Source organism: Buteo buteo, chromosome 10, assembly GCF_964188355.1.
Source record: "Buteo buteo chromosome 10, bButBut1.hap1.1, whole genome shotgun sequence".
NCBI lineage: Eukaryota > Metazoa > Chordata > Aves > Accipitriformes > Accipitridae > Buteo > Buteo buteo.
In genome coordinates, this window is record NC_134180.1 from 23,460,235 (window position 1) to 23,532,323 (window position 72,089).

The window sequence follows — 72,089 nt, forward strand, 5'->3', positions numbered from 1 at the left end:
CAGTGTTTCTAAAAATAATTGATCTGGCGGAAAAGGAAAGATACTTCTCTCATTCATCTTCAGCAGTAGCCACCTTCTCTCCGTGCAGATTGGCAGAACAAAGGTAAAGAAGCTGTGGAGACTGCAACTGTTTCCATTTCTAGCTTCTGTTTAATGACATATACTTGTACAGTCATCCGAGTCCCTTCCCTAAAAATTTCTTCAGTCTCTATAAGGAATGAGACTAGCTGAAATTCTTAGTTAGGACACTCCAGCAATCATTACATAATGGGATTATAGTTGGAGGCTGCAGATTTTTTTTGCTTTTTTCTTAAATATTATCTGCTTGTCATTTGAATTAACACAATGACTCTCACTAAAGAACAAGTGTAGCATTTGGTAAGAAATTTTGGGTTCTCATGTATTTAATTAATTAATTATGATTCATTTTAACCTGTTCTCTCAACTGAGAGAGTGGCCAGCCTCCCTGACAAAAAGCAATGCTTGAGAACTTAGGCTGAATTTAGTGGGAATGAATATAACTCTGCTAAACATTAATAGAGTGAAAAAGTAAAAAAACCATACAAACAAACAACCCCCCACAGTCCTGTGTCAATATGATGCTTAGAGTTCAGTGATATTACCTCACTGACAAAGAAAAAAATGTAAATTTACATTTTAAAGCTTTCAGTGTTGTTCAAGGTAGTTTGGATTTAGAGTGCTATTTGCCATTAACAGATCAAGGACTTTCTGATGATGTCTTTCACTCAAGTTGCATAGGAAAGACTATCTGTCAGAATTTATCAGCAGATGAATAATTGTTTATCCTCTTATGTAGGCTCTTACATATAGTATTTGTCAAGCAAGTTCTCTCCTAGGGAGGGATTAAGATATGAGCACTTCATGATGTGATGAAAGCCTTCCCATACCTCAGGCTTTGTAATTTCCTTTTATCTAACATAATTGCCATAATAAGACATAAGGTCTAAAAAGCTCTTAGGGTTTTAATTGAAAGTCCTGTGCTATTCAGAAGATGCCTTGGTTACAAGCAGATGCTTCTATTTTCTGGCAATCCTGAAATCAAGGCTTTTCTATAAATGAACACCTCATTTTCACTGTTGCTAGGGAAATGGTGAGAGAGAAATAATTCTTCCTCTTCCTTGAAGAAATGACCAATTAATGTCATAAAATGTGTCATTCTCAGTATTTTTTAGCTCTGTAGCTTCATCTGTCCAAACAATCTTAAGTAAGTCTGAGATAAGATAGTCTGACAAGACTTAGATGCTAATTGGTCCAATAAGATCTCATCACCATCTCTTGAGAGGTTAAGTAAAATGATGAGAAAGTAGCTAGTTATGGCCATTGGCCCATCCCAGCTGCCATACCCAAGAGTAGTGCTAATGGGAGCTGACGGGATGCTTTCTGCCAAATTTACTTGTTCTCTTCACACAGACACATTTTTTTGCCTCTTACAGAGAGCAGGAATGAAAGGCTTTCTCAAAGAAGGAATTACTGGAGCTTATATAGTACAAAGGCTCATACAAATTGCCTGTCAGTCAATTGGATTTGATGGGCAGGAAAGACAGAATGGTGAGAGAGAAGGTTAGGACATTTGCTAGGTTCCAGCTAGAATATTTCTCATTTTGAGGTTTTGAATTTCATCACTAAGGGGAAAGCTGAAATGCTGCTGCTTTCATTTGCTAGCATGGGTTAATAATTAGCCCCTGCTTACATTGGTAGTTTTGTTAGTCCTGGTTATTTGATCTGCTTTGGAAGGCACTCTCCTGTTTTGAAAGGTATGTGTGATGGTACTGCACATTATTTGCACTTCCGTTCTGTAGAATCTTTTCGTCCTTTCTTAGTAGGGAGAGAAGGAATGGAGAGCATTAAAAATAGGTGCCTTGAAGCAGTATCAGCCTGCCAGAAGTGTGTGACAGTCAGCTTTTATTTCTGTAGGCAAAGGGGCATAACGCTGCCAGTGATTCATACTGCCAGTACAGTAGGACCCCATAGTGTCTCAATGGGCTGTGGTATAGCAGTGTATGCTGGGTTATGCAGTACCTTCCCTGGTGTCCTGACTGCTAGCACATAAATGCTTGGCAGAGATTAGCTTCTAGGGTCATTTTTTGACATATATATTATGGCCATCTATATAGGTTACAATCACTACTTTCTCACTGTGTGACAAACACAGGGAGAGGTTCTGCTTCCCAGAACATGTGCAATCTAAGGAAAAAGAAAAGTAATGATATGATAAAAGGAAGAAATGAGTAAACACAACCTATTCTATGGAGTTGAAGTTTTTGTGAGAAAAGAAGGGAGGGTACTAGGACATGGCATCAGTGCTATGGTGAGGAGTGCTAGATATTAAAAAATTTAAAAAATACCTGGATTTCCATTTTTCTAAGAGCGTTAAAGGAGAATGGAAGAAACTGGAGACAGCAAAGGTTTCCAGACCTCGTTGTCTTCTCTTGTCCTTGTTCTGTTTCTTGTCAGCAATTTCCATGCTGGTTAATCACTGACCCCTGCTACTACTACCCCATGTTTGTAATTTCCCAGGCTCTTATTGCTGACAATTTTCAAAGCCCAAAACCTCACACAGACTACTTATGCTGGAACAAGGATAGCCAGGGTTGCACTGAGCTTGTGTGAATCTACGTGTTCTACATAGTCATACTAAGGATAGTGCATCTGGTTTCTTATTGGCAGTTATCAAATAATTCTGGTAATTTCAAGGATATGTTTCTTTTTATTTTTTAATATGTTAGAAATTAATTTAATCCACTCATCAATCATATATATGTCCATGTGTGTGCCATATTTTGACATTATGTCATGTCAGGATTGTTTATGTGGGCAGAGCTGTAAGTGTTAACAGCAGCTATAAGATTCCTTGTTTGATTTCAGCATATGAGGTTATTTAATCTTGGGTTGAATTGACAGTATACGTTTCCCCCAGATTTATCTGATTCCAGTCAATTCAGTGGAATTCAGATCCTGAAAACACTGAGTGATTATGTTAGGTAACACACAGAGTTGCAGAAATTTTTAACATCCACTATGATAGTTAAAAGATCTTGTTCATTATAACTGGGTCTTCACTGTCCCAAGAGCCACTTAATCTTTTTTTTTTTTTTAAGGTGACGTAGATGACAGTTTGAAAAGAAACAGCCTACAATATACAAACCTTCTGTCCTTTTCTCTCACCTTCTTAATTGGCACTCATTACTCTGATATATACCAAGCAGTCTCAAGGAGTAGAAACAAGGCCAACCCAAATGGAAGAGTTTTCTTTCTTAAGACTCCTTTCAGGCAGTTAGGAGCAGAAGACTCATAGATTTGAACTTTGTGTTCAGTGGAGAGACAATGTAGTCAACAGAGATGTGGCATAGTATGTTCCCAGAAACCGACACTGCTGAGCCAAAAGGCAGTCCTTTTCTCAGCAAGGTGAAGAGTCACCAGAATCAAATGGATGCTCAACAAAATGTCTAAAAATGTGTATTGCTTCCATATTTTGAAAGTATATGTCTTCTCAAAAAGACATAGATTGAAAGTACTTTCAACACTTTTATGCTTAACATGACATATGTGTGATATTCATATCCAGGGGCTTCTGCTTGCATAGGTTGTTCTATGGTATTGGTACCAGAGTTGTGTAAACATTGCGAATATCTGAACTTCTTGATTAATAGCTTCTTAATTCAGTTGAATTTCCTGTTCTGCAAAGATGAAAGATCTTTTCATTAATGCAGGAAACAATTACTGCAGTTTACATAAGGTCAATTCATGCTTTTTAATACAAAGCAGCATTACTGTGTAAGCTGCTGCCACTGGGTACCATTATGCAGTGAAATCCATGTAGGAGTGCATTTAAATGGAACACCTTATTTTGGTCTCACAGAAGAAAGCAAAACTGAATAGTTTTCAAACATATAATTTTTTTCCCATTTAAGTGATATCATCAGAATTCTACCAGGAACTGGCAGCACTCAGTAAAGGTTAATACAGTTGCAGGAGATGATAACATCTACCAAATGTCATCTTTGTGCTCTAAATATAATACACATAACAGATATTACATCTCTCCCTGTAAGTTATTATACTACTAATTTGTTTCATGTACTCAAATCCTTTTAAGGAAGTGAGAATCAGGTGGCCTCAGAATGCAACATATTAGCTATATATCAACATTAACTCTCTCTGGATAATCTAATGCTGCATGGTGTCATCATTTTAAAAGAGAAATACATTTGCACTTCATTATAGAATTAAGAACAATGAAATACTGACTATACAGAAATAACATTTCAGCCTTGAAGCGTTGTCATTATCATTTTTTCTAAAAGTAAACTTTAAAGTCCAGTTTCTGCAGTGATTTAGAGAGTGGCTTATTTTTATTTGTTCAAAGAGTTTATTTATTCCACATAAAGCAGTTGCACTTTAGGCTGGTAAGTCTTTACAAGACTGGTGCAAGACTGGCTATAACAGAAGATGAGATGTGCAGTGTTGTAGTGTATGATTCTGGCAGCTGGATTCCTTATGTACAAGAAAGTACCATCAAGTGGAATAGGAGAGATGGTCTTGCATTAGAAATATGGAATTTGAACTTCATTCTGTGGGAAATAGGGACAAAAACTGCACATGTAAAGCACCCTGTAACTGCTATAGGGGTACTGCCTGGATAAGAAATGAAGGATCAGGCACTAGAGTTTTTTTCTTAATTTTTCTGAGGATGCAAAGATTAAAGCTTCTGAATAATATTCAATTTTTTAGAGTTTTTAATCTCCAGTTTTCCACTAGTTATTAAGTCCTGTGAGAAAGTATGCCAAGTCTGTGCAGCTGTGTTGTGTTATATATAATAATTGATCATCATATATCTGTTTCAGATTTTAAATCTTATTGAACAAAGCAAGTTAGATGCAGTTTATGGTATACTGCTGATCCATGGTTTGTCCTTAGTGTAGCAATGATGCGGTGTATCTAGCAGCTACGTTTGTTTCTATGGCAGCAGATCTCTTGCCATGTCTCTCTACAGGTTTTTTCTTTATAACAACAGACCATTTATACAGTCTAATACTGCTTAGTGGCACACAACTGCTACTGCCCAACTCACCATCCTTGCTAAAAATCCACTCTGTGAGCTTGACCTGGCAATATCCTCTTCTCACAAGTTCTGAAGTATTTTAGTTGTGTTAGTTCCATGTCCAGTGTTGAATTAACTATTCGTCTTCCTTGTAATTTTCCAAATCTTTAATCCTGAATCTCATAAAGTATTCATGTAGCTTTTGTATCACTTCACAGATTAAAACATACTCTCATCAGTCCCTTTGCTTTCTTCCCTGCCCCCTCCCAATGACAAGAGCACATTTTGTATCTTAACTATGGAGGAAATTAATTGTTTTAATTCATTTAATTAATTGTTGTGACCCTGTATTCAATTATTTGATGAATAATTGAAGAGGGATTAAGAAAGCACTGATTGTACTAATCATCTGCCTACTCTGCTTGATAAACATCATGTACAAATTTACAAATGATGATTTTGTGCTTTGCTAAGTGGTACTTAATCTTCCAGTTTGGAAAGCACCTTAAACTTTCTCCTGACTCATTGTTAGAACTTCCTCCTGGCTCATTTTCTTTTCTTGTGTAAGGGTGGGGTTTTTTTGCTAGCTTGTATCTGAATTCTTCTACTTGCATCATAAAAAAGGTTAGTGAAAGAAGGACTCTTTCATAAATCTCCTTAAAATGATAGCCTTTTAAGAAACCTTTTCCTATGGTCTGCCTTGGTTTAGCAGATTAGATCAGTCTGCAGTCTGTTAGGCATACAGAGCTCACAGCATTTTTGTTTTGTATAACCAAGCAGAACATGATATATAAAGTCTTAGCTGTCCTGATCATTTAAACCACATGCTTCTCTTCCATTTTTCTGCTCATTATTAAAGGGTGGAAACCTCATTGTCTCTGGTAGTAAACCAAGGCATTAATTTGGCATCAGACACATGGTAGTTCTTGCAAAACTAAAACCTAGAATTGGCCAAAGCCTACAACTATTCCCCTGCCAGGTTGGCACACTCTGTGTTGTGAAATAGGGGGTGCTGGAAACACTTCTGTGAAAACTCTCTTCCCTGATAAGAGTGAAGATAATTGTCTCAGACTATACAGAAAGATAAGTACCAGAGGAGACTGCAACTGATACTGTGCAGAGGATTTAGCTAATACTTCTTTTGGTCCTGGGAACAGATTTTCAGCCCCTGGTGATGCTCTGCTAAAAGAAATGTACACCTGGCACTCTGCTAAGTATCCACACCTCTTCTGGTCTAAAGCAAACAAGTTCCAGGGTGACTAGCCCTCAGTGCGAATTATGTAGCTCAGACAATGAACATCACATGAATATGTATATGAAAAAACACCAAGAGGATGCATACTGAAGATTTTGATAAACATAGGCTATACTAACTATAAAAACATTATAGCTAGTTTTAGGGAAAATTCAAACATGGCTATTGTTTACAAAGTGTTGATTATATTGTCATATACTTTACAGGTAAAGCTGTTGCTCCCAATTGTGTGATGTTAGTCTCTTAGCAGAGCTAGTTTTCTGGCCCTAGTACATTGTAGTAACAGACATTGTAATCAAGCTCAGTTTGAAGCAGGAAAAGAAATAGGGAAAGAATCAAATTGTGTTGATCACATTGCACCCAGATATGCTCCAGTCTCCTTTGAATGATTTGGTGAGAGCAGAGCTTTCCCTTATGCATCATTTAGTAGCTGCAGAGACTTCACAGATCCACAAATCCCTATGACTCTCATTTATCTCTGAGCATCACTGGAAGAGTAATACAGTTGGAAAAATCTGAATGACAGTTGGCCTTTGAAGGTAGGGAGATTTTTCTGGGGGCGGGGAAGGGGAGGAGAAAAAAAGAAAAAAAATTTTTTTCCTCTTTTTTTTTTTTCTTCTCAAACATAAGAGGTGCTTTCTAGGTCTGAAGAGGCTTGCTTGAGTTCTGGATGATTCCTCATCTTATCTCTTGTTTTTTAGCAGGGCTATGCTGGTAAAGCCATGGAATGTCAAGTTTCCTATTATCCTTTATGGCAAACCACTGGAGGAACAGATTTCTTCCATGGGAGGTATAACCAAATGATGTCTTTATGCATATTTGAAATGCCTGAAGAGATTACTGCAGGCAAAGCAGGAAAATTTTAGAGGGAGTATTTGTAGCCTTGCCACAATTTGTTCCTTGATTTAAATTATGTTTAGCTTTCTCTTTCTAAAGCCTGGCTTGAGTACATTAACTTTGTGTTATGTGTGCGTGTGTATGCACATGTGCAGATGGAGTTCCCTTACTTTCATTTTGAATGTGCAGTATGGAGACACTTGTTAGTTTTGTCCAATGTTTGATACAGTCTGTGCTATAAGGTTTGTGAAGAGATTTTATTCACAATTTTATGAACCAGGTTTGTAATGCCTTTAAAAAGTTCCTGCCAAATTAGCTGTGCACTGTTCTGTCATACAAAAGGTCTTCATAAATCTATAGCAACCTGATTATGGTACAATCTTGTCTTATGTGGCTTCTTATATCAAGACATCTGAAGGTATTTTAAAATTGAGCACAGAATAGATTTAAATTTCAGTTTAATCACTCATACCTTTGAAAACTCCTTTGCGTGATTAGATACAGTCATCAATCTGGATCACAGTGAGCTCTCTTAATTTAGTGACAGTGTTGCTGTAGCCAGAATGGTCTAAGAGAATAAGATGAGGTTTGTCAGTAGAGGTAGTTTCTCATCTTAGATTGAGTTTTATAATATAACCTCTACATCAAAGGTATCCTTCGCAGGGGGACTTCATTTTTAGCCTAACTTTAGATGTTTAAAATGTGCCTTTTAAAATGTTTGAACTAATTGTCTAGGCCCCTTTGTAGTCCATGGAAGGGGCCATTCCCAGAGGAGAAGTCATCAGATTTGTAGTAGATGTCAACTTTCAGCACAGTCATATCCTAGCAGCAACTGTTTTACTCTCTTGCACTCCTTCCCAGGGTCTCTCTGAGCCATACCTGGCCATGGCTGCCTGTAGCTTTCCCAAGCTACCAGTACGTGTCCTAGAGGGTGGGACATCATAACCTTGGTCCCCAGCCCTCACCCTTCACACAGCCTCATTCAAGGCAGTTGTCTGCTGGGGCAGGTAACGGGCTGCCACACCAGCATCTGCTCCTGGCCAAAGGAGAGGCCTCTCCTGAAACTGCCTGCTCATGCAGTGGGGTCAGGACATTCTCCAGTCCCAGCCACAACCGGGAGCTCCCTCAGTCACCACAGAGGGAGCAGCATCATAACTGTATGTACACTTCCCTTTCTCTGAGAGACAACATACTGTTTTTCAATTCTCTTTTGCCCAAGGGCCCCTGTCTTAAATTGTCATGAAAGTCCTGGGACAGAGATTGCCAAGTGACCCAGATCTGCACCACAGCATGGGGTAACAACAGTCAACCCCAGCATGCCTTCGCTGGGAGCGTGGCACATGTATGACGTTGTACCACTGAGCAGTGCAGTGCCTGGCTGGAGCCACCAGTGCCATCAGCAGCCCAGTCCCTCCACCACCCCAGCCGAGGCAGGTCACCTGCTAGAAGGACACGCAGCTACAAGGTGGCAGCCTGCACAAAGGCCCAGGCACACGTGGGAAAGCTTCTTGGTGTCCATTTGCTTTGCTGCCATGTATTGCAGGGGCCGTGCTAGTCCCTGTGGTCCTTATTATGCCATTGGCAATGTCCATGCATGCCTCAGCTACAGTAGTGTCTTCCATCCCAGGCACTTAGGGCCCTGCTGTTGTCCTGTTTCAGGGTGTTTCAGGACAGCCTTGGAGACTGCATTTGCTGTTACACACCTTGTGCGGCTTCTAGATAAAACAGTGTTTTTGACAGCATGCTGCTACGTGTCTGTTGCCAGCAAAGGGTGTATGTCAGCTGATGACTCCTGCATCCTCACTTCTTCCCCTGGAGAGAGCCCTTCCTCTCAGGTTTGCTCCCGACATCTGCCCTGATCTTGTTTACAAATCCAAGGTGGGCCTCACCGTGTCTGGCGGCTCTACCCAACACTAGCAAGGTGGTTTAGAGGCATTAGGGGTTTAGCAATGCAGCTGGTCCTGCAGAATGATCTAGCAGACATGTCCTCACATGGCCTAAAGTTCCCAATTCACTTGCTTCCTTTTTTTGTAAAGTGTTTTTTGGATAGACAAGCTTGTCTGGACACTGTTCCTCATAACTTCTTACAACTATGCAAGGTTTTCAGGTTTCCCACTGATGACCACTTTTACGTGTCATGAGATACGTAATATTGAAAAATAATCCCGGGGGAATGAGACTTTGTTTCACCACAGAGATGACTGAACATCAATGAGGAATTTTATCTTTATTTTCATGATGTTAGCACAATAAACTCACACAGTAGCATTGATCTGTACTTATTTAACAAAATACATTTATAGCAATTTACAAATTTTTTTCCATTTGAAAACATTGCATAACATTTTATTAAACACAATACTTTATATAGAGAATTCTCATTTAAAAACATATTTTATTTTTTAGTATTTTCTTTTCTCAGTAAAGCACAGCCTAACAAAGAAATTCGTGCCTGTTAGCAAGTAAGAAAATCAGAACGCTAAGAAGATGTCACCTGTCAATTTATTTGATTAATTTTAAATTAAGGTATCAGTGGAATGTAAACAAAGAGTAATTTTTACAAAAGGCTCCTTATCAAATATACATGCAGAGGTCTGAGTTCCAATGTATATATTATTACATTTCTGCTCTCTAATGTAATATAATTTGATAAGCCATTATTAAAAAGAGTAGCCTTTGGCACTTTGAGTAAAAAAGAATATATCAATATTTATGTAAAGAACACAATTTCAATGATTACACAAGAGCTTTAAAATCTTTTGTTAAGAAATAGGAAACCTTAGGAAAAATATCACACTGCACTTGAAATAGTGCAGCAAGTTTTAGAGTAATAAAAGCAACACATATGCCAATATATATCTGACTAAAACCAAGGAATAAAGAACAAACACTCCCACCAGGAATCCTGCTGTTTCCAATACAGCTAAATTGCCAGAGGGAACATTTTCTAATCTTTGCTTTATTGCCATTATTCTCCATTTCAATTTCCCATTATTTCCAGGTTCATCTACTTATGTTCTTTTCCCCTGCACTTACAAACTAACAAATGATTGCATTTTATTTCCCTGCATTGATAGGCCAACAGTGATTGTATCTTGCCCATTCCTTTAAAGCTAATCTCGCCTGCTTTATCACGTACCTAGACTAAACTAAATCCAAAGTGTTTTGTTTGTGACAATCCACGTGTTTGTAATTCCTAGGAATCTTGTACAAAATTTGATATTAAATACCAAGGACTAAAGATTCATCCTTTTAAAAAGAAAAAAACAAATCCTGACTTGTAAATACTAGAGTCTGAGAACATATTTCTAAAAAATGACTCTTGTTTTTTTTTCCCCTGGCATCTATGATTATTTTTCCCAGCTAATGTGCCTTAAACTGTGTCTTCAACATACTGTGCCTTTAACATACACAATATGCTGCAACCCTACTGGTTAGCTTCTTACATGTAACCTGCAGAATACTTCCTCCCAATCACCAAATGTATGATGGGGTTGTCTTCTATTACTAGCAGGAAAAGTGCCGTCATTTCCTCTAAGGACCAACACCTTTCCACAGCACTGTGTGACGGGCACGTGAGGGAAGCATTGCTTGACAGGGTTGGGTGACAGCACTCAGCTAAGCCTGGAGCACCTGTATAACTGGGAAGGTATATAAAGCTTTCCATTGGCTCTGAATCCCTTCTTCTATACAGATTAGCAAACACCATCTGCATACTTCTGAAATTACTTAGGATTGGGGGTGGGTTTGGGATTTTGTTTTGGTTTTGAGGCTTTTTTGTGGGTTGTGGAGGTTTGGGCTTGGGTTTTTTGTTTTGGTTTGTTTGGGGTTTTTTTGGTCTGTGTGTGTTGTGCTATTTATCTTCTTGGGATGGGATGATTCTTTCTTCTACCTCCTACTTGGCTGGGGTAGGGTGGGCTTTTCCTCATAGTTCTGTGGGGTAGGGTCTGTAGACAGGTTCTATGTAGTATGTATCTGGTTCTCTGATACCCTACATCAGAAGAGGACTTAGAGCAAAACACTCCTCTCAAGAAGCCAGAGAACAGACCTGATCTGCTACTACTTATTCTGTGAGGGACTGCTAAGCCATTCCCTCCCCCTCCTAGCAGGGGAGCTGGGAGGTGTCTGATTGTAGTTCTATTTCAGGTGGAAATAATGTAGAAGAGAATGAGGAGCTGCACTGGGCGAACACTGCCTGTGGCTTCCTTCATCATTTAAGTTATTTAAGTCAGAGCCAATTGTAATGAGCCATTTCTTCTAGCATGCCTGGGACATGCTATGCTTATTCCTTTCAGAGCTTATCCTTTCAACAATTTTTGGCAATGGAGATTTTTAGCAGGCAAGTTCTTTCATTATATCCAAAGCTCAATTTACTAAAATAATCCATGTTCTCTCAGGTGCAGAGACCCTCCATATTCTTAAGTGGCAGTGGTGGGGAAAAAAAAAATGCTTAAGAAGGCTCTGGAGGGTGTCACAAGGGAGGTGAACAGTAGTAGTGGCACAATGCAACACTCATTCAGTGATTCTGCAATACCGAGGCATTCCATTTTTAAAGCGAAGCATAAATCCCCTAAATGATGGTGATTGGGGTGAAACTTGTGATTGTTCTTGTGGCATACTAAGCAAGTGAGGTGAATGACTGCTTCTGAGTGTGAGCTAGGATATTAATTACTGTCTCCTTGGAAGCCGGTCAGGAAAGTGGCCATTTATTTTTATTTACTTAGGGTTCATCTTTCACATTTGCACATCTTGCAGTTATTGGTGTCCTGCATTATACGATTAAAAACTAATAGAAAAATGGAAGGGTTGCTGAAGGACAGGATAAGAGGTTTAAAAATGTAAAATGTGAATTACTTGTAGTACTTTAAAAGACCCCTTAAAAAACATAATTTAAAGCAATTCTACAAGTTAGCCCACTAAGAAGCAGCCTCTTCATTAGTAGCACCTGTTCTTAAACAAAAGTTGAGCAGTAGCAGCAAAACTATTCAAAATAGATAGTTATTCCATTCTAATAGAATGGCACCCACACATTTTTTGTTGCAGTAGACATCTTAAAGAACTACACAAAACCTTTGCAATCTTTGAATGTGACAGATCCACTATAACAAAGCTGTAAATATTTTCTACACTAAATGAATGCAGCCAGCATCATCATAGTATTAGCAATATTACTTTTAAAGTAACTGCACATCAATATGTCATGTGTTTGTAGAATCTAATAAGTATGCAATTTTTCAAAACATGTAAAGTTATCAGCACCATCCTGTAGTAAAGATTTGGTGCAAATTCTGCAAAGGTGAATATATACCACTGATACAGCCTTTGCTGTGAAAAATTCAGTCGATTTTGGACACAAATATAAATAAAAAAGTTGACACATTCAGGAAATAAAGTGTCTGTGTTCAAGACCATTGTTTTGATTGACATCATCACCCCCTCAGATAAATGATTTGAGTCTGAAGAAACGAGTTGCATGAAAATGTTTCACATTAGTTAGGTTCTGGCATTGTGCTTTTCCCCCCACCACATGCTTTCCACAGGCTCATGCACATTGCACATCAGCAGTGTTCAACAACATTTGGGCTGCTGGTCAATAATTTGGCACATCAAAGCTCAAAACAAAGAGAGCAGAACCTGTGTCAAGATGTGTTTACTTTGTGGTGGTACGGACCAGCTGATATGTCTCCTCTCAGTCCTTGTATGCTCGTGTGGGGGATGTGCCTTTATAGAAGATGTTTCTGGTGTTCTCTGGACTGCTCCCTCTCTCAGGGATTAAAATGATGTTGCCTTTTCTTCGAAGTGTTGAGTCCCGGCTAGAAGAAATGGACAGAGTCTCTGAGCCAATCTCACTTCCCTCCACTGGTGTGACTCTTATCGTAGTGATTCCATGATGGTGATGCTCACTGTTGTCTATGTTGCTCCTTTTCCTGTCACCTGAACCATAACTGTCTTTTAAGGAGTCACAGCTCTCAGAGTCCCTGTTAAGATCATTTAGCTCATATGTCTGACGAAGGGTGACTTTTTCAGGACCTTTCCATTTCCATGACCCACTTCCTTCACCTTCTGATGGCATCTGAATTACAGGTCTGTTATTTTCTGGATGGGCCTCAACTCTGACAATGCTACTTGGCTCATGGTCTGTCAAGGTTTTATATCTGATGGCTCCTGTACAGGTGACTGTGCTTCCCTCTGAACTCTTTGGACTGCCCTGAAGCACTCCTTGCTGCTTAGACATGGCTATTACTTGCATGATTCTTGGCTGGCTGTTGCTTCTACATGCAACACTCTTCTCAGCAGCTTTCAGCCATTTAGCTCTAGCTGAGCTAGTTTTGGGCGATGTGTTCACATTCTCCTGAGTCTCTTCAGGAATATGTACTAGCTGGGATGAGCCAGGACGTGACTGAATAGAGACCCTTGGCCCTCCAGAAAGACCTGAGTTGTTACAACCTGGTACACTGCCAGGTTGAATTTTCAGGTATTGGCTAGTTGGGCCATGATGATCACCATTTACACCCACTCTGGAGGGTTCTGAACTTGACCTCATTTCAATAGCCCTTGGTGGTGACTGGCCAGATTCAGTCTCTATTACTTGCAGTGACAACTTTCGACTTTCATTCTTGTTCTTCCACTGGGAAAGCAGCTGTTTGGAACGGGCAGAATCCATTGATGCATGTATTGTTGCATTTCGTCTTGCTGGATCTTCCAAGGATGGTGTGTTGACTCTTGGCAAAGTGTTGCTGAAAGTAACCATATTTTCCTTTCCCATTGGGCTTCGTGGTGTTATTATTTCTACATCAGCATTTGCTCTCTTGATATTGGTTAGAGACCCTGAATCTCTGTGGTTTCTATTCAGGATACCTTCTGTACGGTGAGAGACAATGCCATCACTGCTGCTACCATTTTTGCCTGGCAGGATTCTGTTAGCATCTTGACTGAGGTCTGTCAAAGACCTTAGAGGTTCTCTGTGAAAATTTGGGTGAAACACATTCTCGTCACTTGGTAAGAAATTCCCCACAGCATACAGGCCCTGATATTTGAACAGAAGCATCAGCAATCAGTTATGGAAAAAAGAGACATTTTAAGGTATTTTAATTATATTCTTCTGCCTTTAAATAAATATTGAGTGATAGAATTAGTCCAGCTTAACTGACAAGGTATGCTCACTTTCCTTTCCTCACCAGTATATCCTTACTCCAAATTCTGTCCTCAGTCTGGTACATCTAGATATGTATGCAGTAGGCTCAGTAGGACAACTAGGGCACATAGTTCATGGCAATAGATAGTTGAGGAAAAGATTTAGCCTCCTTCAGTTTTCTTCATTTTATAAAGCAACAGATACAGCTGAAGAAAGAACGTTTTGTTATGTAAATAACAAAGTAAATGTTTGCAGTCTTCTAGGCAAAGCTATTGTACAGCTACACTACTGTCTGCTCTGATTTACTGAATCTTGATACAGCTTGAGTTGTTCTCTGCTCTGTGATTCTGCCCTTTCTACTGCATAATAACCGTGTAATACAATATCTACATGATAGAACAATTTATCAATTTTAAATCCATTGCTTTCCAAGCTGTGCAGAACTGTAACAAGATTTAGTCATACAACATCTTCTTATTCAGCACTCACTATAAAATGCTTTCATTTTAAAAAGACTCTACTGAAAGAGAATATTCCATGAAAGGATCAAATGCCTGACTCAATCACTTAGGTTACTTGTTCTTTACACTCCTTTCAGAGTTATTTGTAGTTTCACATGATTTCCCCTCCCCTTCCTCTTATTGGTGTGTAGTTTTCAGGGCAGATTTACTGACTACGGGATATCCAGGACAATGTACTCTCTGATGTATGTTGGCATGCAACAGTATATGGAGAAGACCTAACAAGAGCATACTTGTTTGTGGATTTCAAACATGGGAAAAACGGCTCCATTTATGAGAGTCTACAACAGCTTAATCATTTGAAATAATATTCTCAACAGAGTGCCTTTCTGCTCACAGTGCTATCATAGAAACTGACTTTAGTAGCTCATGGGGTTTCTATTATCTACCCTGGTTGCTTATTCTTCTGCCACTGTGAAAGCCATTTTCCCCCCAGTCACCTTTGTAGACTCTTTGCATGTACCTTAGATTATCTTATCACAGAAAAAAGGGGGATAGGATATGACCTTATTTTAGTATTATACTAAAATTCATCATTGACTTCTTGGGGTCAAAAACATCCCACTGGCTGTTAAGATTCTTCTGTACACCTGCCCATACTGGAGCAAAAATGTTGTCAGTAGAAGTTGCTGACTGCTCACAGGCACCTGGGTTGACACTGTGCTGAACAGCTAGGGCAGCAGCAGTCATGTTGGAGGCATACTGAGAGCAGCAAGCAAAAGCAAATGGTGGATGAGCTTTCTACTGACAGACACAAACAGGCCTATCCTACTACTCCCTTACAGGACCATTCTGAGGTGCTCCACCTGTTTCAGCCAAGTACAGAGGAAAAGCATAGGAATAACCTGGCTTGGGCATCCTATTTCCCCTGCATAATTTCCCGAAGAGCTCCAAAAAATCATAAGGGTGTAATATTGCCTTTGATTTCTTGTAGGTTCAGCAATTTACTCAGCTGAGTTGCTGCATATTAATTCAACCATTTTTTTGAGATCATAAAACTAACATTGGCAATATAAACTCAGGCTGGCAACAAATATCAATTAATCCAATATTTTTCTTTTGTTATACTTGTAAATGTGAAGTAGAAAAGATGAGTATCTTTAAGTATTTAATGAAGCACATAATGTCAGAGCTGTTTCTGTATACAGTGCTAGATCATTATATACCACTTTATGCACTGTTATGGCATTTTAAATTGAAATACATATTTGCTTTTTCCTGTTTATTTTTAAAGTGATTACCCCTAACATCATCATCTTCAACACATTTTGACTATATTTTTAATTATGGCATATGACCATGATGAAAAGTTTTCATAAAAAATACCAGTACTCTTATTGCAGCCCTTTCAGTTTTATTTGCTAAAACTTAACTACATGAGTATTATATTTACCAAATAAAGAGCAATTCCTCCTCCTATGAGAAAGCCACAGTAAACATCAACTGGATGATTCTTATACTGGGTGATACGAGTCAGACCACATATAATTCCACAGATGATAAAAGCAAAGACCAAGAGTGGTTTCAGAAGTTTTGAGGAGTCTGTTAACGTAGAATTGAAGTACATCTTGAAAAAAAGAAAGAAATGAAGAAGCAGTTGAAGAAACTTAAATTTACCTAAGAGGATATTAATTTCTCACATTCAATGTTTCTTTCACACATAGATCACTATTACACAGTAATATTGCAAATGATAACTTTGATTTTATTTTGCAGCCCTGTTAAAATTTGCTCACTTACTGTAGGAAGATCTGAAATCACAAGGAATGGATTTCCAGAAATAGGCAGTGTTGCTTATTGACATCAATTAGGATAAGGATTTTATGCCTAAATACTGTTCACAGTCAGAACCTAAATGTTCTGTAAATGTGACTAAGGAGCCACCGCTTCTGAAATACAGAAGCCAGATGTCATGCCAGATGAAAGCAATAACCTGTTCTAACAAAAGCTACTACCAGATGCTTTAGAGAGCCATTTCTCAACTGGGGGCCATGATGTCAGGGAGGTCACAAAAATTAAGTGGAGGTGGTTCATCAGTATTATTCCAGATTTTGGCCTTTCCCTGGGCAGAATAAATAGTGGCAAGCTCCCAGTACACACACAATTCCATTATCTAATTTGATTAAGTGGTTGTTATTGTTGTTGTTTTCCTCTGATTTTTACAACATGTGTGATGGAATCACTTTTTTTTTTCTTTTTTTTTTTATTATTTAAACTTCAATTTGAGTGGTCACTCATGCAAACAGTGTAGCCCATACTGAAGAAATGTCATTGGTCAGATGTAGAAAATCAGCTGTGATTGCTGCAGCATGTCCTACAATTCCCTGCTAGTTACTGATGGTTTTTATTCACTTGCATTGCAGTAGCGCCTTGGAGGCCTCTGGGAGTGATTGTCCCAGTTCATCCATGCTGCACTTCTATGGAGGTCAAATGAAACTACATCACATAAATGTTTGTTCCTTAATGCCTGAAGTTTAAAAGCAGTGAGTCAAGTAAAGATGGCAATAAAGAAAAGGCAGAACATATAAAGGTTAATTGGAATGGTAAGTTAAAATATCACCCTGTAAGACAGATAAGCACTGCATTTTATATGTGAATAATATGAGGCATCAAATATACTTTAACATTACACTTTTTGTTGCTTCTTAACAAAGGATGTGAAGCAGTTGAATCTTTTCTGTATTCTTAATAGAGCTGGTTTTATTTCAGCTGTTAGTAGTTTTATTTTGCTTTCAAACTAGGAGGATAAAAACTTTTATCTATCCAGGATATCCAGGCAAGACATCACTTTACAATATACAGCAAATGACTTTCTGACTTTTGTCTTGTATAAATGAAAATGAACAGAGTTGGTTACTCACCGAAATGTACACTGCTGCAAAGGCTGCCAAGGTGGCATGTTGAGAAGGGAATGACTTTCTGCCAAGGAAGGACACTCAAATTATGCTTCTCAGTTCAAATACAGTGTGCTAGTGTTCACTTGAAAAAAACACTGGGTGGTACAATCATTTTCAGCTTACACTTCCTAAGCAATATATGATCTATCAGAAACATTTAATTTCTAAATTTCTTTTCTATAAGCTGGAGAAAGGACCAATGTTAATGAAATTCTCTGTTTTGAAGTAAATATTTAGCATGAAATTCTTTTTGTGTACTAAGAGAACAGTAGGAATGAGCTAAAGACAATGCTTGATTGAGAGAAATACCTATGAATTTATTTCAATAAATAAATTTCCATAATAACTTTTCAGTAAGTACCTAATTATACAACTCATTTAATGCATGAACCTTGATCTTTTGATTATTCTCACTGACTTCACTTGGACTCTTTTCAAAGTAAGGACTCATACACTTCGATAATCAGGCCCTAACTTCAGCAACCAAATTAATCATGTTTGTGCCCCTGCTTTGCTGCTCTAATAATGGGGGGATGACAGGGTGACATTCTTCTCAGAGAGGCAAACTACATCTTTATTTGCTATGTCTTCAGGTTTATTTTTTAAATTTCAGCACTTTATTACACGATAGGAGTGAATGGAGCCCAAGAACATGGAGAGGGCATTTTAAGAGTTACTGGGCCCCTTCCAGAAGCCCAGAATAAGAGGGTAAATGAAAATACGTCCAAACTGTGTGAGGCAGTAGGGAATATCAGGTCTATTCTTGAAATTGCTGAGGGCCTTCTGCTCCTATTCAAAACCTGGGGACTTGAGTGATGTGTACTGGGTCTTGAGTCAGAAACTACATATATGAAAATTAAAAGTGACAGCTTAGCTTCTACTTCTCTGACCAAGAAAAGGAGGTGTTGTGTAAGTTGGAGCCACACAGAACTATCATGAGACCCTCTAACATTTTAATGTTATTCTTCTTATAGACCCATTTCAGTCCTCTAAAACAACAACAAAAAAGTGATGGGAACATGAAGGAGAGATTTTTATACAATAGAGGGGAAAACTTAGCTGGGGCTGGATTCAGTAACACCTCTTTTATGGCGGACATCTAGTTCGTAGCTTGTAGAAGCCCTAAAAAACTTTGATGACCTCTGAGCTCTAAGAGCGAGTAAGATGCAGTGAAGATGTATAACAGTTTATATCTGAACATTTATCTCCTTAAAATGGCATGGACATGTAATGTGCTGGCTGTCTTGGTGAAGAAGGGTATGTCTATCTTCCAGCCACTTTCACCTGAGAAAGCTCAGCTTAGGATAAAAACTTGAACAATCATTCAGCTTCGCAGATGGGTCTTGCTGCCCTAACTGGGCTCCAAGTATAGCCATTTTCCTAGCAGCACCTGAGTTAGCTAGTTTAAAATAGCAAAGACTGAAACATAGTCCTTTACCTTTAGACAAAGACGTTTTTCTGCAAAGCAGCAGAGTCTAAATTATTTCTAAATTTCTTTCCTATGCAGTTTGCCTTGTCTGCTCTAAATAATTCATTGGCAATTAAATGTGTCATGTAGTTCAGTGTGAATGCCACACTGCTGACCTGAATTTGAGCCCATGGCTCCAGCAGGTTCATGACTGGCCATGATGAAATCAGCATGATTCCTTTTTCATTTGTAAAGACAGACCTAAATTATTATTATTATTCTTTTTTTTCCTCCTTCCCCCCTCCCCCCCGAACAAACCTTTCACAAAGAGTATCTGTGAGGAACAAGTTCAGGGTTGAGGACAGGAGGATGAAGACATGAAAAAAAAGTAAATGTTTATATTGGCTAATCAACTCCTTTACCCTGTGCAGCTTTTAGTGGAAGCATTAATCTACTTACCGTCTCTGTGGAGCTAATGTGTAGATTTGATTCTATGAACTTTAGTACAACTCAGAACTTAACCTTAATTTGATGGCATTTTTGTAGTATATAAGGTGTGTCACTATGCTACAGTCAATTTTCTCTTTATTCTTTTTTCTGTTCATATGCTTTCAGGGCAAGCACAGCATGTTACAGACTACATGCACTCTGTGTACTCTCTAGAGGTGACACTGCTTTTGTTCCTCTATTTTTTATCTTTTAATCTAAAATTAAAATAATTCAAGCTAAAAATATGTAGCCTTTTTGTATGGCTCTGTGTTGAAAAGGTGAACAAAGGTCTCAAAGAAAACATGTCCTGAACTCAGATGACTGTGTATCATTCTAAATGCTCATGCATGAGGATGTGTAGAGGGGGAATAACAATGAGAAAGAGTCATGCTGAGAGAGAGAGTCATACTGAGTCAGAACATCAGAAATTACAGAGGATAGAGAACTCACTGGAGATCTGAATAGAAATTACTGAAAAGGCTCTTTGAGGATAAATAGACAAAAAGATGGACAAAGGAAACCACTGGATATTTGGGGATGTTGCACAAAATTACTTCATATAATCAGCTGGATAATTATGTGTGTTCTTCTCTGTACTTTTCATAGAGGAGTCTAGAGGCAAATTTCTGGAACCAAAGTTTCTGGGAAGTACAAATAAAAAATGAAGGCCATTAGCAATCCCAGAAGAACAAGTCTTTTACAAGCTGAAATTATTGAAGTCAAATTAACCTCCTGGGCTGGAGAAGTTATACCATAACTCCTATAGTAGATGACTGAAGGAAGTATTGAACCAGTAGCAAGTGCTGATCATTTTGGTGAAGTTGAGACAGGCGTAAGAAAGCAACAGTTTAATAAAGGAAAAATGCAGTAAAATTGAATTAAGGAGAAACTGAGGGTGGTGCCAGAATATTATAGATCACCAAATGTATCCTCTATGATGGGAATCAATTTGAGATATCAATATATGATCATCTACCTAAAGAAACAGAAACACACAAAACCTGATTGGTTAGTCTTAATATGTTACAACTAATTTCACTGTTTTTTGGAAGTGATGATATTTAAACTTAGGAGTGATCAGAGTTTTTGGAATGGCTACAGGCAGTCAATTCAGAGCAGTAGGCGTCATATTTGAGATGAAAATGAAATGAATGAGATGTAATCATTAATATTTTTCTGCCTGCTCATGTGTAAAGCTACACCGATTTCCCTGGGACACCATGTAGGTGCAACACACTGCTTGCAAACGTCAGGCTTCAGTGGCAGTGTCCTAGTAACAGCAAATGGTTATGGGAAAAGAGACAGGGAGGCGAAGGCTGATGTAGTAATTCTGGTTATGCCTTTCACCAAAATTATTGTCACCAAATTATTTGGGCCAAACAGAGCTACAATCCTTCATTCCAGCTCTGGATCATGCCCACATATATAAATTGAAAAGATATGGCAAATTAATCAATGCTAATTATGAGTCTTAGCCCACTAGACATATTTAAGACCAAATACATCAAATAATTGAGGGTTTTAAACATCAGTAAAATTGGTTTCTCCCAGTGAAAGGGGACAGATTATGACATTTGCTGGAAGATACTTACAAAGTGAGTGATTTCATGATTCCCAAATGTGTCAACCATTGAAGTAAACGGAAAGCAAACAAACTGGGGGAGAAGTGCCTTAATACATAGACAGAACATTTTAATAATATCCATGTGACAAAAATGTAATGCCATGAGGCATAAAGTTAAAACAGAAGCTAGCATCTGGGGCTGTATACAGAACACGAAAGGAGTGCAAAGCTTTAGTGAAGTGGATGTGACAGAAGTAACACAGCTTCATGTCTGCTAATCAGGTACACAGAGAAATTATGCAGCTGAGTCAGAGACAGAAATTGTAGTCATTTCAAGCATTCTATAATTTTGCTGTAACTTTTTTGGAGAGCAGGAGATTTTAAAAAGGCACCAAAATTTTGAAGGACTGCAAAACATTCAAATATTCAATGACTAACAGGCAATAAAGGTTAACCTGGTGTGGAAAAGATATGGAAGACTACTATTGTAGTCAGTGAAGAGCTTCACGATTTCTCAGTAGTGTAGTGCTTATATTTAGGTCACTTCATACTAATGAAGTCCTTGAACTAACGAGTAGCAGATGTATTTGAACAGTACATCTTATTGACTTATACCTTCAGATTCCATGTTTAAATCTATGACCTGTCATCAGTAATTGAATTATCACTATTTTATCACATCAAGCGTGTTTAAAGTAAGATATATAGTCTGGTTTATATCTCAACTGATATGCATGTCCAAAACCTGCTATTATAAACAATATTAATTTCTCTCCTGGCTATCTAAGTAGGGAAGCTAAAGACTAAATTATCAGGGAGGATAAACCACCAGTTAGAAATACCATGAAAGAAAAGGCATGTATTTGGGAACACAGAGATTTGCACTGTTGTGGCCTTTCCCCTAATAAAGGGATTTTTTTCAATGCTGTCAATGTAAAAAATTTGATCAACTAGAGAAATAGAAAACAAATAAAATCCTCCCACAAATCCCCAAACCAAGCCTCACAAACTAAGACCAAAATGCCAGAACAGTAATGTATGTTAGTCAGAGGCCTCAGATAAAGTACTTGGGTGACTTCTTCCCCTGCCTGTTATGGGGTACTTACCCAGGTCCCACTGGGAAAAGAAGTAGAAGCTATACATATTAGTAATTGTATAGGAAATTGAAAATAACTAGCTACTAACGACTGTGCTTTGGAATCTGAGAAAGTCTTCCAAAGCCCACTGTTGGCTTAATATCTGTGAGAGACTGAAAGAGTTAATGTCTCAAACATTGTGGTGGGGCAAGTTCTGCTTAAAGACAAACCCTGCACAGCAAGGAACCAAGCTGAAAAGCCCATCAGCTCAGACATCAGCAACAGGAGGGGGAGGGCATGCTGGAGGGTGCGCAGCTCCCTGTTCTGATACAAAGATGAAACAATGGCCACGTCTGCAGGGAAGGAGAAGTTACTCCCCAAACGACCCCCAAGCCCAAAGGCTCACAAACTGCTCATTAGCCTGACGAGTTCGGGTGCCTGCCTGAAGGAGGGGCAAGGATGATAAAAGGACACAAACTGAAGCCCCAGATGGGCAAGCCCACCAGAACTGGACCCCTCGGCTGACTGAACCAACACTGGACCCAGAACCAGTGAAATCTTTCTCTCTTCCTTTTTCTCTCTCTGTCGTCTTCTCTTTCCTTTTCCATTTTCACAATCCCTACACTTCATCCCTTTAAGACATAAAACTGTTGACCAAGTCTGGGACTAAGAGTGGATCCAACTGCCCCTGGGCCCTTCTCTGACGAGGAGTCTAGAAAGCAAGGGGGTCTGCTCTGAACCTCATGACTCAACGGGAGGGATCTCCTTATTCCCTGAATTGATGTATATGGTTACCCTGGGTTATACAGTTTACAGAAGTAGTCTTATGCCAATTCCTGTTGTGAGAAACCCTGCCACCTACTATTATGCCTCCCCAGTTCAGTTTGCTTTTGTCATGAATAAAATCTTTAACTGATTGTTTGGTGTCGTTTCACCTTAATTTAGCCCAAAGGAATTTTGAATTAAACACAACTCCCTGGTCTATCCAGTCTGGGTCATGACAGTATCTTTCTACAGAAAATTGAACATCACTAAAAAGGCACTTTTGCTCTCACCTTTGTTATAAAAAACTGACAAAATCATTCAGACTTTTATCTAGGAAAAAAATCTTGAAACTGGGACAGAAAATAAAAAATAAAATGAATACTTAAGAATGTACACAATGAAGGATAGAACCAACCTTCCAGCGTTGATAATACTGAGATCAGCTCCTGAGCAAATATCTTCCACAACATATGAATTCTCTGAGCAGGATACATTTAAGGATGTGTAGTTAGGCTTGCAAACAGTCAGGAAATATGGTGCCTGATATCCTGTTGATAGCTGTATAATATCAGTAACGAGAGCAGTAGCACAAAGACCAAACACATGAACACCTAGGAAAGAAATCAGTAGCGCTTGTTAACTTTATTATATGCATAAGTTAGATTAATTCATTGTGACAAAATACATTCAATGGAATTCTGGTCACTTGTGTCATTGGCCTTGAGAGAATTTAACTGAAGAATAAGATGCTTTTTTTTTTAAGAAAACTTATTGCAAAGTTGAATTCTTTAATGTAAAAAATTAAGATTATTTATGCTTGTTTTCTTCCTGTTGATACTTAACATTTCATTTTGATGGCTTGATGTCCTCTAACATCTTTTCATAAAAGTGAACTATGCTGGAGCTGCTTCAATTTGGAAAGGAGTTTTCTGAACTGACTAAAGGACAGCCAACTCTTTGAGGAGAGCATATATGTGCTTATCCAGTCCTTGGACTTGCCCACTGGGATACAGGCTTTTAATAACATGGACAGCTGCCCATTAGATCGCTGCTCTGAGGACCTGTTCTCTTTCTACCACCAGGGACTCATCAGCTGGCAGTGACTTTGGCTACCTTCACACCTCTGATATTTCTTGAGTACCAAGTCCTTGCCATGAGCACAAATATTTAAGTCTTTTTCGTAATTGATCAATGTTTCCGTCTGGTTAACAATGCCAAATTCACAAGGCAGTTGAAGTAAATGCAACTGTTTCACTGGGCATTTTCAACTGCTTTTCCCCTAAAGATTTACTTCTAATTCCCTACTTGTATTCATATAAATAAATTTATTTTTCACCTTAACATTGAAAGAATGCTAAGGTTGTTAAAATATGAAAGAAACTGCAGATTCAGAGTATGAATGAGGAATTAAATCTATGCATCTTTGAGCTTGTCTTTTTTGGTGTTGGAATGGGATGCCGTGCAGGAGAAGAAGTGGAGAGCATGGGCTATCTTTACAGTCCTTCTTGCTGATATTTTAATCTGCCATCCCCTCTGCTGACTTCCTCACTGCTGCTCTTAAGAGGATGCTTTACTGGTCATACAATGTATAACCTCTCTGTCATTACCTCCCTGCTTGCCAGAATACAGAAAGCTAGTGTATAGCCCTCCTACCAGATTTTCAGTCTGCTGTCCTGCAGGTTGTCTTAGCCTAGGCTGCTGTGTCTAATGAAAGATTTCTGGAACAGAAAAACCCTTCCCTTTAGCCACTCATTGGTAGAGAAAATTAACTGCAAGAAGGGGAACAAAGTCCAGCTGCCTTTTCAAGTTCATTTTTCATAAATGACAACTAAGTAAAATAAAACAATTCAACATGACCCTCTCTAGATTCTAGCCCTTTTTCAAGAGGTAGATATACACATCCCAGAAAAAGAATGTCAAATCTACTGAGAGTTTCTGCCAAGTTTTTACTGTTGTGCTGAATACTGTGTCAGGTGGGTTGAATCCTTATGAAGACAAGCAGGGGAAGCTATACACTGAAACCATTAAAAGGAAGCTAGCTCAATGTGGGCAGAGAAGGAAAAACAAATTATTCTTTTAGAAACACTGACAATAGTACAGGAGAGGAAAGGGAAACGGATAGTGTAGATGTTGCATTACTGAGTATGGGGCTGCTCTGGTCTTTTTGTGTTTTCTGGCAGAAGATCTATGCCAGTGACAGCCCTGCACTGTTCTGAAAGGCTGTTTCAGAGAAAGAAACCTGCATGGTGAAAACTGAATGTATATGGAAAGCTCTTCTTTGTGACTAACATTTGAAACCCACCAACAAATCTGACAGCTCTTCTAAGAAAAGAATTGAAGTTGCATCCTCCTGCATTAATATTGGCCTCTGTTCCAATCCCATTTCTTCTTTTGGACAGGCAACAGTAGAGAATTCCTTCTCCTATCATTATCTGCAATGACAAAGGAGCCGTTAAATTAAATGTAGCAGTTACTCAGAAGACACTGATTGAATTTAAAGGGCTGAAATATAACTATACCACAACCAATGTCATTCACTGACAGGTACTCGCCTTTAGAAGATTTGTATCAATATGTAAACATTCAGTAATGCACCTTAGCTTGAGTGAAGGCAGGCAAGAAGGTGGCATTAAAATTAAACACAAGTGGCATACAGTATACAGTGCTCAATGGAATCGGGATCTTGATCCACAGCTGAAATTTGATGCTTCTACAATAAAAAAGTAGTAATTAGAAAATCTCGCCTCTAAAATAATCCAGAGCCACTGCAATATCTTAGTGCTCCTGAGGTGGTTTTAGCACTCAGCCTTGGCCTCAAGCCTAGCAATCCCTAGCAGTTTCTAATTACATGGCAGCCCGCTCTTCTGTATTTATTTAATTTGGCTTGGGTTTTAACCAGATCCACAGCAGCAGAAAAAGTTCTGTCCTTATGGTCCCTCTGAACACACCAAGCAAAACAGATTATGACTGAAGCCCTAGATGAGAGTTTATAACAGAAATAAAGAGAAGAATAGAAATGAAAAATGGTGTTACTTGCTGGAAAATCCAGATCCATTTATATATTTGCAGTCTCAGGTTTGATTGTTTTCCTTGTTGAATAGTGCAACAACTTGGAAATCTGTACAGGGCTTGTACATAGTTCAGAATAAGGGTCGGGCTGAAATATTGAAATTAATGAGGCCATTCTCACCACTAAGAGGAGAGTCACCTTGTCTATCCACAGATGCATTGAAAACTAATATATGCAATGCACAAAGCTTACAATGCAATGAGATGCTAAAACATCTGAATTATGCTGAATCTGCTGTAATTACCAGTGAAGTTTGTGCATGCTAAGACCCCTTACCCTAGCAGAAGGGAGATACAATGGAAAAGCTTAGTCTAACTTTTTTAGCTAAAGGTTTAATAAATTGAAATTTCCTTTCTTTGCCAGAAAAATTGAAGTAGTGAAGCTTGTCTCATTGCATGGAAAAGTCAGTGGTAAGGGTTATTTAAGGAATTTTAATTAGATGAGAACTATAGTCACTATTATCTGTCTCTATTTGATCAATTTACAGCTGAAACTTCCTGGAGAAATCAGTAGTATTTCAAACTTAAAAAGCAGAGAAACTCTAATAGTTTTTTGCCAAGCTCTAGCAAATGTCTGGCACAGGGAAAAAGACCAGAGAGATGGATTAGCTTGTGTGATAGAGGAGAAAATTGAGAAACAGCAAGGCCTATGTCAAGGAAAATTCAGAGGCTGGTATTTCCAAGGAAACAAACTCCACAGTAGAGGAGGCAGTAGGACTGAAACTGCCAGCAGTGGATTTTCTCCTTGCAAATTGATTTCCCAAATCAGTGTGATCTAATTTCCTGGTGATATCTGTTAGAAAGCACATTGTTACCTTTAAGTAGTTTTTAGTCAGTGGCTGATAAGGGTTTGAACCTACACTGATGTGATTAAATAACTGGTCCTAACATTTTTGAATGAATAACTAGAGAGAAAATATGTCAGAGGATCAGATTCAGAGTTCTTTGAAGCAAATGGAAATCATGTTGCAATTCAGGTATATTTATATTCCAGACATAAAATATCCATACAAGTCCAGTTGTTCCACACTGAAGTCTCCTGTGGTTTATGAATACATATAGAATGTTTTTACATATAAAATGTATTGACATACATATGTCAATAATACAGGTAGCAATTTTCTGTAGCACTTCAGGGCTACAGAACAGACCTAGTTAAAGCAGTTGCTGCTCACTAATAATGAGCAACTCCCCCCCCCAAACATTAAAGCACCTAATCCACATAGATCCTTCTGTAATAATGGCTTTGGAAAATAAATTAAAAAATGCTAGATTTGTTGTAAAAAAGTTTACTGTAAAGTGAACAGATTTAATATGTTCTCCAGTCTTGGGAAAAATCGAGTATATCAACAAAAATAACACAGGAACAAAAATTAAGTCCTATTCTAATATTTAAATGAGGCTTTAAGGAGGGATTGAGACTGGAATTTGCTTGTCGACTTCACCTCACCCCCCCTTTTTTATTTTTTCTTATTTACACTCTTTGGTAATATTTAAAATGTAGCTTAATTACACCTGTAGAGTCTTGATGACCTGCCTCATACTGCAGTACGTGAACTGCAGACAGAGGCTAGCATATGCTATGCTACTGGAGATCTTCAGTTCCTCACATAGCTCATGCTTTCCCTTCTATATTTTACATGTTTTATAAAGTGTGTAATTCATTGAAATGTTAATGAAAACTAAATTATAAAATGCTAAACTCTACAAGATGACAATGACACAATTGTCATCTTTTTGCATTGAGCTTCATTGGCCTATTTTTCCAAAGAAAAAGGGAAGAATTGGACAAATAAACCCCCTTAGTTTTTTTACTTCAGAAGTGGTATTGAATAATAAACAGCTGATGCTCTACACCATCTTCAGTGCCTTTTATTAAAGGAGGTTGTGTATTTCACACTATCAGAGCCCATTATCCAACTAATACAAGCATCGCATTCATGCTCACACTAATACAGAAGAACAACACCTTCCTAAGGCTTGCAGCTTTTAAGCAGTTGTGCTTTGAAGCTTCAGGATGTACTTTCTTTACCAATCTTATATTTGATAGGCATGCTCAAGTGTGGGTTTGAGTTCCTCACATGTCATGGTTTTGGTTAGTTGTCTGTACTGCTGGTAGGAGAATGATTCAAGCAAGAATAGCATTTTCTATTGCAAAATTTCATGCAATGCTGAAATAATTTAGCTGTAATCAAAGCCCTTAATAAACACTCTGTAATGAAATGGGCATCTTTCATCTCAGTTGAAGATGTTTGATACTACCTAGGCTTGACATAGACTCTCTGAAGTAAAAATCAGCTTTTACCCCCTACTGTGGCCCAAGTGAGTCTATGTAGATTCCTTCTATGGTTGTTTCAGGGAAGTCCACTTTGTTGTTATCAGAAACACTGTCTATACTTAAGAAACCCAGCCAAACTGCAATACAAACAAATTTCATTTTTATCACAGTATTTGGTGTTTGCTGCAAGCATCTGCACCAGGAACACTGAGAGTCTTAGCTCCCAGTTCCTAAATGAGTACAATTTTTAGCCTGATGATTGCACAAAGTCCTTCAAAAATGGTTTCTAAAGCAACCAAAATCAAACACAGTAAGGAGTTCAGTTTAAAAAAAGACAAACAAAAAACATCCTGGAAAGCAAAGAGAGAACAAGACTTGATGATTTTTTTATGGGCATCACATTTTACTGATTTTGTAATTGCAAATTGGCTAATATTATAAAGGAACAAACTGGTTGAGTTTAAGGGAATTCAGAGGAGCTGGCAGCAGAGATACATTTGCAGCTGGCCTTAGAGAAGTGCCTAACTGAGATGCATAGTCATCACTGTCAGGGGAGAGAAGAGACCCTTTCAGAAGGTTGATTCAGCTTTTTAGGTGCATGGAATCACCCTCTCAAGGTGAATTTCTCTCTCCATTTGCCCAAGAGGAGTAGTATGAGAATAAGGCTCCTGTCTAAGCTGCCTAAAACCAGACAGAATGAATTCCCTTTAGTATATATAAAGGTAAAGTTTTTGGTTTCACTTTACTTGGACACAGCAATTCCAGCAGTGACAATACTCACCTGTATCAGAACATTTATATATATTTTTTTCTGTAAAATAGTGGCCAAACTGCTCATGTTCTGACAGGACATTTCTGTTCTGCTGAAATCATCTCCTCCCTTTGGGTGAATGATTAAACCAGCTTCCTTTTGCCTGCTCTTAATGACTAACTCATCATTTAGAGGAGTCCCAGTGCTATTTGGGAAAGTGTAATTGATTTCACTGACACGGTTGATACACCTTCTCATTGAATGAAGCTAGTTCTAGTAAAAGTTGCATGTTCAGGTCTGTAAATGAAAGGCTTCCATCTCCATCAAAATCTTGAATTTTTGGTGTATCTCAGAGTGTGGAGATGGTCCTGTCTGTAAAAGTCCAAATACTTGTACAGCATAACAGAATGATTCAGGCTATTCTTACCCAACAGTAGATGCTGTTTCTTAACATTAATGCCCACAATCAGCATAGTGTGAGTAGTTGAAGTGCTACAGGGAATGTTTTAAGGAGTGTATCTCCTTCTGTTATAGAAGAATAAAAGATTAATTTAAAATCCTAAAGTAATTAGCCTGGATGACGCTCTGCAGCCTAAGTGAAACCAAAGGAGCTATTTTCTTTATGCCAACTGAAACTTTGTTCAAAATCTTTAATAAGTCACAGTGGCACCTCAAACTTACCGTAATTGACGGTCCAGCAAAAACCAGACTAAGCAACATCAAGAAGGGAACAGACTCTTGTGTAGGTTCAATGTATGGCATACTCAGACTCTTGTCATAGCAATTAAATCCAGAGTGAACTGGCTTGAAGACATCAGTAAGTTCAAGAAAATAGAGGCTAACCACAGAAGATGCCAATATGGGCAACTAGAAGAGAAAAAAGTAACAAATTACTGTTTGGAAATGGAATAGCAATGCTTTTGCAAAGACAACATAGTCTGTTAATAAATCTCTGTGATGTTCGCTATTTACATCTCACTGCTCCTTGTCATATCCAATTTACCATCTTTAAATAATTAATTCTCTGGAGACAGGATACTATTCAGTTGATACCAAATAACCCTGTTGTTTACCAAGCTAGTCAAAACACTCAATCCAGTCTTCAGCCCACATAATTTAGCCTTTTCATCTATGAATCATTAGTAGACAAACTTTGATTTTTTTTTTTTTTTTAAAGATGTAGCAGGACTGCAGCCTCCCATGTGGGACCTTAGCATTATGTTGTTCATTAGGACCCTTTTTGGTCCTTTAGCAACTCTGTGTCATGTATATGACACTGTTTATATTAAAGCCAGTTTGCATTAAGATTCAAAGTAACAGTTAATGAAAAACAGTAACCAGTGCTGCCCTAGAATCTAAATAGGTGATAATACAGTGTTCTGCCTTTGCACATTCATTTTGTAATTCTATCAAAAAAACAATTAACTTTGGCAAGACTTAGTCTGTTTAGAACCATGATGACTATGGCTTACAATTCTGTTATCCTCTAGCTATTTAGTGATTTTACCCTTCGCAATTACTTCCAGTAATTTATTAAGAGCAAAGTTGGCTCCTCTGGGGATAAACTCACCCCAGCTTGCCACCAGCTCCTGAAAGCACAGATTCAACCAGTAAGCCTGTGTGGAAGGAAGTCGTTCAAGAGAATAGCAAAAAGGCATTTTGAAGCCATTGGTTTATAAGTGAACAGAGGGGGCAGCCCTTCCCCCAGGGCGGGCATTGGGGCATTCAGAGGTGACCAGCAGCATGTGATTATTCTCTGTATCCTCTTAGTAAATGCTCAGAAATGTTTTGTGTTTGTTATTTCCCAGAGTCCTCACTAAACAAGGCAACATTAGAACAACTGCCTGCTCCTCCACTGACATGCAATGACTCTTTCCCTGTGTCTCTACTGCAATGAAGGTACCTATGGATAATATGATGTGAACTGCTTATCTGCTTCCTTTTCTTTTTTTCTAAGATGGTTATCACATTAACTTTTCCTCACTGTTAGCTGCAGCTGAAAAGTAAAAGCTTGCAACTACTAAATAGATTCACTTAGACAGATAAAATCATAAAAATTTGATAAGGGTGTATCACATCTCTTGAGGAAAAAACCCTCCTTTACATCAAGCACCTCACATTATGAGAAGTAGGGATTGTCCTAACATAATTTGGGTCATACTTAGATTATATTATTCTTGCAATGTTCAGTACACATTTACAAAAATAATTGATTGATTAAAATCAATGTAATTCATCCCATTCTACAATGGAATAAAAAAGTAGAGGTAAAACTGAATAAATATGTATATTTGGAAAATGATGAATAAAACTTGCTATATAAGGCAGAGGAACAATGGTTTCTTGCATTAACTGGCCATTTTCAGATTTTTAAACACTGGGCTTTTAAATTGCAGACTTTTTGTGCATAAAATGTGATTCTGGGTGGTTAAAGAAGGAGGGTTCTAGCTAAATTTCACTGAAACACTTTTTAATATGACTTAGTTTTAGTTTGAAAAGAACAGCTTCTCTTTGATGTGCTGAAGGACAGAGTTGAAGAAGGTAAGTTGTATCTTCAAAGCGTTCTAAGCAAAATCTGTAGAAGGTGGAGAATGGAAGAATTCTGCCTGTCTTGTTATCTGTGGTAAAGCTGATTGCATTGTAATGTTGCATAGTATAGAGGCTGTGATTGTATAGAAAGGGAGGGAATGTGTATTGGCATCCCTAAGTGCTATGAGCATTACAAAAATAACACCAGGCATCTGTAAGTTTGCTTCAGTAAGTAGTGTGTGTGTATACACATATATAAACCCCAAACATATATGTATATTTGCACTTACATACTATATTACACACATATATTACGTATAGCATATAACATACACAATATGTAATACATATTATGTGAATACATAACTATTATATAATCTGACATATACTATGTATGGAATAATTATATAAAATGTAACTAAATTGAGTCCTGCTTCCTGCCCATCACAGGAAGAAGTCCAGTTCTTTAGCTGGATGCATTAGATAATACTACTTCTCACTTCCTGCTGGATGCAGTCCTTGATTTACTATAGTGCAAGCATGCATGATTCGTCAACATGGGCTAGACTGTTTCTAGTCATTATACAGATGTGCAGGGATGAAAGAGGACTTCCCTCAAGTCTTCGTACTCTGGGAATAATTAAGATTGTTGTGGAACTGGGTGCCCTTCTCTCCACACCTGCCTGCACAGGGACTGTGGAGCTGTTTGGGCTAACTGGCCTCCTGACCAGAAGGCTGGCACAGTGCATGCTGCCCGGGTGTGCAGGGAGCTTGCACTGAGTGAGTCTCTGCTGCTTTTGCTGGGACACTGAATTTCTGCACAGCATTTAACTCTTGAAACATTTGCAATGTCTTTTATTATTAACTGTTTAAAAGTCATACCTAATGACTTAGCCAGGGTCCAGGTCCCATGGAGCAAAGCATCTTACAACAGGACACAAACCTATTCCAATGAGCTAAAAGGACAAAACAGGCAAAGTGCCTATTGCCCTTCTTTTCAGAAATTATGCCCTTTTATCTAGATGTCCCCAAAGGTTCATTTCCTAGAATGGAAACACAGAGCAGGCAGACTTATGGAACACTTTGCATGCAGAGTTTCATCTTCATTGTGTATTTTTCCATTTCTCTAATGTCAATAAAAGGAAAGCTTGTCCTTGAACAACAGGCTCTGCGTTACCCACAAGTCCACCTCTACTTGGATTATGGTATTCTTAGGCAAGCAACTGTTTTAAGTGGCAATATTGAACTATCAAAAATAGGTGATGTATGAAGTGATATTTTATTGTGAGACACTAAAATAAAAGATGTGGATAACTTTTTTAAACTACTGTATGCAAGCTGTAATTTTATTGTTAATTACAAAATCAAGGAATTGTAAGAATTGCATTTTACTGTCTTATGACTTCACTACAGGACTCTCATATTATTTCTGACTGTAATTACCCATTCTGCTAAAAGAAAAGAAATAATTCTAAAGGACTATGAATCTCCAACATTACTGCTTACAATACTAATGAATGGGTTTATAATCAATTTGCTATATACAGTATGTCAGATCCCACAGGACATTTTTCTTCCTATCTTTTTAAAAACACAAATATAAGATGTGTCTTCTAAAAGTCTAATGTTTCTAAAAAAAAGGCAAATGTTTCTAAAATCTTCTGAACAGTATAACTGGCTATTTAATATATGAATATTTATGCAGTGTTCTGCTTAAGGCAGCAGTAGTTCTGTAATTACAGACTTCAGCTCCCAACACCTTGAAAATGTCAAATATAATTAGATGGTGGAATGTGTATTGTTTTAATTACAAAATGGAATAGGAATTTTCCTGTTCCTAATTAGAATAATAAAACTCCCAGCCTCAGTTCACATATCTTGACTAATAAGTCCTTCCACTCTTACTTCCTTGGTTGCCTAATGGCGAAAGAGCCCTGTTTAGCTTGTAATTTAGACCTGTAAGTGTAGAGTTTGACCCAAGTGGTCAAACTCTGTTTGGCTTAGAGTCTTAAAGTCAGGACCACAATCAGCAGAGCTCCTGAAAAGGTTTGATCTGGGGTTTATTTATTCTTCTAAAAAAGATTTTTTTTCTTTTTCCTGTTATTTTCTTAAACTGTAAGTTAAGAGCCTTTATTAAGCTATAGGACTTTGCTATTAATAATAATAAATATTATTAGTATTTAAAAAGATTTTGCTGTATTGAGCTAGGAATTGGCAAGCCTGAGAAAGACGATCTCTATTCCCAAGAGCTCAACAAGAATGTAAATACCTAGAGATCTTGTAAGGAGAAAAATGAAAGGTGACAAGCTCCTGTGTCTTACATAGTGCAGGACAAACCAAAAGAGCATTCAGTATCACAATAACTTCTCTGAACTGATGAGATATGTAACAAATCTTCCTTCTGGCCAAGAGCCACAAGACATATATCACATATTGCAGAGAACTGAAAGAAGACATGGCTGTGAGACTTCAGAGCTGGAAGATAACAGTTCTTCAGGTTGCCTATCACTCTTCTGTAGGACATGCTGTGATTGCTCCTAGGGCTGTTTTGGGGTGCTCCTGGTTTACTTGTGAGGATTAAGATTACCCATACTGCCAGCACAATTTGTTATTGGTCATATAATATAGCCTACACATGGAAGCCATGCTGGTCCTGCCCCAAACCCACAAGTTGGCTACCCCTTAACCACCAGGCCCAAACTTGCTGGAGTACTCCCAGGTAGATGGAAATGCTTCTGTTAAAACTTCCCTATGATTAGTTTTCCATGGCTTCAAATGCACAAAAAGAGGAACCTGTAGAGCTGTAGCCCACTAAATACAGTATTGTCATTGCTACTAACAAGCCACAGATTTTGTACAGAGTTTGCAAGGACTCAGGACTGGGGCTTATCAAACATGCTTTGTCTGTGCTTGTCTTGACCTGCCTGGAGCTTTGTTTTTGTTTGTCTCAATTGCAACAGCAGTTTTTCTAATGATCTTAGAAATTAGGTTCTGCCTAATTTGTTTTACTTTCACCTTTCTTTGTATGGTACAACTCTGCATGATTTTTGTATCTATGTCTAGTAGTAACAAGTAGTTATTCTGTATAAAATGAGCTATTTATGACTCTAGTGTAGTGCATCTCAAATCCTTTGTCAGGAGCAGTATGATATTGATGGTGATTCTTCCTCACTCTAGGAACCACATGGGTTCATTTCTATGTTTGCTAATGTGCTTTCACACCTTGCTCTTTCTCTTTTGGTCTGTCTGCACATTACATCCCAATTTACTATATGCGACATGGTCTACGTATGTTGGATGCTTGTTCTTTGTACTCTTTGTTACCCCAAAACCAGTTTTGCCAGCTGCAGTTCTGCATTTCCTTATCTGATCATTGGGTGAGTTGTTTATAGCCTTGAAGTCTCCAGTACCAGCATATGCCCTATCTCTTATCCTACACCTGTAACTCCTCCACATTGCACCCTCTGCAATGCAGGAATACAGGTCTGGTATGACAGCAGAGGTCTTGCAAATGGGGCAGTGGAAGGCCAAGCCTTAGTGGGAAAATCTTATTGGAGTGTATGAAACCCTAAATAGCACAAGGTTGTCCTTTGGATAGCTCAGCATCTCGAGCACTGACTTTTGTCTCCGGCCTTCCACCAGGCATACAACCTGTTGTTATGAAGGAAACACTGAACTGCTTGCTCTTGAGTTAAAATGTAGGACCTTAAACTTTACTATTCCACAGGCTCTCTGCAGAGCTCTAAAGTTCTTATTCATGGTGGTCCCTGGAGAATTTCCAAATAATGAACTTCACTAAAACCACATTCTCTCTGCAAGCATTACAGGCAAGTCAGTAGCAATCAGATATTGATGGTTTCTTAAATGACACTGGAGACAGTGAGGCTCAAACCAAAAGAAAGGCAACAAATAAGCACACACCCCACCCCCCAGATTCTCTCTTACCTTGAAAGAATATGCAACTGGATGGATACATACATAATTCAAAACTCTCTGGGAATCAGTAGCTTCCATGAATTCCCTTTCTCTAAAACTGTACACTGGTAGTTACATATCTAACTCTCATATTTGCCAGCACTAAACTAAGCAAAGAGTCCATATTTATCTTCAGGAAAATAACATCTTAAAATCCATGGGCTTTGTAAGAGTGCAACCATGAAGCTTCACATACTCAAATGTCTGAACCTGTTCTGTAGCTTGCAGTTATGTGACCTCTCTTTGCTTTGCTAAAATGCACTACAGGTGTTGTCTCTTATTGTGAACTCATATCCAGATCCTGTGGTGGTGTTGTATTGGGCTGTCTTGGTGGCTACCAGCAGACACTCTTTAAATATGGGTTACAAATTGACTAGCCTGGGCTATGTTTCAGTCAGGCTAAGTAGGGGGAAAAATGAAAAGCCTCTCTTGTAATTATAGTTGAATATTGAAGTCACTGCTCAGTGTGCTGGCTGGAATGACTTGAGTGATCTTCCCTGAGACTGGATGCAAATACAAAGGCTGTGGAATTGATTAGTTTTACCTGTCTGTATAAAAGATAGGCAGAAAAGAGAGAATCAGTATATATGTAGCTTTCAGAGGAAGTCAAGACATGATTAGCCAGATGCAAAATAAAGATAGTATGACTAGTCCACCTGTCAAAAAGGGTTAAGAGATGCCTGATACACTATTTGGATCTTTTATATTGTGTAAATAATTTTTAGACTTGGATGGCCTGGGAATTCTTAGATCCTTAGGTCATTCTGCAACCCTTCCACAGCAAGCAAGGAGCTCCTGAGCATGGGAGCTGCCTCCTGGCATTCTCTTGTTTTCTGGGAATCAGGGAATCTTTGTAAGCTATCAAGTAAATAAACAGGATTGCCTCAAAGAGATAGCTAGTGAATGCTATCACTTTCTCCTTTGATAAAAATACCAGCCAGGTACTTGGGAGAAGGATGCCCTATTTAATAGCTATGTTGTGTTCGCACTGCAAGGCTGTGGCATTGTGGAAGATTCTATTAAAATGTATCATAAATGTCAGTCCTTGTGCCAAATAATTCATGGTCTAAATGACAAGGCCCAACAGATGGATGAGACAAAAAAGAGGGCTGTGGTGGGTTGGAGGAGACAAGGTATTCCTATTCGTAGCCAACTACTAAGAGTGATTGCAGCTTTCAACTGCCCTGGCTGTTGTCCTGTTGTACTTTGCTGTGAGATTCACAAAAGACAGGAGGAGAGACTGGAAGGAGGACAGGTGTCTTTTATGCTGGCAGGAATGAATACTGAGGTCATGACTATGACTGAATACCTTCCAGAAATAGGTCAGGAAGAAGAAATGGTATCAGCCCAAATTCTGCCATTTTCTCTTGTTTTTGAGAACACATGGCTCCTGCTTAGCTACACCAGTGCTGTACCTTAACCTTTGGTGAGACTGCTGTGCAGGACTGGGATTAAGACCAAGTTCAAGCTCAAATGCATTGTAAACTGGGCTGTCATGAGGACTTTTGAGAGATAGTACTAAGCACAGGATGGCTGTAGAGCAGGGAACTTGCTTGACCTAAAAGTCAGATTTGTAGATTTTTTAATGTTCTAAACTTAATTCTTAAATGCCTCAGGCTTATAAGAGAAGGCATTCAGGCTTTTCAGAAGTCGTAAGTTTTGCATCTGTATAAAGGTGTTTTGCTTTTCTCTCTGAACACGAGTTTCTGCTGTTTCTTGTCCCTTTTTTGGATGAAGGTTTCATCTGGCCCAAAGCCATAGGAACTGGTCTTTTCTCTAAAGGATTTTTACCTCACCATTGTCTAAGTTTTGTGGAAACTAATTGCAGAGACATGATATGATGGTCTTCCTTCTCCTAGATTTAACGCTATTGGATTTAATTTCAGCTCACAGTTTAATTTCAAATCCCAGGTGTCATCGAAAGCTATTATCATTACAATTTTGGAAAATTAAGTTATCCTTATTTCCAGCATTGATTTTAGAGTTTAATTTAATTGTTTGGTGACTGCCAATTACAGTCTAGCTTTAGAAATACAAAGATACCTTTGTGCAGCTCCTCAAACCTCTTGATCTTTTGCCAAATCTTAATAGAAAACCTCTCAGTATGTGTAAGACCAGAAATAGAGCTGATACATCACTGATAAAATTCCTATTTATTTCAGAAATCTCAAAGTCATGCTGAACACATGGTAATCCTAAAAGTGCTTATTTCCTTTTTTTTTTTTTTTTATAAATGTATGTGAAGCAGCAATTACACAGGGAGAGACCAACAGAATAAAAATTGTTTAACAAAAATATTCTCAGGCAGAAATAATCTAAAAATACTTTTAAAATATTTCTTTTTACTTAAGTATATGTACTTAAACAGAAAGCAGATCCTTAGGCAGAAATTTTACAACACAAAAAATATCATTAATGCATTTCTTTTCAGTGTGACTTCAAACATAATTGATGATTCATTAATTATTATTACAATTAATTATGATTATTGATTAATTAAATCAATGATTAGTTATAATCAATGAATAACTACAAACAATGAGATTTAGGATATTGCACATACTGTTGATTATGCAACTTTTTTTATGCTCCTGCTGCAAGGTAAATCAAGAACAACAACATATCAAAAAAAGGCGGTTGTTTTCGGGTCAGAATGTTACCAAACTTCAGCTAGAAGTTTCCTCAAAAACCCCATCTCTAGGGAAAAAAGCTGCCAGTCCCTACACACTACAATTTATTCTACTCTCTAAAACACGCTGGTTTCCATACATACATTAAAAAAAAAAAAATAATAATAATTCTGTGGGTGCCAACCCTTTTCCAGTGGCCTACTCCCATGATGTTTTGCCACTTCTGAACTCCCTTCCTACAAACTGGACTTTTAAGGGACAAGATCGTCAGTCAAGATACAATGTTTCTAACAGCTCAGCTCCCGTGTATGTAAGGTTCCACAATAGGCTGTTCTTTATTAATTTTGGCTGCAGAGTAACAGATTTTTAACAATTATAGAAGAAAATCACAGAGAGGGGTATAAATTTTTGGAAGAGGTAATAATTTGACAAATTTAATATCCTTTAATTTCTAACGTAATCAGGCCTCCTTTTACTACTGGGGTATTAGGTCAGGAGGATGGTGCAGGACTGAAAAGGGAGCAGGGCCTTCTTTCAGAATGAACAACTCAAACTCTACACTTGCCAAGCAAGTAGCCAAACACAGAGGGAGATCTGACATATGGTATTTGCATTTTTTCTCCCAGGACAGCCTTGGCACAGGCCTGACACCTCCCTTTATGTTCCCTTTTTCTGTTCATCATCTGCTAAAAGCTGGTGGGATGCAGGCTGTATGGCTCTTCTGTAAAAGCATAGAAGTGATGTGGAGGATGTAACGTTGATGACTTGGCCAATGAACTATATAGCTGCTTTGAATGCATAGCAGCCTCCTCAGGCCTCAGATAGCTCCCCTTAATATTTTGGGGATGCTGGTCTCTAATGCACATGTATCCTCTGTAAGTCAGCCACGTGACAAGGTCAGCTCAATGAGCAGACTGTTAAGTGTTTTTTTCCTTTTTCCCCTCCCCTCACACATGGTTGACTCCTTTGAGAGAAAAAGCAATGTATTTGGAAAGTATTATGCTACTTCCACAGTATGGGGATAATTTAATCTTCTGCAGTTCAGGTTTTTTGTTGGTTATTCCCCCCCCGCCCAAGGCTAATTTAAGCATAACAGAAAACCTATCTAGAGAGAAATGTGACTATACTATGCCTCTAAGACACAGCGGTATAGTTTAACTCTTACACTGAATCCGAACATCCTGTTCTTAGGAAGAAAGATTTGGCCCTATAGCCTACTCTCCCTCTGCTCTTATTCTAATCAGTGCACTCCCTTGGCTTTTTGTGTCTCTTGCAGTCACACCTATACATGACTTGCAGGTGACAAAGTGCATAAATGTGGTGGGTCATGCATGGCTGAATAGCTGAAAAAAATGCCAGATGTGACTGAGAAGTGGCACTGAGCTACCAAGTGATGTGTACAAACATTTGACATTTCAAACCTAGCTCTGTCAGTGTATGTTAGAAACAAAAGGAAATAAAGCATCTGGTGCTGAGACACAGTGAACATTCTCTACATGCACTTATTTCAATGGAAGCTGATGACCTCCTGCATTTTGCAGCCTGGAGTCCTACAATGATAACTGATTTTTGTGCTTTCTGCTGGTGAGAATTCCAGCTCCTTTGGGGAACGAGAAAAATAAGTGGTCTTCCAGTCTGAAAGAAGCATTTTAAAACAATCCTGATGTTATTAACTCCTGGCTGCACTCTGGAAAAACCTAGAAAAAAGAAGCTACCTATATCTGTACACATGCATCATACACAAGAGTCTAGAAGATAATGTAAGGAAAAAATTTAACTGTACAAGGGACATTGTCTGAAATGTCTCCCATTTTAGTCCCTGGACGTTAAGCAACCAACAGATGAAGGCTGTGGCACCGGAACACAATTTAGGTGGAGAATAAGTGCATCAAGTCACTCAGATTGACAACACCTTGGCCTTTTGCCTTCCCACATCTGGGGCACCAGATGAAGCAATAGTGCCACAGAAGTTGAAGGCAAAATTCATAGTGACTTCTGTGAAGCCAGGATTAAAACCAGAAGTTTTTAATGTGGAATAGCATGGGTGAAGACAGTCTTTTTCCTCCACCAAGAAGAAATGTATCTGTCTGTCCTGCCTCTAAAATATGACCATTCTGCCAGGAACAGAAACTACATAACCCTGGAAGTTTTCCAGATTCATATTAAAATGCAAGACATCTGTATTTCATCTGTAAGTGAATATACTTATGATATACTCTGAATATGCTGAAAAGAAAGTCAGTTAACAAAAAGCAAAATTTATTCCAGGAATACTCATTTGCAGTATCTCCCAGAGGCATGTAGACTTTTTACCATGAAAATGAATTCCCACTAGACCAGAGGGACTCTGAATTTTCATGGCAAGTTTTGTCTTTCTCAGCTATGCAAATGAAGCTCAGATAACCCAAACAGTCTACAGAACCCTAAAATGCCACAAGCATAATTAGGAATAAAAAAGGCCAAACTGCCTGGCAGTGCTGATCACCACGTGCTTCAGGTAAGCATGATGCACAAGGCAATCTAAAACTATTCAGCTGTCAGGAGTGTGTGCTGATCACAGGCTCTGCTAAGCAGAAGCATTACCAGTGTTTTAAAATAACCTCTAAAACATTCTTATGATACAAGTTATTTTATTTTATGAATCATGAAACTTCAAAATATGTAATTGAAAATGTGTTAAGATTTATTTCATAATGCTCATTTGTTTGCCTCTGATGGTTTTAGAGAATGACCCATCCACATTTTTCAGAAGCTCCATCTCTTCATTTCATTTCTTTTTCATTTCTATGTCTTCCAAAGCTCTAGCCTGATTCTCCTTTTGCTTTTGCTGTGTAAATGAAGACTAGCTCTAGTGATAACAATGATCTCAAGAGGGGCATATTGGGTTTAGGTTTTAACTCTGTTGTTGATAAAATCTGCTAGTTTGAATTATTCTTAAATTAGACTGAAACCAAAATCAGGCCTAGAGTATTTCTTTTGAAGTTAACCATCCATTGGCCTGCATACATTCTATGTAATTGTATTTTATCCAATCCTGAAAGTTGCTGCCACCAAACATGTTTGTTTACAGGAGTTAGTCTCATTCATAACACATTCTTAAGGATCTTAATAGCAGAAAACCCTCAGTGTCAGAAGTGTATTTGTTTCCTGCTATTTCTGAAGATAAGGTCCTTCTGAAGCACAGAATCTGTCTTTACTTGTTCTGCACGCCTGAATTATATTCGTTATTACAGGTAATTTTTCCACTCTCTAACTATATATTTCATTTGTATACACATGAACACATCCCTTTCCTACCGCTTTGGAATTTTGACTTCCTCCTTGACCCAACATCCTTTTTCCCATGTCTTTCCTTTTGTCTAGTGTTTGAGAGAAAAAACAGCACTTTTTTGTAATGTATTTTCTAAACAATCTGCTTTTCTTTTGGCCTAGACATCCTAGGTCTTGATACAAAGTGGATGACAGCAAACCCTAATTTTCTTGTTTGAAGGTGCAAACTTAATGAGCTCTGTTTTTTTAATTGCAATTCAGGGTGGGGAAGGACTGTCTGCTATGAATGGGACATGGAAAATTAAAGTTAGTGAGTGGCAGAAGAAAAAAAAAAGAATTGAAAAATGGAAAAATACGGAAAAAAATAAAAGAATTGACAGCATTCAGAGGAGAGAGGTTGGAAGCCTGTTTCCCATCATCCATTCAACCACTATTCATGAAAGTAAAAGCTTTAAAATTCAGAGAGCCTTAATTAAATTGGGTAAGTTTTGGTTTTAAGTAGTTGAATCACATTAGGAGCTTACCTCCTGCTTACAAAGGAAATCTGTATTAGATAGTAATGCCAGTCAACCACGCTGGGTGATTCCTCTATCCTGTGAACTTCTCATTGCAATTAAATTATCTTTGATGAAATCTCTCTTTATGAGGTGCAACTCAATCTTTGGTTCTCCTTGAGCCAATCACAATGGAAGAATCTAAGCCATCATGTCCTTTTTCTGATGCTGTTGAAGTGCGGGCATCTGCCTGTGCTACAAAGCTCTAGAAAGGCATTCTCATTAGTCTTATTAGAATTAGTGCACATGCGGGTAAATACGGGGTGGGTGTACATAAGTAACACATGCCAAGTGTTTCTTTCTAAATATCATAAAAACTGTTGTCACCTTTTCACTCAAGTGATATGACTACTCAACTAAAATGTGGGAAATGGTTTCAAATCCTCCTGCAGTGTAATGGGAGAGGGCTGACAACTCACCAAAGAGTTTCCTAATCGATGTTTAAGCTCAGGTGTATTGCATCAGTTTTTTCTCTTGACGTTGCTTTTACTTGGACTGAATACCTACATGTTCATCAGTTCAATAATTAGAACTTGCTCCTGGGGAACAAGGGCTCACACAGGCTCTGGACTCTGCTCCTGCAACTGAATAACATGTAAGTCCTAGAAGTTCATTAGGACACAATTCTTTTAAGCGAGAACTCCGACTCCCTCTCAGAGCAGGTGGGTGTTGAAGAGATCACCACTTTAGATCTAGCTGTAAATGACTTGCTGAAGGTCTTAGAAGTCCACACCAGAGTGGAGAACTCGCCTGCTTCATGTGGGAACTGTACACAGAGCTCAGTCTAAGTTCTTCATTGCTCACAGAATCCTTTGCCTTATTCCTTGTAACAGCTACTGGGAGCTTCTAGGGGAACTACAAGTATGCAATTAATATTATGTAAGGCAACTCTTTTGAGCAGTAGGCACATGTTTTGTGCTGCTGCTCTGTATTTCATCCCATCTTGCTGCAGGCCAAAGCCAAGCCCACCAAACAGCACAGTTCTGTTGTGTCTTGCAGGATCTCTACATTGTCCCCTACATTAGAGTTATGCCCAAGCTGAAGTCCAGCAATCTCTTGTCCTGTTTGGATTCCCAAAGCAACAAAGATGGCACAGAGATTGAGGAAGCCCCTACATTTTTTTAGGGGCTTCTCCAAGCTTGGCCTCTCCCTCCTATGCAAAGCTAGTGTAAGATACGTGGCACAGCAAGTGCCTTCCATCAAAAGGCTTTTCTTGAGCAGGCCTAATTGCATTGATAGGATGTGTTGGATACTTCCATATAACCAGCTTCTGCAAAGCTTTCCTGTTGGTGCAGCTTACTTTGGGTTAGCTCCTGACCATGTCCAGGTGCTTGGGGAGCACAGGGGACAGAGACACTCCACTGTTATCTAAAACTTCTCAACCTGATCCCTTCTACCTCCTAGAGAATCTCCCAAGCCCTTCAAGTGCACCTGAAAGAAAATAATTTTTGTTTTACATTTCAGCCAATGTTTATATTTTAGAGTTTTGTATATTAAGTGTTGTATGTATTTTTTATGTTTTTATTCAGCACACCAGTTATAGTTAACTTACACCATATTTTACCACTAAGCTGTTCACATTATTTTCACAATCTCTCTCTGAGGTAAGTTACATGGTGCCTCAAAGTGCCTCAGTCACTTCCCTGTGAGTGGGGTCACCTGAAACACTTTGCTCAATCCATAAAACATTCTTACCTCCTTCTTACTGCTGTGCCATTAAACAAATTAACATCATGCCAATTTCTTTAAGCTTAAACTGTGTCTACTCATATCTTAGAGAAGTACATAAGTGACTGTACTTTCCAGGGGAGCTAAATGCCTCCGAGTGACACACCAAGCAGCTAGTGCCTCTGCAACTCCACCTGCTACCAGCTGAGCAGCCATAGCAGCTTTTGCTCTATAAGATGTGCCGAGAACCCCGTTCCATCTTCAAAACAGACATTTTTAGCTCTGTTAGAGGAAGCACGTAATCCAGAGGTTGGTAGAAACTGATGCCATTGATTATCATTTTGAGAACATTTCTGTTTCCCTAAGCATTCCCTTACGGAAGTGATTTTTATTCTACTGAAGCAGCGCGAGCGGTGTTTGCCTAGAAGCCAGCCCTTCCTGAAACATGTCTTCCTCCCGAGAGGTTCCTGTGCACATCGCATGATTTAGTTGAGCAACCCTTTCATTTGCTGAGTAATTCCTAGAAATAATTCGCACTTGAAAAGACTGCAAAGAAGAGATTCATTTACGCCTGCTCCTTATGGGGGGCTTCGATGCTGATTTCGGTGAGGCGAAGCATCACGTAGGGATTTTGCATCAGACGGTGCAGAACCAGTGCCGAGGCGAGCTCCCTCGCCGCGGGGAAAGCGGCATTCCCCACGGAAAGGCTCCGAGGCGCGCCGCTCCCCGCGCCCGCCGCCAGCCCCCCGCGCCCGCCGCCGGCCCCGCCGCCCCCGCGGCTGCTCCCGAGGGGCCCGCTCGGCCGGGGCGGCCACTCACCTCCACGAAGTAGAAGCAGGGCAGGAGGGTGACGCTGTCCTTGGTCACCTTGCCCTTTTGCCGCTCCTTCGCGGACATGCTGGCGGCGGCTGCGGGAGGCGGCCCCGCGGCAGCGCGCTCCCCCGGCCGCTCGCAGCCGCCCGCCGCGGGTCTCCTTCGCCCGCCACCGCCGCGCCGCCGCCGCCGCGCCGAGCCGCCCGCTAGCGCGTCCCCTGCGCCGTGCGCGGGGCTGACGTCAGGAGGCTCCTCGGCGGCGGGGGGAAGGAGCCCGGCCCCGGTGGCGGGCGTGCGGGCGGCGGGGGTCCCGGCCGCCTTAACTCCTTCGCGCCGGCGCTCCGCGGAGCGTCAGAGCAACCGGGGGCGAAGGGGACGCCCCGGGGCGGCGCACTCAGAACTGGGGGAGCTTTGGCTGCAGCAAGCGATTTGCGGCTGTGCACGTACAGGCCTGAGACGCCCGAACAGGATCCCTGCAGGCGTGAGGGTGTACGGGGCGCTCCAGGGGGAGTTTGGGGCTTTTATCTTGTTTCTGGGAAATCTTTCTCTGAAACAGGAGTAGTGGAACGGCCCTGGGAATACCGTTCCTGTATGGCCAGTGTTCTCTTGCAGGTGTACTCTTTTTGAGATCGAACTGCTAATGACAGCTCACCGCAGCCTCAGCGCTAGGCAGGGGGGAGTGGTGTGACTGGGACTGAGCACAACCAAGCTCTTCAACCCCGTGTGCAATACTGAGGCATGTGGTTTCTCTAGTCTGTGAAGCATCTGGTGCAGTTCCTGCTACAATCTTAAAGAGAACGGAATTAACCTGAACAATTGTTTCCATGGTGAAATGTGTTATTTCGAGATTCTATTTATAGATCAAAGTTTGCAGCCTTTTCTCAGGCAAGCTCCTGTTGATGTCAGTGAGAGGTACCACGGATGAGGCCCGCAGGAGTTCCCTGTATGGGATAGCATTTTCATTCTTGGTAGCACATTAATAATGTCTGCAAAGGTGGTCTTGTGCCTGTAAGCTTATTCTTGCATTGTGGTGTGTAGCTTTAATGTTCAAGGAGAGAAGTGTGACTCAAACAGTCACCATTTATTTCCTGTCCCTCTTTTTTGGGAGGGACATTGGAAATAACCTGCTGCTCTTGTTCAGATGTGTGCTAGTATTTTGGCTGCAGTAGCCAGTGTGCTATGGCAATGGAGGTGAAGATTCTCACCAGCCCCTTTTCCTTTCTAGCTGTTCTCCTTTCATTTACCCACAGAGGATATGCCAATCCATGCTCTGCACTGAGCAGACAGCAAAAAAAGTTTCATAAGAGGGTAAAAGCAAAAACGTACTCCATGCCTGCAGGCAGGTATGGAAGGCAACTCTGTAGTCGGACTCCAAATCATTGAAAAAGACTTTTCAGAGCTGCAACAGGTTGCAAGTGTTGCCACGCCAACACATAGTCTTGTCCTAACCCTGTTAGGAACGATTCCCAGGGTTTCTGCTGACTCGGGGGTACAGGGGACTCATTGGTGCCCCTGTGAAAGGGAGGTGGGGGGGCTCCAGGCAGCAGAGGTGGCCAGAAGGGCTTCTGGGAGTAGAGGAGCTGTGAGCAGAGGAGGTTTGTGACTGACTATAAGCACCAAATTCCAGGAAATTATTTTGGGCGGTGTGGAGGTGTTTGGTAGTTGTTCCTACCCATCAGTGGTCTAGCCTTTAAGTAAAAAAAAGTCCCCTATTGTTAGCCTTGCTGCTGGGTTATTCTAAGCAAAACAGTAAGAATTGAGGAGCTGTAGCCAGACTTTGCTGCTGCCAAATATGTAACTACTATTGGGGAGAGTGGTTAATGAGCGATGGCCACTTAGAGTTGCATCTACTGTATCAGCCTCGCTTGTTCTGAAATCTTGAATCTGGCTTGAAAATCACTAGCACACACCATTAAAAATTACTCAGGAGTGCTTTGTCTGCCTCCATTTCACACATGGTTGCTTCATTCTGGAAGAGTAGAGGGGTTAGGGTGCTTCTCTGGTAAAATGAACCAAGGAACTCACATCACGATGTAACTTCAGAAACTGGCAAAAACATGACTGTTAATTATATTTTATTATTGTACTGCCTAAAGGCCAATTAAGAGTGCAGCAGTGATAGTTAGGTACAGTAAAATGCAGAGTAGCAACCTGTCCCTATTCTACAAATTCTTACTATAAATGTCTGTCGTGGTTTAACCCAGCTGAAATCAGGACAATGTCTGGTGGGAAGGTTGCAATGCAAGCCGTGTGACTGCTGTAAGGGCAGGAAGAGGTGTGCTAATTCTCTGGTTTTGTTTGTCACTATTTGGTGAATGTACTGATAGAGGGAGTTAGGAGAGGAGTTATATATGATTTAGCTGAAGTGAAGCAATTACTTTTTTGTCAGTGACAGGCCTTGACAAGAACTCCTGCCCTTAATCTAGTCAAATAGAGGAAAATGATCATCAGTGCTTGGGTCCCAGAGTATGGCGGGTCTGCCTCGCACTAGTCTTAACGGTGGTACTGATGGGCAAGTATGGACATGGCTAGGGTGCATTTCCCACCCTTCTCTCTGGGCTTTCACTTGTTCTCTGTTGAGACTCAGCTATAGCAACCACTTTCTTAAGAGTAAGTTGTTGCAGAATGGCTGTGTGATCAGGGCCATGATTCCCTTGAAGATCTATGTGAAACAAAGTTAACATAAGTTAGCTGAAGTAGACCTTGCAGCTGGGCAAAGGCATGTGAGCAATCCAGCCGCTATGTGGGAACAAAGCATAAGTTTACAAATACTGTGTCCTTGTGCGCTGGGAAAAAAGAAGATAAGAAGAGCCTGACCTGACAAGCAACACCTGGATGCTGAAGAATGAGATGAGTAACTGTGACCTTGGCAAGGTTTCATAGACAACTTTGAGAAAGTTCCCATGAGAAAATTGCGGAACCTACATAGCTGCAAACCAGAAGTAGGTGTGTTTTAGTAATGAATAAACATTAGCAATGTACCAATCATATTAGGACTAGTAGGCATAATTAACTGGAATTGTATATAAGTCATAATCGTGCCGTAATAAAGCGAAGCTTGCTCTATCACTCACATTGAGTTTGTCTGCTTGACTTCCCATGCCGTCGCCGCAGTAAGTAACCAAGGTACAGCTAAAGTGCCACTTCATCATTTCACCCTTGCTGTGCTGCCAGCAATGCATTCCTAGCTTCTGCCTTACCTGCCCGAGCCTCAGAGGGTAGCACCTGACCAACTCTATGCAGAGGCTCTGTATCTCTCTTCATCTTGCAGTATCCAGAGGGGGCTGCAGTCATTTGGACCTTATGTCCTGAACTAAGATAATGGAGTAAGAATATTTCTTCTCCACTTCTCAACACTGACATTTAGGTTACTGTGTGTCTTCTTTCAAGCACATGAATATTGATGGAAAAAGGGAAGAATCCCTTGCTGAGTGTAATGATATGGCTTTTGGACTAAGGGATTCATCTATATATTAACATCTGGAAACACAGAAGTCCCCCCCATTGCAGTTGCATTCAGCTCTTTTGACAGTTACTTGTTAGAAATTATGGGATTGATTCCCATGTACATAAAAACATTGATAGAACAGTGTGAAATGTCTTTTGTATAAATGAGTGTATTGGGTTTGCGTGGCAAGGTTTTGGTAGCAGAGGGACTACAGAGGTGGCTTCTGTGAGAAGCTGCTAGAAGCTTCCCCTATGTTCAGTAGAACCAGTGCCAGCTGGCTCCAAGATGGACCCATGGCTGGCGAAGGCCGAGCCCATCAGCAATGGTGGTAGTGCCTCTGGGATAACATACTTAAGAAGGGGAAAAAGTTGCTGCACAGCAGCAATTGCAGCTGGAGAGAGGAATGAGAATATGTGAGAGAGAACTCTACAGACACCAAGGTCAGTGAAGAAGGAGGGGGAGGAGGTGCTCTAGGTGCTGGAGCAGAGATTTCCCTGCAGCCCGTGGGGAAGACCATGGTGAGGCAGGCTGTCCCCCTGCAGCCCAGGGAGGTCCACAGTGGAGCAGATATCCACCTGCAGCCTGTGGAGGACTCCATGCTGGAGCAGGTGAATGCCTGAAGGAGGCTGTGACCCTGTGGGAAGCCTGTGCTGGAGCAGGCTTCTGGCAGGACCTGTGAACCTGTGCAGAGAGGACCCCACACTGGAGCAGGTTTGCTGGGAGGACTTGTGACCCTGGGCGGGACCTGCACTGGAGCAGTCTGTGCCTGAAGGACTGCGCTCCATACTGGAGCAGTTCATGAAGAACTGCAGCCCATGGGAAGGACTCACATTGGAGAAGTTCATGGAGAATTGTCTGCCATGGGAGGGACCCCACACTAGAGCAGGGGAAGAGTGTGAGGAGTCCTCCCCCTAAGGAGGAAGGAGTGGCAGAGACAATGTGTGATATACTGACTGCAACCCCCATTCCCCGTCCCCCTGTGCCGCTGTGGGGGGAGGAGGTAGAGAATTGAGGAGTAAAGTTAAGCCTGGGAAGAAGGGAGGGATGGGGGGAAGGTGTTTTAAGATTTGGTTTTATTTTTCGTTATCCTACTCTGCTTTGATTGGTATAAATTAAACTAATTTCCCAAGTCGAGTCTATTTTGCCCATGACTATATTTGCTGAGTGATCTCTCACTGTCCTTATCTCGACCCATGAGCCTTTTGTTGTATTTTCTCTCCCCTGTCCAGTTGAGGAGGGGAGTGATTGAATGGCTTTGGTGGGCACCTGGCATCCAGCCTGGGTCAACCCACCACAATGAGTATCTCATCTATACGATCTCCTAAAGGAAAATTTGGTGGTGGTAAAAAATTCAGAAAACACCTCCTGTCCATTTCAATCAAGAAAATCTTACAAGGAAGTGTGGTGATGCATGACTTACGAATGCCTATTATCTATGTGCAGGCTAGTCATATGTACAGGATCTGCACCAATGCTGACAGCTTTTTTTACCCACCTTCAAGCAATCTCTGTAACAGGAAAGTGTCATGGAAACATATTAGCATAAAGTATAAAACTGTTTGTTTATACTTTGCTTCAGCAAAACCAATCAAGTTAATGGAAAAATTTTAAGAACTTGGGGAACTAAAAGATAAAATTCATAGACCTGGAGCATAGGCCTCTTTTGACTCATCTGGAATAAAATTTTACAAAGAGATATTTATTCTTCCTTCAACAAAAAGAAAACTTGGCCATCAGTGGGTGCCCCTGGTGAGTGCAAGCTGATTTTTAAGAGATCAGCTTGACACAAAACATTGCCCCCACTGAAGAATTATTATTGGTGGAGCTTCTTTAGGTGAAGAAAGCACTTTTCTTTGCACTTGTCAGGCAGATAGCAGCCACCACATTTATTAGAAACACGATTTGAAATTATTTTCCAGCATAGTCTAGTGTGCTGGTAAAGCTGCACTGTATAAAATGTGACTGCAGGTCATCATCTCTTTATCCAGGAGCTCTCTTCCCTCTGCAGCAAAGTCTGCCTTTATTCCCAGGCTTTGGTAAGTGCTGGACACAGGCAATGGCTGTGGTTTCACTGCTTCCATGGGAACAGAAAGCACACTGCGTAATCAGGGACCTGTGCTATATCACTGAATAAACCCTCTTGTAAAAGCAGTATGAAATAATTTGGGAAAGAATTAGAATTGGCTGAGAGCTGGTGGGTCTGTGGCTGTGCAGATCTACTGGTCAGACAATGGCACTGGGGGGTTCCTAGCAAGCAGAAGTTTGGCCAGAGGCTGCATGCAGCAGCAGCTGCAGTTGCAGTTACTGTTGCTTAGTAGCCTAAGAAAACCTGCTTTCCCTTGGTCACCACACAATTTCCGTGCACAAAGGCCATTTCTGAGACTCTGTGTATGGATCAGGGTTAACTCTTTCATATTATATAGATGGATTTTTTGGTTTTGTTTTGCCCACTGGGCATGGAATAGATGATGTGAACTCAGCATATTAGAACAGTAATCCTCTTCTGGAAAAAGAGTGGCATATGGGAGCTAGGCTCTGCTGTGTGGAACTGACAGATGATTTTTGTTCTGCTTTGCTTGCCATATCAGAATTCAGAAATGCAGCAGTGTGTGTGTGCATATATATATATTCTTCTTTCTCCCCCACTAGTCCCTCAGGAAAATGTCTGTTTGGGGGAATTTGCTGTGCATATTGAATTCCCATGTTATTCCATAAGTAAATCTGCCCTGAGCAAGTGAGAGGACATTGCTTGTTTTACAGTCATCCATTTAAAAGATTGTTGTGGTCATAACACAGATAAATTTTTAGGATTATTTCACGAACAGGCTTTCTAATCTTTGGTGCAACTACTTTAATATAATCTGTTACTGGAGAAAAGAAAATGGTCACTCCCAGGACAAAGTCCATGTCAGACAACAAGGCGACATCTTTTCTAGCATCCTAACAAGGTGCCCTACATATAAACCTGGTAAATGTGATGAAAGGGAAAAATGATAGGATACAGCAAAATTGGATAGCTGAATGATATCAAGGGCATCTCCTTAATTATTAACACTTGCATTAGCTTTTCACAAGTGCAAGTTTATTTTTTCCTTACTTATTCACGTCAGGGCAAAATTTTCCTCTTTGGCCCATCTGTAGCTCCCATGTGAGCAGCACATAGTGCTCTTGGATAGATGGCATGTGACAGCACTGGGAGATTCATAGTGGAACAAGTTCAAAACATACAAAAGAGACCCACAGTGCAGATGGGAGACTTAAATTCAGCTTTAAAGTTGTAATTGCATCAAGCAATTGTTTCTTCACTATGCCTAATAATCTCCTGTTGCTGTAAAGCTCTGCCTTCTAATGTCTTTTCCTTGGCTACTAGATGTAGGTCACAGCTTTAAAGTAGCAGATGACTCTGATTCCTGGCTTTTCTGCTGCCTTTTACACTGCACTGTTTGGTCTAGAAAATGAATTTTGCATGTTTTGCATGAGTCATGCTAGAATCATTCTTCTAAATCTGTGGCTTTAAATACTATCTATGAACACATCTACATAGTATTTTGCAGACATACATGCCTGGCCTTAGGTGAGTTTGGGGTTGCAAGTTATGTGGCTGCAGAAGCATAGCGGTGGACTGTGTTTTGTATGAACTGTTTCCCCTTAAGTCAGACATAGCACTGGGCTGAGTGGTTATGTGGCTTTTAGTGAAGCTGCCTTGTGGCTGGCTGATGTGGAATATGAGAAAAGGAGTTTATGTTTGTTATATATTATGCCCACTATGCTTTTATTTTGATGCTGATAATGGCATATTCTTGGTTACCTGCATACATCTGGATTTAAGATCTTAGTTACAGGCATGAAGGCATGAAAGTGTCAGAATGTGAAAATCCCAGACTGTTTCTGGGATATCAATGGCTCTTTAAAGCAACTTTCTGTATATATTAGTAAGGCACAAATCTGGATTTTTATGCGGTGACCTGTCACAGAGATTTTACTTGAATCTGGGCAAGTTAGTTATCAGCAGCTAAGTAAACGTAAGCCATTTGGTGCATGAGCTGAGGCAGAGGTCAAGTGAGAAACTGCAATCATGTAATTAACAGTAGTACCCATTTGTCTGAATGGAAATGCAGGACAGTCCTGTTTGTATTTTATAAAAACATACCAGCAGAAATCCTGTTTGCCCTGCAGTCTGTATGAAATACCATGTCAGAAAAGGGCTGATGTACACATCTGACGTTTTGAGGAGTACTGCTACAATAGCCTGTTGATATTAATCCGTCCCTTTCTAACCACTGCACATATTTGCATCTGAGCTTAGTTTTGCCATTTCCAAGACTCTGATGTCATGTTTTTCTGACTTAAATAACCTCCTTCTCAAATTTTTTTTCTTAAAGTAATATGCCTAAACACAATATTATTCAATACATTTTAATGAAAAATGTATGCTTCAAATTCTGTGAACAAGACAAACTGCGTGCATGGCTTTGAGAAGGAAATTTAGCAAGTGAATGGTAAAAGCACAAGATGGTGACTTATTCATTGGACATGGCAGGAAAAATGTCTAAAATACTAAAATATGTACTTTTCAGAGTGTTCTTAGATGTTCCAAATTCACAAGAGACAAAAATCTTTTATTTTTGCAATATTGAAGTCCAATGTTAACTTTCTTATGAGAACATCAATTACTTTGGAAGTTGATAATCATAGTGCTGTTGGTTGTCAAGGGCACAAATTAGGTGACCTCAGGACTGAAGATAACTCCTGTCCCCCACCATTAAATACTCATTTTCACTGTTAGTTATTAAAACCAAGGCATAAGAACCTACCCTATATGTGCATATGCATATAAATATGTTTTTATGTACTTAGGAGGTCTTAAGGCTTAGGTGCAATGTGGCAATTTAATGAAAGCATGTCAGCTAAAAATGACTGCAATTCCACAATAGCACTCAATATATATCAGCATTAACTATTTATACTGTATAGCACCAGAGAACTCTATCACTGAACTAATAGAAAAGGGAAAACCATGAAATGTGTATTTTATTATTTGTATAACATTTTCCTTGAAAAAATTCTACATCATCAGGCAGCAGAAAAACTCATTATCAATAAATGTTGTGCAGAAATAGCACAGCACAAGAATCAGTCCTATCATCGTGTTAGACTAAAAATGAAAAAAATTGATCTGTGATTAAGTTGAGTAGAAATAGCTTGATTGTGAAAACTGGTTGAATATTCACAGAGAGAATGTTCTTTATAAAATTAACACTTGGGCAAAAATATAAGAAGCTATACAATCATTTTGTATCTTGGTTCTGTAACATGAGACTGAAGAGCTGTCAGGTGGCTTTCAGCCCCTTTGTGATCATGCTTAGAAAGCTGTTAAAATCAACCATTGCTAAATTAAATGTGGAAAAGTTCGTTAATAGTGGGAATGTAGATGCAAACAGTCAACAGGTGTTCACCATAGAAGGGAACAGTAACTGAGTAATTATTCCTTGATGTAAATAAAGATATAACTGTACAGTTTGCATTATCATTGGTGAAAATAACTGAGGATTTAGCACTTGATGTTAAAAAATTATGTCTAGCAATAGTGCCTGCATAGCAGAGGAATGCCAAATAGGCATGCTTCTTAGATATACCCTGATGCTCTGGGTAGTTTCTAGCACAGAACATAAAATGACGGTGGCAGAAATGGATATGTAGCTTTCCAAATAGTTAAAGCTACAGTGCTCAATCTTCTTCCGATGACATGAGAAGTTGCAAATCGCAATCCTTCTCTTAACACATGATGGAATCTACATATATTTTACCATCTATCTGCACACGTTCAGTAGCTGCAGTGCTTCCAAGGAGTGTGGATTTACCACGCACACGGAGATCAGTAATACTGCCCTTTCACAGTAGGTGTAGTCCTATGGACCATAGCTGTGCACATAGTTAATTGGATGGACTCTGTTTTTTATACATTCCCAATGAATAAAGGCCTATGCAGCCAGTTAAATATTTTCTTTATTCTATACCAAGTAATTTGTTTCTATGTGACAAGTTCATTGTTTGTAGAAACTTCTGGACTTCTGTCTGACAGAAGTATATTGCTGAAGTTCAGAGTGCAAATCCTAACAGAGGTGTTACACCCATGCACTTGTTCCAAACACTGTAAGCCTGTATTTTCTACCACTTTTTTTCTAATACAGTTGTTCCTGACTTTGAAACTTAAAGAAATGTGTTTTTCAAGATGTAGTTATGTTTGCCTGTATTTTCATTGATTGCTGATATATTGGTTTCTGAAATAATTGAGCTTTTTTTCTCCTTTTATCTATTATTCTATTATTTCAAATATTTTAGGAAAAAGCAACGAATGAGGCCTTATATAAAAAAAGGAGCTGCATATAGTTAGAAAAATATCACTGGGCATTTAGGAATGAGTTTCCATTGGTATTCAAATAAAAAGTTAGTACTTTGCTTATGTAGAGGACACCAAGTGGGGTAGTTGATAAGCATTCGAATTCATTGCAAATTCAAATGCAATGGTTCTGAACCAGTTCTTCTCAACAACATCTGTGTGACATTGTTATAGTCAAACAGGTTCTAAGAGGAAGTAATTTGGCTCTATGAGTTTGGCTTTGGGATTTCCTTAAAGTGAGTGAAAATGTTCTTTTGTTGATCTGAACATTCCTAGGGTGGGCAGGACAATATCAGTCTTTGTTCTCTATTCCTATGTATAAATTTGCCCTTGTAGAATTATGCTTCTGCAGAGAAGCACACAAGCTCATAACACACATACAGTTAGATTATTCTTACCTAAAATATGACTTCAGTGGAAATACTGTATAATTTACAATAATACAGGGTTGAAATTCTTTGCAATATACTGATTACTCTCAGCCTACTGAAGTCAACTGGAAGTGAAAGACTTTAGTGACAAGTACACTGGGCTTGCTTTTGATCTCGGTAAGCAGAGAACTCTGGTTTTTCATATTCAGTATTGGGGTTTTTAGGATTATTCATCTAAAATACTGAGTTAGTTAGCTTATCACAGTAAATGAGCACCTCATAATTTAAGATACTTATTTTGTAACTGAGAAAATAAAATATGAAAGACTAAGACCTTAACAAGACCTTAGCTTTGCTGAAATAACTCTTTGATTAGATGTACCTGGCAAGTTAGACTAGTAAGAGCTCAATATAGATTCAGTGATATTGACAGAAAAATTCTCTTTAACGATTTTCACTTGGAGAACAGGAATACAGTATCCTAGTTATGAGACTTACTTTGTTGCAGTATAAAATACAACTATCTTTAAGGTGTCTGAAGTAAAAAAGTCACACTTTCCTCAACACAGTTGTAAGCTGTGCCATGGCAATTTGTCTGAAGGGAAGCCGAGAGCTGAACTAGTATCATCTGAGTCTGCCAGTGCCTTAAACCACTGGACCAAGCTTCCATTTCTTCCTGTGCCAAAAACTAAGGCCAAAGAATAATAAAACACAGACTGAATGAATTAGCTTAATAACTGAAGGAAAATTATGATAAGTAATGGCAACAGTAATAATGAGAAGATATCCAACATATAAGGGGATGATTTGTCTTGGTGCAATTCTTCATTTCCTCTGACTGGAACATCTTAAACACATTCAAGCCATTATGACTTTTCACTGAGTTTTAAGGATTGTAGCTATTAGGCATAACTTGCAGAAAAAAATAGAGATGCTTGCTTGTAACTTGAGTGATGTGGGTCATTTTCTGCTTAGAGGTGTGCCTGTACAATATGTGCTTGAGAGTTAAATGGGTGGCATTTTCTATCATTGTACTCATTCAATAACTTGTTGGGTTTTGTTTGGTTGTGGTTTTTTTTAAATCAATTACTGATAATTAATTCCTTTAAGTAAATGGACTGCTTTAATAAATAGATATTTCTACACATGCTTGGGAGCATATGCATATTAGGATATATAATTTCCAAGTTGTCAACGCTGCATCTAAATTCAGCCTGTCTTCTGGTACATACCTACAAAAATCTGCAGATTTTTCCGATAGCATTTGGGAGTAGGCAGTTATTGCTAATGGTCCCACATTCATTCCCCAGATAACTGTCCTGCAACAGCTTGTTACGTTTGCAGAATGTGTGGAAAATATAAGATGATTTTGCAATAGGGCAAGCAGAAGTGGAGGCTGTGTATCTGCCTGAGATGTGTGCAGCTCACTCCATAGTGTGGCAGTAAGTTCTTGTTCTGTGTAGCTGCTCCAGTAAACACCAATGGTAGGATAAAAAGAAATGGGGAAGAGCAGGGAATTAGACTTATCTGATGACTTAATGAATGCTTTTCACTTCATGTTCTTCCAGTTAGTACCTAGCTTTTCCTGGGTGGTTGTTCCTGAATTTGACACCATCTAGAAAAAAAATTGTTAAGTACAAAATCTGGGGAAATTAGGGCTAAAAGTGTTACCTAACATAGACTGACGTAGCTCAAGTGTACCTCAACTTTGTTGCCTGCAACAAGGCCCTGTGGAAGCATTCAGGAACACCAAATACTTGAAGTGCTCTAGTAACCATGGCTTTTGCAGGCCTGTGCCTTGTGGACTGGCTGGTGGAGAGTTCTCCTGCTGGTCTTATATCTCTGCAGTGTATCCCTTGGCCTACTGACATGTCTCCACAGGGAGACCTGACATCTTTATGGTTTTGTGTAATCAGAGAACTGTAAGAAAGCCCCAAATGAGGGACAAAGGCTTTGCTCACATAACTTGAGAGGAGTTAGTCTTTATCTTTGATTTTGTGGATGCATATACTGAATATAACACCTGCATTGATTACATGGGGCCAGCATCATTTCACGGAGTTGTAAACTTTGCCTAAGTGGAATGGTTGAGGACAGATTCTGTTGATGTTATGATCTGTTCTTTCTGGAATGACAATAAACAATTTAATATGTATGGAAAGCCAATATTATATAATTGCAGACATAGTTACAGATACATACTCCAGAAGATTTGCTATATTATATATTTGCATGAAAAAAAACACAGGCCAAAGTCATCACCTTTCATATCCCATATTTGAGCTGTAAGAGAATAAAGCTTGCCCAATGCATAATTAAATGCATTATAAGGCATTTACTGGCTCACTTGCCTCGTTGCAGTGTGGCAAGCTTGCCTCCTTGCAGTGTGACCCAAACCAAGCTGGTGTTGGTGCCCAACGATTGAACATACTGCTTCTCCTGTCCTGACCACTCATCTTGACGGATGGGGAACATCTGGAGGAGTGGAAGAAGCCCATGGAATATCTATCTGTTAAAGGACAGGGGATAGTAATTAATATGAATGTATAAGTCTGTATGTTGGGTATAAAAGTGGTTTAACTATGTAGTTTCAGCTGTAAGTGTTGGTAAGAAGGGATTTCAGTAATGAGAATTAGATACAATGGCGTGGTTAGAAGATATGTGTATTAAATTATGTGGGACCTGAGCATGATGCAAATGGTATGGAATAAGGGGTGAAGATTGTATTGGGTCTGGTTGAGATGGAGTTAATTCCCACAGCAGCCCTTGTAGCACTGTGCTCTGCATCAGTAGCTAGAAAGGTGTTGATAACACACCAGTGTTTTGGCTACTGCTGAGCAGTGCTGGCACAGCATCAAGGCTGTCTCTCCAACATTTTTGCCCCCCCTGCTCAATGGCAGGCTGGGGCAGGGCAAGATCTTGGGAGGGGACATAACCAGGACAGGTGACCTGAACTAACCAAACAGATATTCCATACCATATGATGTCAGCTCAGATATAAGAGCTAAGTAAAGGGGGACAGAAGGGGGGCATTTTTGTCTTCCAGAGCAACCACTACACGTACTGGAGTCCTGCTTCCCAGGAAGTGGCTAGACATCGCCTACTGATGGGAAGTAGAAAATAACATTATTTGTTTTTCTTTGCTGTCGCGCGCGACCTTTGCTTTCACTTTATTAAACTGTCCTTATCTTGACCCACGAGCCTTTTGTTATATTTTCTACCCCTTGTCCAGCTGAGGAGGGGGAGTGATAGAGCGGCTTTGATGGGCACCTGGTGCCCAGCCAGGGTCGACCCACTACAGTCCTTTTTAGTTTAAAAGTTTTAAATAATTATGTGCAAGTTTTTAATACAAACCCACATTCATTTGTTTATTGTTTGTGCAGCTCAAATGCTGCATGTTGGCTTCTGCCTGTAGCCTGACTAGATACATGAATTTGCTTGCAGGATTTTTATTTTGTTTAATTGAAACAAGAATCTCAGTACAAAGATGAAAACAGGATTCCTACTTTGAACTTAGAAATCTAGATAGTTTTTTCCAGGCAAACTCAAGTCTCTCAATAGTTTTAAATAATTCAACTTTGAGAACTTTAATAATTCTGTAAAAAATTCCCTTTGTGCTTTAGTAATTCAGGAACATTTTTCCACATTTTTCCAAAATCCCAATCTTTGTGTATTATAGCCCTTTTAATTAATGTTTTATCCATAAATTCTTCAATGACTTAGTCATTCAGATTGGATTGAAACTTATACCTCATTTGTTTCATAGCTGAAGTTTAGCAGCTTAGATATCTTAGTGCCCCAGCAACTCTGAAAAAAATCAACTTTTCCAAGTTCTCTGAGGTCTTATGATTGCAGAAAAGCTTAATGCTAAATTAAATCACATTGACTTACTGTTTCTTCACCTGGTAGAATAGCTCAAAATGTCTCTACAACCTCAAAGTCTCAGAAAAAAATCTTTTGTGACTTGGACATATAAAGGTGGCTCAGCAGAGGCTCCCCAGTCAGCCTTGGTATAATTGTATCCAAATGGGAACAAACAAGAAAGCAGGAAGCCTTAATTCTATTCCTTCCAAACTCTGTATCTAGAATGGAAATTAAATTGTACTTAGATGTACACAATCAAGTGACAAAAAAGAGCAGTGTCTACATCCAGGAATGTTCTGCAGTGTGTCACTAAAACCAACCAGATAGAAAGTGCTGAAAGTCCTTCACATACCTGAAGGAAACAGATGTGCAACAGAGATGTTGTTTTTCTGAATGCTTTCAGTTACAAGAATCTTGTCCTGCAGTATTTTCTAAATGAAACTAAATCCCTCCAAGTAAATGATGTCCCCTTAAAACTGTACAAATTCTTTATTTTCAGGAAATGCATCCATTACTTCATTTCTTGTCAGCAGTAGGAGTAAAATGGAGGCAACTTCTGTGATTTAATGAATGAATGCCTCATCTGCGCTGATAGGCCTGCTGAAGGCTTCATCCTGCACCATGTGAGATTCTCCCTTCTACCTGAACTCTCACTCTGTTTAGTAGGGCTTGAATGCAAAAGCAGATTTGGAACTTGGACTTGACGTCTCTTGATATAAAGAGTTTTCATCAGAGACAAGTACAGGATGCACCCGTTTCAGCATACATGTGGCATTAGCAGTGTAAGGAGAACAGATATTTAGGAAAGATCACCTGAATTGACTGAATTGATTTGAGAGGGGAGATGCTGTGTAGCCCAGCAAAATTCAGCTGCCATTCCCAGGGAGTTCCAACCTGAGGAGAGGCTTTATGAATTAGGTGGTGAGATCTGCAAAAGGGGAGACGGTCCTTTTGAATGATATGGAAGAAAATAAGGAAAGGCTTCCATGCACAGACCGACCTTTTGACTGGATAAGTCAGCTGACAGTTAACTGTGGAGCAAGGAGCTGTGCATTGCCTGAGCCAACAGATCATTGTAGGTTAAGAGAGCTCTTAGTGATTTGCTCTGGTAAAAACTAGGATCTCAAATTGATATGCAGCTTAATTCGATACCAGAAATTGTTTAAAATCTCTTTTCTCACTGTGGACAAATGGATGTCACCCCTGATTTTCAGCAGTACCCCTGAATTGCACTGAAATAGAATTATTTATATCTTTAAGCTAACCCAAATTAAAAAGCAAACTGTTGGATTTTGAAAGAAGAAAAAGCCTTACAAATATTTTCTTAATTCCAAAGTAATCCAAATATACAATAGTGTAGTTTTCTTCATCTTTCCCAAGAGTCTGTTTATGTTGATTGAGGGATTTATTTGTTTGGGATTTAAAATGCTTTGATAACAGAACATCAATATAAGCACTTATTTAGTAGAATGTAATTTTCATGTGTTTTTCATTACCATTATTTGCCTTCCTGCCCTGGCAGAATGTTTTCCAGATACATATTCTAATGATAAAGAGGGAACTGTGACCAATGACAAATTACATGTCTAAAAAGAGGGAAAATATGTGAAAGAAGTGATATTTTTGTTGCTGCATAATAGTTAATTTTGCTGTTCTTTGAATGGGCTCATCTATCTCTCTAATGGCAATAATTTATTTCTACTATTTTTTCTGCATCTAATACACCACTTTGGCAACAGAAAAGTTTACCATTTTGATGTAAAATTCTACCTTTAATTGATAATAATGAAATAAGAGTGTAGGAATGTTTCCTTTCATTCACATTGGAATTAAGTTCAGATAGTCTGACCTGATGTTAGAAGATCCTAATAGTTATGAATTTCACTATAGTAGAAGAAGTAGGGCAAGTAATCAGCAAAACTTTCTTATTTACATGCATGCCACTTGATGATATGCAGATGAACCATATCACCATCTTGGATACCAGATGGAAATTGTTTATGACTCTTAGATTTGATCAGCTAGTTTATTTATGGTGCAAAAGCAATGACTGCACCTATCATCTTAATTAAACAGGTTAAAATGCCACATTTTTAATCAGTATGATGTCAAGATTAAGACCACTGTTAAGAGGATAGAAGTATTAACACCTTCCCAGGAGTTAAAGTGCATCCATTAATCTGTTAATGGATTGGTGGCTGAACCAGTGAATATTGATTTGTTTGGGATATAGATGTAAGGTTTGGAGATTGGAGGAAGGTACGTGATTCTCCAGAAGCAGATATCACTACCCATGGTATGGCTACACATTTCTGTATGTTCTTACTACACGGTTTTTTTATGTTCTTTCATTTTATGCTCTCCAAATGCTTGTGCATGTCTTGTTCATGTCTCTTCCATATCATTTCCCTGTTTCCCTTGCCATTGCACCATCCCAGTTCTAGCACTCAATTTTCTACACACGTTTTCTTTCTTTTCTTCTGTCTTCATGGCTTGTTCACTCCCTCCTACATAGTTTCTTACTTTTCTTGCCTCTTCCCCCATCCTCCCTTCCTTATCCTTTTCTCTCATCCAGCTCTTTCAGTCTTTCATTTTCATCTTCTCACCCTGTTTTGTTTACCTTTGCCATGTCTATTTCCAAACTCCCCACTCCTTTCCCCAGGGTCCTCCACTTCTTTGCTTTTCCCTGTCATGCTGTCTACTAGGTATTGCCAGCCAACCAGCCTTGCTTAGGGCAATAGTTAATTGAGACAGAAAGCAGAAACTAGGTGACTAAGCCCTGAAGTGAAGAGCAAGACGACACCCTTCTCTTCACTGTACCAAGGTCATCGCTGCCAGTGTGACTCCGTCCCGTTTTGCAGGCAGAAGTGACGCTGAGGAGCTGTCCAAGGTACGGGTGGCGGTGCCATCTGTCCTGTCCTGTCCTGTCCCGTCCTGTCCCCATCCCATCCTGTCCTTCTGTCTCTTTCCCCTTCGGTATTTTAGCACTGAGCTTTTCAGGAAAATGGCTGCAGACATAGCCATGAAGCCTATCTTTCTCTCATCCTAGTAACTCCACTGCAGCCTGTGGGGAGGTATCTGTCAAACTGTGAAAGGCTAATAGAATCCAGGATAGCAATCTCAGGATGCTGGAGTCAGTTGGATGTTGCAGTGCAGGCAGCTCAGACACCATGTTAGCTGAAGGAGATAAGGAATACAGTGGAAAGCAGTATCTCTTGTTGCAAAGTTTGGCAGAAAGAACATGCGGTTTCTACATGGAGATGGAATTACAGACAGATCACCAGTGTTCTGCTTCCCTAATCACTTGCCTAGATAGAGTTCTCAGATATGCAGATATGTTGGGTTTTTTCTATATCCAATTCATACCATACAATTTGATTGTTTTCAAATGTTTGGGAAAATGCATTTAAAATGTGCTTCTGTGCATTGCTACTAAAATTATGAACTGATACCTGAGGACACTTTTCCAGTCTGTTGACCTGACCTTTCATTTAGAATACATGTAATGGGTATCTGGTGTATCAAAGATGTGGTGAGAGACATTGATAGGTACAAAGGATCAACCTTTACCTCTCCTTGCTCCAAACAATACTTTGTTTTCATGGGCATTCTCAACTAAATAATCATATTTCTTGCCTAGAATATTTTCATCATCTGTTTTAGGAAGTAACATCTGTATGAAGAGGATAAGAGAAAGTTTGTCTATTTTTTGGTTTGCTTAATTTGTACATCTGAGAATTCTTTGTGTGTAGTTAATTTATTTCTCCAGTGATTCAGTTTTGCCACTTGTTTATGTGACTCTTTCCAGGAGTGGTTGAAGAGGGACTATTCCTGAAACCCAGAAAAATGGGTTTATAAAATCATCCTCCAAAAAGCAGGAGAGTGGCATTGGCACAGTTGCATAAAACTTTTGTTGTTTCCTTTGTTTCACAGTTTTTTGGATCTCTCATAAGCTCTCTATGCTGAAGTTTACGCTTTTGTAAAATGGGGACAATGTCCTTTTCAGTCTCAGGAGATGATATGAGGGTTATGTAAACCATAATTCAGTACTGTGAGGTCATTAGAAGAAAGTGTGTTGTTGTTACTGTAACTCTAATCTTTAAAGATACTCAGTTGGGTACAATTTTTAACAATGCTGATAGGAGTTAGAATTTTTCAGGAACTTCGAAAGATGTTGGAGACCTAGAATGAATACTTACAATTTTTGCCTTTCTATACATTTTGATTACAGACAGTCTTCTTCCCAGAGGAGCTACAGGGATCCTCTACTGTCCCTAGAATTTTTAGAATCAGGTGTGATAACAAGAGGTTCACCCCCTGCTCCACCTAACCTCCTCCAGTCATGTTGTCACAAGATGGCAAAACACCAGGTGTCAGCTACTTCTGTGTCTCCAGAAGAATATCCATATAATATATACAGTTCCTCTAGGAGACAGTGAACCTGAGGTTGTGCCTTCAAATGGGTATGTTCCATGGCTAGTATCTTTTTTAATGCAATGACACTTTTTTAATGACACAAAGGGATGACTTCTCATGTAGAAATTTCACAGAAAGCAAGAAATATGGGTTATTATTAGTACTGTTCTATGAATTATATGTCACAGGTTTTCCTTTTAAATATAACAGCTAAGATTATTATAAAAATGTAATAATTTATCATCTTTTACTATACTTGAATTCTCAAGTACTTTTTTCTTCAATCTTTTCTGGGTCTCCAAGGAGTGGTTTAAAATGTAAAATGGGAAAGAAAGAAATGAGGGTTGGCAAAGCATTGCTGAGATTTTTTTCAAATGCAGTAGCTATTTTTCCAATTTGTTCCCATTATGGAAATGTGGTGAAACAGTAGTGTTAGCAGTATAATGATCAAGTGTCATGGAAATCAGTTCTGAGTAAGATCAGCTTTTTTATTTTGGCAAACTGTATTGAGTATGGGAGAAATGGAAGATGAGTCTTACGCAGTTTTGTAACAAAAATTATAATCACTTGTGATTCAAAAAGTATGTGTAAAAACATACCTGTGGCAGGTGCAGGAGGGCAAAAAAGAAGCACATGTATTTGAAGATAAGTTTGCCAGGTTAAGTATAATATACTTCTATGGGTTTTTACTTCAGGAGTTGTGTGGACTTTAGGGATAGGAGGGAGGAGAATCCCCACATGGCTCTGTAGATGCAAGTTGCATAGATTTTCAGCTCACACTTGCTACCACAAGATCTATACTGAATAGGTTACTTTGTAAAAAAAGGAAAAGAGCATTTTTCTGAGTCATTTGCTGCTAGTTAATCTACCTGTAGAAAGATTATTTGCAATACAATACAGAGCAGAGAGGTGCAGATTATACCAGATATAATGTGGCATGCATTAATTTTGCATTAAATGCAAAAATTAAAAGGAAGTATTTGTAGCTGTTCCTCACCCCTGCCCTCTCCCACCTCCTTCAAATAACCTACTCAACCTCCTGGGAGCAAAATGCTACTGTAAGTGCCACTTTTATCTGGAATGGATTTTACGGTAATCAGTATAGCAGGATAACATCATCGCCTTCAATAGTTTCCCTGTAAAAACTGCTGAAAACCAGCAGCAATCGTTTGTCCTCACTTCCAGCCTTGAGTGCTTAACCTTCGATGGGAGAATCATGCTGAGTCCTTTCCTCCAATGAATCCTGACCTGCAATTAAAATGCTGCAGATTGTATTAGTTACTCAGTTATACCTGGTAACATCAATGCCTTCAAATTATATTGAGCTGACCCCCACACTGTGCTGTTTGTCTTCTGCTGGTTTGTGAGAGAGTTGATGAGAGTTAGGCCCAAGCAACTTGCTCTGTACAAATGCCCAGCAGGGTGTATGTGGAAACACTGGTTACTGCTCAGCGGTGCCCTCTGCTGAGTCTGGCTTGTCTTGGCTCCCGGCTGGTCCTGCTCAACTTAGTTACAACTTCCATGGCTAAATGGCTCCAGGAAGGCAAAAGTGAAGCTTATGTACTGGTGTGTTCTGGCCTTGCTCCTTTCATCAGTTGCATTAAGTTGTCTTTATTGAGATGGCAGAGGTTTCACTGAGATGACTGAGAGAAACCTCCACATCTTCAGTCAATGACCGTGCCCCCAGAATTTTCAGGCAATTATGCTATATTTAGGGCCTGGGAACACTAATAGTATTTAGCAAAACAGCTACAATCCCTTCAAAAATGGTGTTGCTTAGTAAATGATAATGCTGATCAAAAACAAAAGAAATAAAGGGTGTTTGGCTCCTTCATGTTTATTTAGGAGTTAAAAAGAAGTAAAGGAGATAGTTTTGTGACTATGGTCAACAGAAGTTACCCAATATTTCAATAGAGGTGATCCACCATGTAAAAACTTACTATTTTAACATAATAACTTTTCAGATTAGTATTGCACTTAAGAGGGAAAAATCTGGGCCCAATTGAAGTTAATGACTTCAGTCATACTGTAATTTAAAGTATTTCATAAGGACGTGGACTCCTTTGTCTCTCTAAGGAAATAGCTTACTGAAATGAATCTATGTTCCTTTTTTTTAAGCTGAAAGAAGGATACAGGGGAGGAAAAACTTAAATCATACATCCATAAAGCTTGTGTTTATTTGTTATACATATGGGGCAGTTTTGTCTAGAGTTTTTGCCTGAGATTTTTTAAGATAACTTTTAAATGTTCTTTCTGAAATTTTGAGTCATCTTTCAAAGCATTAAACTTTGCTATAATAATATTGATATTTCCTGCCCTTCTGATATGGTTTACATTATTTGTCTACCACATAATGTCAGATCATTACTATAAAACATAACTTTGTGAGCAGAAAGAGAAAGAAAAACTCAAGAGTGGCACAGCCAGGAGAAAATTATTCTGTCTCTCTGCATGAATGAAGGGAAATGTCATCATTGATCAGACATTATGCACTACGCATGCATAATATACGTATTTTTTCCTCCCATTTTCTCTCAATCAAGTCTGATTATGAGGGGAAACTAAAAAAATAATGGACAACTGGAAATTGCTAGAATATGTTGTTATGGAGTGCTCTGAATATTATTAAATGAATTAGTTATGCCATCAGTGGGAGAACAGCTGTGTTCTGAACCAGGAAATAGCCTGATTCTGCCTTCATTTTTATTTTAAGCCAGTGAAACTAGCATATGACTAAGTCAATGAATCTAATTAATCTTTCAAACTATCTTCCTGGTAGGAACTACTCAGAACATAACCACCTTGTGTGCAAAAACCATTAGAACCAAATATTGCTTCCTGGTGTTTCAGAGTAGCTCCTTTTGTTGCCAGTAGGATTTGGGAACCTAGTTTAGTGCTTTGTTTTTACTTCTCTCCAAACTATATATTACAGAAAGAAAAGGTTATCGATCTAGCAAATTTGTAGAGCTCCACCGAGTGAAGGAGCTGACTTAGTGTAGTTGTAATACGGAAAGTCCATTTGGAACGCTTTGTAGGAACAAAATATGCATTCCCTTACAATGTGTATTTTAGACACTTACTGTATATTTTAGGACAAGCTGTCTCATACTGATTTTAAAATTTGAAGTAGACTGAGGGCCCTGTAAGGCCATATTTTTCTGAATGTCCTGTGTGCTTGCCCCAAACTTGAGATCTGGGAAAACTGGGACAGTCAGTCTGAAGATGCAGCACCAAAGGGAATATGTACTTTGAAATACATATAGTTGTCTTCACCTTCCTCTATCAGGGATTTCCCCCTCCTACTTGGAAAGTCAAGGCTATCTTGGCACCTATAACACAAAGATCATTGTAGTTCTCAGGGATATGTGCTGTGGTGAAAATACATGAGGTGGCATGGAGAATAACTTCATTTTATCATTTATATAAAGTCTATTAATGCTGGAAAGAAAAATTGTCATTTTGGAGTGTTCTGTGGTCAACTGATTAATTTTTTATGCTATCAGGCCAGCAGTGCAGTGATCTGGGCCCCTGTCATGGTCCACTTGGTGGACTTGTGATGGTTCGTTTGCTACAATCTCGAAAGTGCAAAATTAAGGTGACCAACACCAAAGGGGATAGCAGTAATCACACAGTAAAACTTTATTGTATTGCCTGTGAGGAGGCATGCGATAGTTAGAGATGGGTGAAAGAAAGGAGAAAAGTAAAGTAAAGTTTAGAGAGAGAAGAAAGAGAGGTTATAGCTACCACCACTGATCTCAAGACGTCCTAACGGTCCCAGGTCCAGCTAATGCTGCGTTGTCAATTGTTGTGGTCCTTGGTGGGGAAGCTTCCGACTTCCATTGTTCAGAAGTTATCTTTTATGCTTAGTAACACACCTTGCTCCACCTCTGCCTCAGGAGTCTCCGCCCTTCTCAGAATACAATTATCATATCTCCGCCCTTCTCAAGCGAGGCTATCACGCAGGCGCAGGGTCAGTGCCTGAGGCGTGATAAGTCTTGGAGGCGGGCAGCCTTCGACCAGGAGGTGTGTTTCGGTATTATACTGAAGCAAAGTTCATCTGAAGTTCATGATTTCTTCACTGATGTTATGGCAACAGTTGCAATCCATCCTTTTTGACAGTAGCTATGTGGTTATCTCTAATGGCTCTAGCCAGGTACCTTCCAGGAACCTTGTACTGCACATTCCGTCCTTGGGATTGGCCGCTGCGCTCCAAACAGGCCGTTGTCAGGTAACGTACTGTTCATGTTCCTGATGACAATGTTGAGACAATGCTGATTTTCTGACCGACTCCTACAGCCCCTCACTACAGGAAAGACATTGAGTTGCTGGAACGTGTCCAGAGAAGGGCAACCAAGTTGGTGAGGGGCCTGGAGCACAAGTCTTATGAGGAGCAGCTGAGGGAACTGGGGCTGTTTAGTCTGGAGAAAAGGAGGCTGAAGGGAGACCTTATCACTCTCTACAACTACCTGAAAGGGGATTGTAGTGAGGTGGGTGCTGGTCTCTTCTGTCAAGTGGCTGGAGATAGGACGAGAGGAAATGGCCTCAAGTTGCAGCAAGGGAGGTTTAGATTGGATATTAGGAAAAATTTCTTTACTGAGAGGGTTGTCAGACATTGGAATAGGCTGCCCAGGGAAGTGGTTGAGTCACCATCCCTGGAGGTATCCAAAAAGCATGTAGACAAGGTACTCCAGAACATGGTTTAGTGGGCATGGATGATTGTTGGACTCGATGATCTTGAAGGTCTTTTCCAACTAAAATGATTCTATGATTCTATGATCTGTATTTAATGAAAATAGCTGTATAAGGAAAAAAGGACTCATATTAAAGCTGTATTAAACGTCTTTCACAGAAGACAAGAGGCGTAATTTTGCTACCTTCTCAGTGAGCTGTGTAGTGTATGAGCTGCATTGTTCTTGGATGCCTCATGGGGACTGTGATCTGTCTGTTCTATCATTCTTTGTACAACAATACTTTCCCTTGGTGCTGTATTCTTCCATGTCACATGGAGGCCACAGACATTTGGTCCAGATATCTAAGCACCAATTATTTCTGCCCAAGTTTAGGCACCCAGTCCCCAGGTTTTCCATATAGTCAATGGAGACAGTGACTGTGTTTTGTGAGAGAGGCATCTCCAGAAGGTGATTCGGGTTTTAGGAGGACTGGATATACTCCCTGAGGTTCTGCTGACTTTGGTGTAGTTGGAAGCTCCTAGCTGAGGTACTTCAGTTAAATAACTAAATTTGGATGAATCCAGACCTTGGTATGTATTTTATCCCCCAGGCTATGCCAGGGAAAATCTGTCTCTTAGAGTGCCAGGATTAATTTGAAAAGAATGCTTCTTACATGTATAGCATTAAACTAAGACCCACTGTGAGTTACAGTCTTTAGAATGTATCTTCATTTAATGTCATACCAAATTATGTTTGTGATGGAAACACACATATATGAAATTTCATAGGAAATATGAAATCACAACCTCAAATTTCACAGAGTGGAGTCCTTCTTGTTACAGCAGCTTGTGGTTTTTTAATGCTATCTGCGCTCCAATTGCAAAAGCACACCAGGCAGGACTGATTTCATGGCTCAGCTGGTAGTCCTTGCTCCACCATGGTAACTAGTAAATTTGGCTCAATGCAGAGACATTCTTCTTCCTTTCTCCAAAATGGAGAATTTTGTTCCCCATAGACTTCACTGGCATAAAAGACATGATAAACCTGTAGGGGTTAAGCTTCCTGCCCTTTCTCAGTAAGAGCTAGTTAATTTAACTGCACTCTAACATTAAACTCCCAGGTGCTAAATCCTGCATTCTATGATGCAGGATTTCAGCGCAGAGCTACCTTTGCTCTGAAATATCTAATAAACTGTTACATTTCTTTCTCAGTAATAGGGTAATGGACCCCTTGAAAATTACTAACTTGGTCCTGATAGTCTTCTATTCTTTAAAAAGGAGAAGAAAAATTTGACTCCCGTTATCACAGAAACAAAGCAAACTGAAGACGTAAATCTGCATGATATGGCACTGTGTTTTTAGCACCTATCATCCTTAGCTCTAAAATGAACTCTAAAATATACATTTTCTATTTCAAATTGCTGGTGGTGTAATTAAAATAGATATTTTTTACTGAGATTACATACTCTTTCTTTTTACAGTGCTAAGGTACTTCAGCATATTACAGTCTTAAGTCCTGAATGTACTACCTTGTAAAAAGCTGACATGACTATATTCACTCAAAATCTCATTTGTGCATGCATAACTCACTATATACCCTTTTCATGGTCTACTCCAGATCTCTTTTTTTTTTCTTAAGAAAAGCCAGTCAGAGAAAGATAGAGACACACATTTTAAGAATGGTGTGTTTCAAATCTTCCTGCTTTAATTTAAATAGATTTCTTGAAATAAATGGAACTTTCAAGCAAAAGAGTGAGGAATCCATGTTTATACTAGGTTAGAAGTATGCAAGACTTGCAGCATTCTCTTAACTTCATACCTACCCCAATGCTGCATTTTCCCCTTTCTGGATTTTCTTCTTTCTGATCTTTCAGTTTCATCAGGGAAATATATATACAATTGCCTTCTACCTGTTGTCCAAAAGAAAAAGTATGATAACAATACCAGGCATTGCATGGATATATACATGGATGGCTGTCATGAGAAAGCCTGCTATTTCTGGCCTGTTCTGAATTGCAGTTTGCCTTCAGTTACGGTTGTAAGATCACGGCATCTTCTGTCTACATGTTTGTGCTTTATAGCACCAACAGTACAGTGGTCTATCATATTACATGGGGCATTAGGGCAATTCTCTTTTCCTCTGCATGTTTTTACATTCATAGTGAACAAATGAATTTGCCGCCTGCGTCACTGAATGTCATGAGGAGTAAAATCTCGGTATTTTGGTCAACATCTCTACCAGAGAAAACCTTCATCTCCAGGGTACTAGTCATAAGCTGAGAGTTTCCGAGAATTTCTAGCCTTGCTAGGATTTCTGTTGAGGGAGGGAGGGTTGTTTTTTACAATAGATACTGAAGAACAAAAATCTTATTGATAATATAAGATATCCCATATGCAAAATTCTCTAAATTTTTATAAAGCTGAAAACATTTATTTGTCAAGTGGAAAATCTTGTAGATAAGTGGCACAAAGATCTTACAGAATTGAAAAGCAAAAGTCGTGAAATTCAGTAGGAATATCATTGCTGTCCTATAGTAAATACTACAAAACAGTACAAAATGTGTTAGTATACATTATGTTCAATGAGATTTTCTCATGGGGGGATCATCAGAATCCTTGGGGTCTTCTTCAGGGTTATAGCTACAGACAGCTCTCAGTTCAGATAATGTCTGATGTCTGCATCTGTAACTGCTGTAACTCAGTTGTGCATACTGTATGTAAAGTTTGCCCACAAACATGTATACTGCACTGGGTAGGTGTAGGCCCATTCTTTCAACTAAGCACACCCCTTTGTAACTTTGCCCTGTTTCATGTGTATCAATCCATATGCACATTCATGCATTCACAATTAGTCTGCTTGTTGGAGACCTGTGAATAAACATATTAGTGTATGGGAGGAAGGGAAGGAAAGGATGTACAATTGTACATTGGTCCTCTATTGTACAATTGTCCTCTACTGTACAATTAAGGACCACAAAAATAATCAATGGATGTACCACTGAGTAAATATACAGTGCTAAGCACAAAGAAACCTTGCTCTTTTTTTTTTTTTAAAACATCTAAATATGCCTGTAATAAAAACAACTTACAATTGTTTGCATTGCTCTCTAGACAACATTTATTGCAAAGCACTATATAAAGGGTGGGGTATGGACTCTGAATATTCTTGTGAAGAGGGTTTAATTTAGAATAAGAGCTGATGTACTTGCAGCGGCACACTTCAGGAGCAACTGTACTGCAGTGAAGGGAGTAATCCCAGAACACACTCAATATCAGGCCAGTCAGGTTACTTCTGTATTTCATGTTAGGCTCAGTTAAATAGCTGTTTCAAATGTTTGCACTTTGTGGTGGTAATATCAACAACTGGAAAGGTAGTACTGCTCTTCTCTACTAAGGCTCAGTTTTGCCTGTATTCGGCTCCTTCACTGTTTTTTCTATAGCCTGGAGAGCACTTAGTAAAGGAGGAGGTGGGAGCAGAGACTGACATCCAGGCATGTTTTTTAAGAGCATCTTAAATGAGAGAGAGAACAAGTATTTCACTCTGTTCACTCGAGCAGAACAAGTTAGGGTGTGTTGCTAACACAGAGTGCATGGGCACATGAACCCAGGCATGCTTCCTGCTCTGCTGTCTGCTTTTTTCTGTGTGGTGGATGTTTCACAGAAACTAAAAGGACATGAGCCATTTTATTTCAGTCCCTGCAGCTCCTCAGTGCAGGAACATTGCAGATTTTTTTTTTGCTAGGAATAAAGATGATCTCCAGACAATGGCATGAATAGAAAACATGAAGCCTATTTCTTCTCCTTTCAAGTCAACAAATATCTTAATCCTAGTTTCAAGAAAGAGGTTTATGTTTGCTGTGATTGGACAAACTGCAATTTCCCTCCTGTGTGGGCTGCCTGCGGCACCCCTGGGCACAGGGAGCAGTGAGCAGCTGCCTGTGTGCAGGACTGGAGCCCTTTACTGAGCGCTGAGCTCTTGCAAACGTAATGGAGACATTGGTCTCTGCTCTGTATTTATCTGCACGTTTTTTGTCATTTCAGGCTCTGCTCCTTTTGCCTTAATTTCTTTTCATGGCGCAAGAATGTGTCATTAGTATTTTTACCCAGCTTCTCATCTGTTGGTCTGTGGGATCCGTGTGCAGCGTGGGTAGGCTGGAAGCAGAGGCAGTGGGACCTGGACCGGGCCTGCAGTTTGGGCAGGGACACGAGAGCGAGGAAAGGGGACCCGGACAGCGCTGCTGCAAAGCGCCATGGGCCCAGGCTGGGGCTGCAGGGGATGAGCATGGGCAGTGGTGGCAGTGGCTGGGACACAGCAAGAGTGACATTGAGAGCCACATCCACTTCTAGCCCTGGTGTCTGAACAGCCAAACAGGAA

At 39.5% G+C, this 72,089-nt stretch overlaps 1 protein-coding gene across 2 annotated transcripts; it reads right to left on the reverse strand.

Annotated features, from left to right (window-relative positions):
• Positions 1-10,315: 10,315 nt before the first annotated feature.
• On the reverse strand, positions 10,316-44,633 carry PLPPR4 (phospholipid phosphatase related 4). 2 transcript variants are annotated; one of them, XM_075038919.1, is made up of 7 exons: positions 44,553-44,633; positions 29,789-29,974; positions 25,312-25,441; positions 23,425-23,620; positions 17,672-17,729; positions 16,204-16,377; positions 10,316-14,181 (listed from the first exon to the last, which is right to left on the reverse strand). In XM_075038919.1, the coding sequence occupies exons 1-7, from the start codon at positions 44,628-44,630 to the stop codon at positions 12,844-12,846; spliced, it is 2,160 nt and encodes a 719-aa protein (XP_074895020.1). In that variant the 5' UTR covers positions 44,631-44,633; the 3' UTR covers positions 10,316-12,843. The 2 variants fall into 2 exon arrangements, with proteins under 2 accessions (XP_074895020.1, XP_074895019.1); XM_075038918.1 differs by lacking the exon at positions 29,789-29,974 and having other exon boundaries at positions 44,553-44,630.
• Between the last annotated feature and the right edge of the window lie 27,456 nt (positions 44,634-72,089).

What these genes read in the sequence shown, in the direction of transcription:
- PLPPR4 (XM_075038919.1), bottom strand. Translation starts at nt 44,630, where the DNA reads ATGTCCGCGAAGGAGCGGCAAAAGGGCAAGGTGACCAAGGACAGCGTC. An exon ending in TTGCTGGACCGTCAATTACG is followed by an intron (nt 25,442 to 29,788) that starts GTAAGTTTGAGG and finishes TTGTCATTGCAG; the next exon opens with ATAATGATAGGAGAAGGAAT. An exon ending in TTGCAGCAGTGTACATTTCG is followed by an intron (nt 16,378 to 17,671) that starts GTGAGTAACCAA and finishes CTTTTTTTCAAG; the next exon opens with ATGTACTTCAATTCTACGTT.